Source organism: Zingiber officinale, chromosome 1B (assembly GCF_018446385.1).
Source record: "Zingiber officinale cultivar Zhangliang chromosome 1B, Zo_v1.1, whole genome shotgun sequence".
NCBI classification, from domain to species: Eukaryota; Viridiplantae; Streptophyta; class Magnoliopsida; order Zingiberales; family Zingiberaceae; genus Zingiber; species Zingiber officinale.
Genome location: NC_055986.1, coordinates 92,574,478 through 92,635,425, shown reverse-complemented (window position 1 = coordinate 92,635,425; position 60,948 = coordinate 92,574,478). Strand labels below are relative to the sequence as shown.

Sequence of the window (60,948 nt, the reverse complement as noted above, 5' to 3'; positions counted from 1 at the left end):
AATCAAATCACAAGTAAAAGAAAAACAAAATAACACTATATCGAAAACAAATTAGAAACACTAAAATCGTATGCCTCTTGTATTTGGTATTATTTCCAAAAATAACTAGTATGATGCGGAAAGGAAAAATACTAGTTATACCTTTTAGAAAGACCTCTTGATCTTCTATCGTATTCCTCTTCTAACCTCGGACGTTGTGTGAGCAACGATCTTCCGAGATGAGAACCACCAAGCACCTTCTTCTTCCTTGCAAGTTTCAGCCATCAAAACATCTTCTAGGATGAAGAGGTTCGGCCACCACCACCATGCTCCAAGGGATGCTAGAAACAAAGCTTTCTTTCTCTCCTTCTTCTTCTTCTCCAACCTTGATCCGGCCACCATATGAGTCTCCACAAGAAGGATGAGGTTCGGCCATCAAAGAGAAGAAAGGAGGAGAGGATGGCCGACCACACCAAGGAAGAAAAAGAGAGAGGAAAAATAATAGAGTTGTTCGCTTTGAAGCCTCCTCTACCCGCTCTTTTATAATCCTTGATCTTGGCAAATAAGGAAATTTTAATAAAAACTTCCTTAATTCTTTTTCCATTGAAAAGGAAAATTTATTTAATTAAAAATAATTTTCTTTCTCAATTTTATAATGGCCGGCCACACCAAGAAATCTCCAAGCAAATAAAATTTTAAACACCAATTAAAACTTCCTTATTTGCTTCCGAAAATTTATAAAAATTTCTCAATAATTTTTATCCCTTCATGATTGGTTTATAAAAAGGAAATTTAATAAATTAAAATTTTTCTTTTAAACATGTGGATAAAAAGAAAGTTATCTCTATAAATTAAAATCTCTTTTAATCTACAAATAAGGAAAGATATCAAATCTTTTCTTAATCTTTTGTAGAAACTTATAAAAGAGAATATTTAATTTTAAACACTCTTTTAAATCATGAACATGATTAAAAAGGAAAGTTTTCTTAAAATTTAAAATCCATCTTTTAATCAACAAATAAGGAAAGATTTCAAATTTTAAACTCTCTTTTAAACATGTAGATGATTTACAAATAAGGAAAGTTTTTACCAAAAATTAAAACCATCCTTTTAATCTATAAATAAGGAAAGAGATTAATCTCTTCTCTTAATCTTTTGTAGAAAGCTATAAAAGGAAATTTTTAATTTTTTTAAACTCTCTTTTAAAACCATGATATCCACATAAGAAATAAATTTAATAAAAAATCTTTTTTAATATTCTAGTGGCCGGCCACCTAAGCTTGGGACCCAAGCTTTGGCCGGCCACCTACATGACTCATCCACTTGATCTTGGCCGGCCCTAGCTTGGGTTCCAAGCTAGCTTGGCCGGCCCCATTGGATGGGTAAGAAGGTGGGTATGCGGTGGGTATAAATCTCTATATACTAGAGGCTACGATAGGGACCGAGAGGAGGAATTGGTTTTGGTCTCCCGATGAAATTAAGCATCTCTTCGCCCGGACACACAACTTAATTTCATCAATAATAATTCATTCCACTAAAGAACTATTATTGAACTACCGCACCAATCCCAAATTACATTTTGGGCTCCTTCTTATTATGAGTGTGTTAGTCTCCCTGTGTTTAAGATAACAAATGTCCACTAATTAAGTAAGTTACTGACAACTCACTTAATTAATATCTAGCTCCAAGAGTAGTACCACTCAACTTCATCGTCATGTCGGACTAAGTCCACCTGCAGGGTTTAACATGACAATCCTTATGAGCTCCTCTTGGGGACATTCTCAACCTAGATTACTAGGACACAGTTTCCTTCTATAATCAACAACACACACTATAAGTGATATCATTTCCCAACTTATCGGGCTTATTGATTCATCGAACTAAATCTCACCCATTGATAAATTAAAGAAATAAATATCAAATATATGTGCTTGTTATTATATTAGGATTAAGAGCACACACTTCCATAATAACTGAGGTCTTTGTCCCTTTATAAAGTCGGTATAAAAGAAACGATCTCTAATGGTCCTACTCAATACACTCTTAGTGTACTAATGTAATTATATAGTTAAGATAAACTAACACCTAATTACACTACGACCTTCCAATGGTTTGTTCCTTTCCATCATGGTCGTGAGCTACTGTTTATAATTTATAAGGTACTGATAACATGATCTTCTGTGTGTGACACCACACACCATATTATCTACAATATAAATTAATTGAACAACTATATTTATCACAAATGTAGACATTTGACCAATGTGATTCTTATTTCTAGATAAATGTTTATACTAAAAGCTAGGCTTTTAGTATACACTCTAACAACTTCTCTGTATTTTATTGTTGTAGACCACCATGTCGTCTAGTACGTAGAAGACACTATCTCCGCGATCTGTCCTTGATAAGGACAAACTCAATGGAGCTAATTTCCTAGACTGGTAAAGAAATATGAGAATAGTTCTCAAGCAAGATCGAAAGAAAAATAGTACATCCTAGAGCAACCTATTCCTAAAGTACCTCCTGCTACTGCCACTAGAGTTGATAGGGATGCTTACAAGAAGCATCAAGATGATGCATTAGATGTATCATGACTTATGCTCGCCACCATGAACTCTAAGCTTTAGAAGAAACATGAGAACATGGATGTTTATGATATGGTTGAACACCTTATAAAACTATATCAAGGACAAGCAAGGCATGAGAGATTTGAGATATCTAAAGTACTGTTTCAATGTAGAATGCAAGAAGGAAGTCCTGTAAGGCCATATGTGCTCAAAATGATCGAGAATGTGGAGAATCTACAAAGGTTGGGATTTCCACTAGGCCAAGAATTGACCACTGATCTTATCTTGTAGTCGTTGCCTGATAGTTATAGTCAATTTATCGTAAACTACAACATGAATGAAATTGACAAATCACTGCCTGAGATGTTGAGCATGTTGAGAACTACTGAACTTAACCTTAAGAAGGAAAAGCCTGGTTCCATTTTGATGGTGTCTAAGGGCAAAGGCAAGTGGAAGCCTAAAGGTAAGGGTAAGATCCAAACCAAAGGAAAGGGCAAGACTCATGCACTGAAACCCAAAGGTGGGGTTGCTAAGGAAGGTACCTGCTTCCACTGCGGTGAGACCGGACACTGGAAGAGGAACTGTAAGGTATACCTAGAGGAACTGAAAAGGAAGAGAAGTGAGACTTCTGCCTCAGGTATATATGTTATAGATGTCAATCTATCTATTTCTTCTTCACGGGTATTAGATACCGAGTGTGTATCTCACATTTGTACTAATGTGAAGGGGCTGAGAAATAGTAGATCATTGACAAAGGACAAAGTGGACCTACGAGTAGACAATGACACAAGAGTTGCTGCTATAGTTGTAGGAGCATATTCCTTATCTTTGCCCACTGAGCATGTTTTAGAACTTGAAGAGTGTTGTTCTGTGCTTACCTTGACTAAGAACATTATCTTTGTTTCTTGTTTGGACAATAAAAGTTTTTCATTTGTAATAAAGGACAAATGTTGTTCTGTTTATTTCAATGAAATGTTCTATTGTAGTGCACGTCTTGTGAAAGAACTCTATGTTCTAGACTATGACAACCCAATCTATAACATAAACACCAAATAGTTCAAGTTTAATGATTTGAATCAAACATATCTCTAGCATTATCGCTTAGTTCACAAAAATGAGAGTTGTATATCCCAACTCGATAAGGATGGATTTTGGACTCATTTGATTTTGAATCATATGAGACATGCGAATCTTGTCTTCAAGGTATGATGATAAAGACTCCATTTAGTGGAATCGGTGAAAGGGCTAATGATCTGTTAGAACTCATATATACTGATGTATGTGGTCCTTTTAGAATAGCAGCTAGAGGAGGCTATTATTACTTCATTACCTTTACTGATGATTTTAGTAGATACGGCTATGTGTATCTGATGAGACACAAGTCAGAATCCTTTGAAAAGTTCAAAGAATTCAAGAATGAAATACAAAACCAACTTGGTAAGAGTATTAAGATGTTTCGATCAAATCAAGGTGGGGAATACCTTAGTCAAGAGTTTCATGATCATCTCGTTGAGTGTGGGATCATATCTCAACTCACTCCACTTGGAACACCATAATGGAATGGTGTATCAGAAAGGAGGATCGTACCTTATTAGATGTGATACGATCAATGATGAGTCATACAGATCTTCCCACTTCCTTCTGGGGACATGCTCTAGAGACAACCACTTTTAAACTTAACCGAGTTCCATCTAAGGCTGTCATAAAGACACCATATGTGATATGGACAGGGAAGAGTCCCAAGATGTCTTTTATGAAGATTTGAGATTGTGAGGCTTACATTCGACGACTAGTCTCAGATAAACCAGGACCCAAATCGAACAAGTGCTATTTTATAGGATATCCCAAGGAAACAAAGGAATATTGCTTCTATAATCCCACACAAGGCAAAGTGTTTGTTGCCAAAAATGATGTCTTTACAGAAATAGAGTTTATTTCTAGAAAAACTAGTGGGAGTGAAGTCGATCTTGAAGAAGTTCAAGATACACAAACTAGCACCGAAGCCGTGATGGAAATTAAACAGGTACCACAAGATGTTGTGGATCAGGATTTTGTTACACCACAAGAAGTTGTGGAGTAACAACCTATTTAAGTAGCACATGCTCTACGCAGATCTGATAGGACTTATCGTCAACCTGAGAGATATTCATTTCTCTTGTCTGACCACGGTGATGTAGTGCTTATTGATCTTGATGAGCCTACATCTTATCAGGAAGCTGTACAGGGCCCAGATTTTGAGAAATTGTTAGAGGCCATGAGATCCGAAATGAAATCCATGTACACTAACCAAGTATGGACTTTGGTTGGTCCACCTGAAGGGATCAAATCCATTGGGTGTAAGTAGGTCTTCAAGGTGAAGACTGACATGGACGGTCATATGCATACCTATAAAGGTAGATTGGTGGCTAAAGGATTCAAGCAGATTCATGGTATAGACTATGATGAAACATTTTCACCAACTGCGATGCTCAAGTCCATTCGGATCATGCTTGCTATTGCTGCTTACTATGATTATGAGATCTGGCAAATGGATGTCAGAATCACATTTCTTAACGAAAATCTACTCGAGGATGTGTACATGACACAACCTGAAGGTTTTGTAGATCCAGAGCATGCTGGAAAGGTTTGTAAGTTGTAGAGATCCATTTATGGATTGAAGCAAGCTTCTAGAAGCTGGAATCTTCGATTCGATGATGTGATCAAAACATTTGGTTTCATTAAGAATGATGATGAACCTTGTGTATATAAGAAGGTTAGTGGAAGCACAGTCATCTTTCTCATATTGTATGTAGATGGCATACATCTCATTGGAAATGATATCCCTACTCTTCAGTCAGTGAAGACTTGGCTTGAGAATTATTTTTCAATGAAGGACATAGGTGAAGCAACCTATATTTTGGGCATCAAGATCTATAGAGATAGATCCAGGAGATGTCTTGTTCTAAGCCAAAGTACATATATTGGCAAGGTGCTTACAAGTTTTGCCATGCAGAATTCTAAGAAGGGGTTCTTGCCTATGTCACGTGGTGTGAGTCTTTCGAAGACTCAATGCCCCTCTTCTAAGGTAGAAATGGACCGCATGGATCAGATTCCTTATGCATTTATTATAGGGTCTATCATGTACACCATGTTTTGTACTCGTCTAGATGCCTCATATGCGTTAAGCATGAAGAGAAGATACCAGTCAGATCCAGATGAAGGTCACTGGACAACAATCAAGAATATTCTTAAGTACTTGAGAAGAACTCAAGATTATTTCTTGATCTTTGGAGGTGATGAAGAGCTTGCTGTAAAGGGTTACAGCTATTGCTGTAAAGGGTTACAGTGGTGCAAGCTTCCAAATTGACAAGGATGATTCTAGATCGCAGTTAGGGCATGCACATAATTGGTGGTCTTGAGTATTGGATACTACAACAATTTCATCTCATTCGAGGGATCCTCGATATATGAGATATGAGGATATGCAGATAACTAAACAATGCTAACATTACAGATCCTTTGACCAAGGCTTTGACACCAAGAAAGCATGATGGTCACACTAGGTCAATGGATATTAAATATTTCAGTGATTGACACTAGTGACATAAGGAGATTGTTAGTATAAGCCCTAAGAGGCAATCCAGAATTGATTGACTTATGACATTTTGTATCATATTTTGTTATTTCATTAGAAGGCAAAGGTTATGGTTATTATATTTACTTCAGTTCAGTGCCGAATGAGTAAATATAATAATGTCTTAGAGTAGAAGGTTCTAATCTACAATATATCAATTTGTTGAATTGATAGTGAGATATTGTAGAGAACGCTACTCTAAACTATTCCTAGTCGAGTATTAATATATAAGGATAATATTAATGCGTTAAGACTAGCATGTAGGTTAACGGATGACTTAATCTCATAAGTCATGGATATGAGATATCAGGTTGACACATGGGTATGTATTGGAGAATATGTGCTGAATTGACCCGCCATGAGATGTTTCATGGATCGTTATATGAGTGTCATAAACATTCTCATGTGACTATTGGTATGAATAGTCCTTAGACCTGAAGTCACTACGGTTCCCTACATAAAGAGTTGTGTACTTTGGTATCGTCAAATGCCACCCGTAACAGGGTGGACTATAAAGTCGATTACTGGGTATGCAATAAATTATACGGAGGGATGTGAGTGATGTAGATGGGATCTATCCCTTCCATATGACGGAAGCGATATCTGTGGGCCCCTTGATTAGTAGGGCACAGGAAAGTATGATCATACTCAGATGAGTCAATATGAGATATTGAGCTTATTTGATTAGTGTGTCTACTTAGAGATCAAGAAACACACAGATTGATAAGAGGATGACATGATCTATGCTCATTGATCAATCTAGATATCAAGGACAGAGGGACTAAGTCATACAAGATAATAGCCACAGACAGATTAGGTCGGATTTCAACTTTCTCATCACTTGGGTAGCAATGATGCATTGCTAGATGCCACTCATTGTCTATGTATTGCAAATGTTGATTTGGATACATTGACAACGTTACGAGAGCCTATAGGGTCACACACAAAGAACATATTGGTTTGGAGATGGGTATTTTAGTTTGACTAAAATACTAAGGATATTAAGAATAATGGGCAAATCCAAAGTGTTGGTGTCATCTTAGTGGTGATTGGTACTAGTGCTATTGGGAGATTGTTAGTAATTAGCCTTAAGAGCCAATCATGAGATGATTAAGCCTTTTGGTTACTAATTGAGTTAGACTCAAATGAACCCACTCATTGGATTGAGTCTAATCCGAATTAGACACATTGAATTAATGGGTTAGACTCAATGGGTTAGACTTATTGAGTTATTGGATTAATGGTTAATCCAATATAATAAATCTAACCCATTAAAATGAATACAAAGAGACAAAAACCCTTGGTATTCATTGGATGAATATAAATAGGTTTTTAGATTTATTTTTCATTTAGATGAGAAAAGGTGTCTCTTGAGCTTCTCTCTTCTTCCTCCTCCTTCCTCCTTGGCCGAATCTTCAAGCTTGGCCGAATCATACTTCTTGCTAGCACAAGAAGATGGTTCTTCTCCGAAAGCTTCGTTCGTGCGACGAACGAAGGATATGTTCATGTGGATACCGTAGAGGTGCGGATGCTTGAATGTGCTGAGATCTAGATCCAAAGAAAAGGTTGCTGTCGGGATTGCGAAGGGCATGCAATAAAGGTATAATCTTATCATATAGCTTAGCATAGATTATTTTTAGAACATGTTTCTTCACTTCGTATGGATCTGTTGGATAGAGGATCTAGCATTTTTCCGTTGCGTTTCCGCGTCTTTCGCGTGCTAGATCCCAACAAGAAGAGCACTCGATGATGCAGGATTGTCGAATAAGGCACGGGAAGTAGATGGGCGGGGCTTGTAGGGACCTTGATGCCCGGTTAGAGGGTTGAATAGCGGATCACCCACTTCGATTGATTCCTACAACTTGTTAGTACGTAGCGGAAATACAAATAACACTAACAAGAAGAAAGCTAATTTACAAGACAGTGAACAAGAGGAAAACACACAAACCTAACATGTTTATGTAACATGCTTTGGAGATAACTTACTCCTACTTCACAGCTTATCCGTAAGGTGAACGATTCTGATCCATCGGTGGATGACTCCTCGAAAAATCTTAGCTAGCTCAAACCTTCTTCTCGGTGGAGACACCTCACCAAAAGCTTGATCCAAAAACCCTTAGATCATAAGAAGAGCTTAGAGAACTTAGGAGACTTCTAATAGACTTTAACCAAGTCAATTTTGTCAACCCAAACCAAGCTCCAAAGCCTTGGTTATATAGGCTATGAGTTGGAAAACCCCACGTACTAGTCGAATGATAAGTATAACAGCCAACTGCCCTCTATGGAATTTGACCGTTACATGCCAATGACTTGATATCAATTGACTGATAAAAACATTAGTCGACTACTACAGTAACTATTATAGTAACGATTTGGCTGCTACAGTCCCGTCAGACTGCTGCAGTATCGGTTGACTAATTTACCCAGTCATCGGGCACAAAAATATTCTATGCCCTGGCTCAGTCGACTGGTACAGTTGCCAGTCGACTGGTCCAGTTACCAGTCGACTGATCCAGTTGTTAGTCGATTGGTAAAAACCTAAATTTAGGATTTTACCCTGAGTACAATCTCTCATGCACTCAACCTTGCCCGTACAACCTCGACCTTGACTTCTAGCCTCCTCCATCAGCCTCGCGCCCCTCAAATGCCTCCCCATCTTTCATGTCTTGCCTTCAGGAGCTTCTTTCAACCTTGTTCTTGTTGTTGGATCTTTCATTGCCAAGAGACTCTTCACCTCCGAGACTTTAACCTTTCCAAGTCACACTTAGACTTATGCTGTCAAGACTACATGCTTGGACTTACACCGCCAAGACTTCACTTGGACTTTCACCTTTGCCAAGATCTCACTTGAACTTTGCCTTTGCGAAGATCACACTTGGACTTTGCCTTTGTTGTACCTGCATACTCATAATGCATATCAAATACAATAATAATCCTAACTTAAACCTTTGTTTAAACATCAAAATATAGGGTTACATAGATTGCTCCAACAATCTCTCCCTTTTTGATGTTTGGCAACCCGTTTAAGTTATGGAAATAATATAACAATACATATGAAAATCAACTCATGCATAAATAATAGAACCTAAATCCCTAGGCTCCTCCTTGACCTAAGCTCCCCTTTGAGCTAGGATTTCCCGCAAAGGTAAACTTCTCCCCTTTTTCCAATAAATGAGCAATCACTCCCCCTTCACCTAAGCTTCCCCCTTGAGCTAGGATTTCTGACAAAGGTGTGTAGATTTCCCACTTAAACCCAACACTTCTCCCCCTTTTCCATACATCAAAAAGAGCTCCAATAATATCCCAATTATTAGACTCTTTAACCTCTAATAATCATAAACATTAAGTATTAATCCTCCATAAGATTACATACATGTTCACCACTTTTTTGATCATTTTCTAATGTTGAAAAATATTTTTAGATTGCATTAATCAACTGTCATTGATCCTAGTCGACTATCCTCTTCAAAACGATCTTACAGAAATATTCTGTGCTTGTGAATAGTGTTACCAGTCGATTGGTAAATGTATCAGTCGACTGGTACACTATTTTAGCCCTAAACTACATTCTAAATCAAATTTCATAAATGCACCAGAAATTTCACAGATCTCTAAAAATTTTTAAATTTTATAGAGAGATCTATTTTACCAATATCTACTTAAAAAATATATATAAAAATATATTTATTACAGATCTCAATGTTGACACAAAATCCAAAATTATCTAAATAGTTTAATTGAACCTTGAGTTAAACTCCTAATTTTGGTTTCCTCTTGATGTATCTGCTCATACTAAACCATAATGCATCTCTAGCATTAGTTTCTATGACATCTATACATCAAAAACTACTTGTCATGAAATATGAACCCTTTTTTATATTTTCATGCATGATACTCAACCCAATTATACCAATTCCTTGGATTTGAGATTCAAGTCCATTTCCAAACTACATTGGCACATCTCATGACCCATCTTGAGTCCCAAGAATGGTGCGCTAGAGACCCATTTACCATATGCCCCAAAGATTTTTTGAACTCCTCCCAGAGCTCTTAGCCTTAGCCATCTCCCTAGGTGACTCATCCACTATGGCTAGGCCACTTCGGTACACCTTAGGTGACACTTGACCTACAAACTTGACTTTCTTAACCTTAGACACCTTATTTTTAGTTAATTTTTTCTTGTCTTTAACCTTGGACACCTCATCCTTGCCATAATTATATACAACCCTAGTATATTTCTTCTCATTTCCTTTGGATGTCATTCCCTTGTCCTTGGTCACTCCTCCCTTACTAATGTCATATGTCACCCTAGCACTTGATCTTCTTTTGGTCTTAGAGGGACCCAATTTGAAATTTTTGAGTCTTTGACCACCCAAACACATATCGAGTCCTCTAGGTCCAATAATGAACCTATCTAGGACTTTCTCTATTTCTTTAAGCCTTGCTTTCAAGGCTTGATTTTTCAATTCTAGTATTCTAACCCTAGAATCAACATGTCTACCTTGGACATTCCTATACCTACCCTTTCTAGGCATATGTCTCCCCTTCTTGGGATTAATGCCTAGGTTTTCAACCACCTTCCTCTCCTTAGATAAGGTAGGTTATTTCTTTTTAGATCTAACCTTAGTGTATGATTTCCTAGGGTTATCTACTGTGTTAACCCTATTCCTATCATTATACTTAAATCCATAATTATGGAGGGGTACATAATTTTCATTATTCCTAACAAGCATGAAGGAATTTGAAATTGGATTAAACTTCAAATTAGGGATTACCTTCCCTTTTACCTTTGGAGCTTCACTTTGACTTGAGCTCCTTTTCTTCTCCCATTTCTTCAAGTGCACCAATTTCTTGAGCTCTCCTCTCCTTGGACACTTTGTGTGATAGTGACCCCACTCACCACATGCAAAGCATCGAATGTGCTCTTCTCCTTGGCATCATTTCTACAACCCATGTTAGTCTTCAAAAGAACTTTACCAAGTTTAGGATTTACCTCCTTTATCTTATTGAGTGAAGGATACATACTCTTGTAGTATCCCATCTCCCCACACTCAAAGCACTTGATGTGGGCTTTAGTGCTCTTCTTGGTGGATGTGGTTGAAGGTTGAGCTTCCAAGACCTCCTCTTCCTTCGATTGCTCTTCTTCTTCCTTCGAAGATATAGATGATTTCACATCCTCCTCCCTGGAAGATGTGGATGACACTTTCTCATCTTCCTTCTCCTCCTCGAATGTTGAACATGTGTCGACATTTGATTGGTCCTTCTCCTTTTGGACCAATGAGCCATTCTCCTTGGGTTCCTCCACTCCTTGGAGTTTTGTAGGATCTTCATGGAATGCAATGATCTTTTTCCAAAGATCACTTGTGTTCTCGTAATTACCTACACTCAACAAAATGTTAGGAGGCAATAAATTCAATAGAATTTTTGTTACCTCCTTATTCGTCTCCGATTGCTCCCTTTGCTCCTTGGTCCAATATCGAGGTTGGAGGCGTTTCCCTTACTTGTCCGTTGGATCTTCAAAAGGATCTTCCAATGCACTCCAATTGTCCTAATATATTTGGAACCATGTCTCTAAGTGTGACCTCCAATATTCGAAGTCTTCTTTCTCATATGGAGGTGGGATCTGGATATCCCATCCTAATGGTCCTTCTGACTCCATCTTCCTCTAGCGCTTTTCTCCATCAGCGATTAGTCTAACGAAGAGTGACCAAGCTCTGATACTAATTATTGGGACCTTGATGCCCGGCTAGAGGGGGTGAATAGGTGATCACCTACTTCGATCGCTTCCTACAATTTGTTAGTATGCAACGGAAATACAAACAACATTAACAAGAAGAAAACTAATTTACAAGATAATGAACAAGAGGAAAATACACAAACCTAACACGTTTATGTAACATGGTTTGGAGATAACTTATTCCTACTCTACGACTTGTCTATAAGGTGGACGATCCCGATCTATCAGTGGATGACTCCTTGAAAAACCTTGGCAAGCTCAAACCTCCTTCTCGGTGGAGAAACCTCACCACAACCTTGATCTAAAAACTCTTAGATCACAAGAAGAGCTTGCAGCACTTAGAAGACTTCTAATAGACTTTAACCAAGTTAATTTTGTCAACCCAAACTAAGGTCCAAAGCCTTGGTTATATAGGTCACAGGTTGGAAAACCTCGCCTATCGGTCGACTGGTAAGTAGACCAGTCAACTGTCCTCTGTGGAATTCAACCGTTACATGCCAACGACTCAATACCAGTCGACTGATGAAAATACTAGTCGATTGCATTAGTAGCTACTATAGTAACTTCTATTGTAAAAATTTAATTGTTACAACCCTAGTTGACTGCTACAGTATCGGTTGGCTAGTTTTCACAATTGTCAGACACAGAAATATTCTGTGCCCTGGCCGAGTCGACTAGTCCAGTTGCCAGTCAATTGGTAAAATCCTGAACCTAGGATTTTACCTTGAGTACAATCTCTCATGCACTCGTCTTTGCCTGCACAACCTTGACCTTGCCTTCTAGTCTCCTCCATCAACCTCGCGTCCCTCAGATGCCTCCCCATCCTTCAAGTTTTGCCTTCAAGAGCTTCCTTTGGCCTTGTCCTTATTGTCGGGTCTTCCATTCCCAAGAGTCTCCTCACCTCAGGGGCTTCAACCTTTCCAAGTCACACTTGGACTTATGTTGCCAAGACTATATACTTGGACTTGCATCGCCAAGACTCCACTTGGACTTTCACCTTTGCCAAGATCCCACTTGGACTTTCACTACAAGAATTTTTGCATTCAACAACACCCAATAGACAACGCTTTTTAATAAAAACGTTGTCGTTCTTTGTTTTACAACGCTTTTAGTGAAAAGCGTTGTCTATGGTATTTACTTTTTACTAAAGACAACGGTTTTTAATGAAGTGTTGTCTTTAGTGTTGTTGTTTATGGTCAAAGACAACATTTTTTTAAAAAACGTTTTTTAAAGTGTTGTGTATGTTTCCCCTAAACTCACTTAAAATAAATTCGCAGCCCTCGCTTTGCTAAACTCTAAACCCTCAACGCGCGCGCGCCTTCTCCTCACCACTCCTCTCCACGAGTTCTCCTCTCCACTCCTCTCCACGAGCGCCTTCTCCTCTCCACGAGCGCCTTCTCCTCTCCTTGCCGCGTGATCTCCTCTGAACCCTAATCTCGACCCAAACTCCTCACGCAAAACTCCTCACGCCGGCCCAACTCCTCCAAGTCGAGATCCCTAATCTCGCATTTCCCCATCTCCTCAATCAAAGTCAGCTTACCCTTCCTAATCCGCCACCATCTCTGACGCCGGCCGACGCCATCTCTGACGGCAGATCTAGCCGCTACCTCTGGGCGAAGCCACCGCATCCGCCGCCAGAGCTGCCCCCTTTTCCCTCTGCACGCTGACGCGTTGACGGAGCATCCGCCGCCGGAGCCACAACGGCGCTCCACGGACTTCCTGTTCTCAGCGGCGGCCTGTAGTGTTCTCTTTGATTCTTGGTCCCTCGTTTCTTGCTTTGTTTCGCGTCGCCGTTGCGGCTGGTTGACTTGCGGATCCACGCTGAGGCTTCGATTTTGTCATTTCTGTTTTTGTCTTCGAATCTTTTAGGCAATGAAGTTTCTGGATTGGTACTTGAAGATTGGCGCGGTATCGGCGCTGATCGGAGCGTCCATGGAGGTATTCATGATCCACACTGGTTTCTGTAAGTCGTCATCCTTCTTTTCGCCCTGTACTGTTCTTATTCATTTATTTGATGTCTTATGTGGTCTTCCTGCGCTTTGCTTTACCCTAGTGGCGAAAATCGTGTAACCTCTCTTGTCCTAAGCTCCTTGTTTTTTCCCCCTCCACAAGGGGAAGTTCCTGCACTATAGGTCTGTGAATCCGGAGAAAGTTATTGTTTGATTTAGTTAAAGTTGTCCTTTTTTATGTTGGTTACAAATTGAATTCCTATGATGAAGGCAATCATGGAATTGGTTTGGGATGGATTGGGAGTAGGGGCGTTAAACTTCTGAAAAGAGGTACATAGTGAGGGTAACTGGGTACACCTCTATCGAATGAATTGACCATTGTTCAGGTTTTGGCAATGCATTCAGGAGCTTACTCTTCCAAACATTTTATATAGCAAAAGGATCGTTATAATTAATTCCTGATGTTTTATTGAATTAGGAAGTTCCTTGGTGGCTTACCTTGTCTTATAGTGATATTCATTATTATTATAGCATTATAAACTAAATATAATCAACATGTTTTTTTTTTTAATATTTTAGGGTCAATCAGTTACATTGACATTGGAATCTTGCTCAAATATTGTTGCATATGGTACAATTGTTTGTTTCAATGGCATGGAAAAAATGCTTCATGGTATTCCATTTCCCAAGAATTGCATTCGAGTCTCCATTGATCAAGCAGTGGACAAATCCGCTCCTTTGCCATATCCAATTCCAAGTGAATGTGAAGTAATTGGTGATGCCATAGGAACTGTTGTGGCTTGGCCTGAACAGCAGATTGTGAAGCAAGATGAGGTATATGAGATATTATATTTCTAATTATATTGTCACTTTATTATTATATTTCTAATTATATTGCCACTTTATTATTATTCAACCTAGCTATCTAACTTGTTTATATTTGAAATTATTAGAAGCCTAGAAGGAAGAAGTTTGAACGAAAAAAATCAAAACCTACTTTGTCAACAAGTGTCCCAAGAGCATTACATATGTTATATTGTTACAGTAAGCATGCTCTAGATGGAGGAAAATGTATATCAATGTGCTTAGATAATGAAGTGTTTGATGAAGATTGTGAACTTTTTCTTGACCTTGAGGACATCAATTCTTTGTATCATTTGGAGTCAATTTCAGGAAATTTGATCGTTGCCTACATATGGTAAGTAAGTTTATTTAAGCAATTTCAGCAACTTTTTCATCACATGTTTGCTTCCCAATTTTAGCAACTTATTATGGTTTATTGTTACAATTTCACCAACTTATTATGAGTGATCATTATTTTTTAATCCACATGATTGTTTTGTATCTAAATTTTATTATTTAGTATCTAAATATTATTTTCTCAGTTGCAACTGCATTGCTTTACTTATGCTGGGAAATTACTGCATTGCTTTATGTTTGCTGGGAAATTCTAATATCTAGCAAGACAGAAAATCCCTGATTTGAACTGCAAGAAGTTTACTAATATTGTTGTGTGAACAAGTTTACTCTTGAAAAATTCAACTTCTAGTAATTTTCTCATACCATGTTATTCTCATTAAGTTAATAGTTCATCATTTCTATTGAGAGGTTTACTAATATCAATTGATGTGGTACACTTTACATAAATATAGCTCATTCATTTTCAACCGGCCCTTAATGTTTGCCTTTTGCCATTTGTTCTTCTAGACAGGAAGTACTTTGCTCATATCTTTTTTCTTGTATATTTTTAAGTATCTTAAATGTGCTTGTCCTCAAGAAATAAAAGAATTTGCATGTATACATTTCTGGTATGTTTAATATGCAAGACTGTTCATAGTAAGTTCTCATGTATGGATGTTACTATCATCAGCCATAACTTAGTGTTATGAGTGATCATTATTTTTCCAACTTATTATGAGTGTTTTGTATCTAAATTTTATTATTTAGTATCTAAATATTTTTTTCTTTGCAATGATAGGTGTCTGTATAAAAAGATGGTGAAAGATACCAAGACAAAGAAATTCAGATTTATGAATCCTCACAAACTCCCATATCTGGCAAAAACGGCACAAGACAAATCAGTTAAGCTTGAAACCCTGAATCAAAGGGCAACTCTTTTAGCAGATAAGCTGACAAGTGCATCAACAGATCAACTAGTGTTAGTGCCATGTAATGTCGGGTAAGCAAGAAGTAAAACATCACTTTCAATTGCTTCCTTTCGATAATTTATTCAATTTTATGATCTAATCCTATGTATTTGCCTAGTTTCCATTGGAATCTTAGTGTTATTGAACCTTACAAGGATGCTATTTACCTGCTGGATTCCCTAAGTTGCCGCATTCGCGATGATGATTCAAAATACGTAATGGAAATGTGAGTTCAGATTTCTTTTAGTAAATATTTATTATAATAAAAATCTTATTTAACAAATATTCTTAACGTATGAAGGGCCTTAAAATTGTTTAATTCAACCAAGGGAAGGAAAGGTAGGAAAAATGTTAAGTGGGAAGTAGTTAAGGTATGTGTACTTTTGTTTAACATATATTGTAATGTGTATAATTTTCATTAACAATTTGACTCTAATTACTATATATAGGCTCCTCAACAACCGGATGCGAAACAATGTGGTTTTTTTGTGATGCGATTTATGAGAGAAATTATTGAAGAAGTTGAGACTATTGAGAGAGATTCACAATCAATAGTAACATTATTTAGCTTATCTCAAATTATTTGACATAAACTATTTAAAATTGCAAAGTGATCAGTGTTGATTATTTTTTCCATTAACATAAATTGTGTATGCTCACAGTTCACAAAAATAGGGTACTCTCGTGAACAAATTGATGAGGTTCGGTCTGAGTTGGCGGAGTGCATACAAGATCATATTTATGAATAGGTATGGAATGATAGTTGCCATAATTCTATTTAGATTTAAGTTCATGGAATGGTGGTTTTTTTGGTGGAATCATAGTTAATGCCAATTTTTTTGATGCAGTGCATAGTTACCAAATCGACCTTGAGCAGTTGACCCCAAAGAAAAGTTGTCACTGAAGTTTAAAAACTTGTGAAAATTTTTAGTGAATGATGATGTTTTGTGAATGATGATGTTTTGGAAAAATTGTCACTTAGGTGAAAGGATGTTTTCTGGATTAATATGCAAGTACAAAGCAATGTATTATATGTTATTCTGTAAAGTTCCACAGTGTAAATTATCTAGTTTCTTTATCTAGCTTTTGTTCCACTATTGGGTTTGTTTTTCTAATAATTACTCGTGCAGCAAAATACTGAGCAAGAAGCTGTAGATCTTATAATCAGGTAAAGTAGAAAAAGTTAACTACTTCATTATGCTTTCATCTTAGTATTTGTATATTTGATTTGTCTTCTTTGAACCAGCTTCAAGTCAAAAAGCCAGATCCTCTAGATAGCTGTTAAAAATAAGGTATTATTTGGTTTGTCAGTGATCTTAATATTTGGTAATATTTGGTCTTTGATGCTCACGACAGAGTTCCAACGCTGCATGATTACCTTGTTCAAGTAGATTGCTCGCTGCCTCAGTAGCTCGCATTTTCAGGTTTGTTTCATCATTGATATTCCTTCTTTTTAGTGTTCTATATTAAAAGGAAATACTAACTGTCGATGAGATTGTTATCCTCTTGCTTGAACATGAACCAAAGTATATAAATTTGACCTTTTGATCTGAAAGTATAAAAAAAAGTTAATTGGATACTAGTTTTTTATTTTTTTTTTTGCAGTTGCATTTGTTGTATTTTCATATGTTTCTCAGTGAACTTCTAAACAATTCTTTTTTCATTAATTTATTAAGGCTTATTATAAGTTTCAGTTTGATGGTGCAAATTGTTTTCTTTTGTAATCCATCTGTTTCTTCTTTGGTTTAGGAAAGTTGAAGTGAATCCCTTGATAGTTGTTTCATAGGTTTGTTCCATTATTTTCCAGTACGTACTGGAATCACTATCAATAGCCCTCAAGGACTGTTTACAACCTTGCAATCAAATTAATTGGACTTATAATCTAATGTATGGTCATCTGGAGCATGAATATTGGAGGATTCATGAATGACTCTTCGGATGATGAATGTATGTCATTTAATATTGGTTCATCTCTAGTGTCTTGGCTGCACTTTGGGGCACAGGAGTCGCTTCAACCACTCTCACTGAGAATATTCACACTATTGCTACAACTAAAATGGGTAGTCGGAGAGCTATTGAGCTCGGTGCTGTCATTCTCATTCTGTTATCTTTTGTTGGTAAGCACCAATGCTATTTCTCCTCGCTATACATCAAAAGAAAGAATTCTTGTTACTTTTTTTTTCTTCCTGTTATCTAGCAATTGTTGCCATCCCAATTTTTGATCAGGGAAAATAGGAGGATTTATAGCTTCTATCCCAGATGTCATGGTGGCTGGTCTTCTTTGCTGTATGTGGGCCATGATTGCTGCTCTGGGCTTGTCAAACCTGCGATACAGCGAGACTGGAAGCTCCAGGAATAATATCATAATTGGCCTCTCATTGTTTCTCTCATTATCAGTACCTGCCTACTTCCAGCAATATGGACTTATTCCATCTTCAAATTCATCCGTTCCAAGTTACTTCCAACCATATGCTGTTGCATCTCATGGACCTATTCATACAAGTTCTCGAGGGGTATGTCTTCTTCTTCTCCTACAATGTTTGTGCTGATTATTACCCATGTGACCTTATATTAGTGTTTAGACTTGAAATATCAAGTTAGCACTTAGAAGTTACGTGGGGTATGATGCCCACATAATTATACTCTTGAATATATTCCCTTTGACAAATCAGTGATAGATAATCTAGTTCATAGGATCTTTCTGGAGTTTGAAGTTAGAATAGATCTGATTACTGATATGTGTGACAATTTCAGGTGAACTATGTTCTGAATACTTTGTTTTCATTTCACATGGTGATTGCATTTATTGTTGCATTTATTCTTGACAACACTGTTCCTGGGAGCCGTCAAGAACGTGGAGTATATGTTTGGTCTGAACCAGAGGCAGCAAAAAGGGAACCAGCCATTACCAAAGACTACGGCTTGCCTTTCAGAATCGGACGTATGTTCACATGGGTGAAATGGGTTGGCTTATAGCACATTGCGGACGGAAAAGATCCATTACCAAATTGACAGTTTTAACTTCATTCTTCCTTCTGCCACTACTAGTCTACTATTGGATCTTGTTCTAGGTTTAGCGATTTCACGAGTGAATTTTAAAACAGCGGTTAGTCAATGATGAGGTTTTGTAAAACTTGTGTGTTTGAAAAATTATTGTCATGAAGTTAAGGATAACTTGTATGATACAAATTTAATTTGTGGATCAATATGTATACATTTTGTTTGTATAATATAAAGTTTTATTTATTTGTTAAATAGTCTTATTATAAAAATGATTGTGGTTGTGGATATTCAATTATATGTAAATTTTGAGTATTTTTTATAATTTTTGCTATTTAATTAAGAAAAACACTATTTTTTATAAATTTAAAAAGACAACGTTTTTAAGTAATAAAAGACAACGCTTAAAAAACAATGTCTTCGAGACCAACCACAACGCTTTTAAAGCGTTGTCTTTGATATGTGCATTTTTACAACAGCATCTATAACAACGCTTTTTAAGAACGAAAAGACAACGCTTAAAAAGCGTTGTCTTTTTGACCAACCACAACGCTTTTAAAGCGTTGTCTTTGATATGACTTTCTACAACACCATCTACAACATCACTTTTTAAGTACATACGACAACGCCAAAAAAGCGTTGTTGTTTAGCTTTTTTCTTGTAGTGTTTGCCTTTGCCAAGATCACACTTAGATTTTGTCTTTGTTGTAGCTGCATCCTACATTCTCACAATGCATATCAAATATAGCAATAATGCTAACTTAAACCTTTTCCCAAACATCAAAACCTAGGGTCACACAGATTGCTCCAACAAAGCCTTCCTCCCGAGCTTCTCTTTCCCTTTGGCTGATACTACTATATATATTTAAACACAAGAAAGACATTGCAAATGACAAGAGTGATGTTTAATAAATTCAATTGAGTCTTGTGTGAAAGTGAACTTCTTTATCTATTTTACATCAATTGTGGGTTGGTCGATTCTTCCTTCTGCTTTTTAATACTCTAGATAGATTAGTTTCCTCTAGATATACAACTTAAGTTTATTGTAAGTTTTTGTTTATGTGGTCTCCTAGGTCTAGATTTATACTAACTACCTATTGTGATACAAAATCATATTTCATTTTAATCACCTAAATTTTTTGTGGCTTGCTTATGCATAGAAGGATAGTCTATAAATGTAGAAGAGCCACCTTTTGGGAGGGCCTTACAAACCTTAGACCCAAGGAGTCTTTTGTCTAAGGTTTATCTTGTTTCACAAGTGGAGGTTCACAAGTATTTTTTCTATCACTTAAGATCCTTTTTTATCTTGTTTATCCGTTTAGTATTCGTTTACCTTTTTACTCTTTTTGCTTTCAGACTTCAAATCTTTGAGTCCAATTTATTTTTTTCCTTTGTTGACCTCAACGCTTAGATGATAATTATAGGATTATTTTAATGATTAAATAATAATTTTAGGGTTATTTGATGTTATTAATTAATTTTAGGATTATTTTATTAAATAATATGAAATTTTTTATATGTTTAATCAGGTTATAAATATAGATAAAAGTTAGATAATGATTAAGAATTGAATTGAGCCTGAATATATAAATGAGTTAAATCAGTTTTAAAGGTGGTAGAGTATGATAAGTTTGAATTCATCCAAAATTTATTGTCCATGTAGAAGGTGTGGTAATTTATTTAAATATGTGTTGGATTATGTTCAAGGACATCTTTATAGGTGGAGATTTGATAAATTATACAAAGTTTGGAACTTTCATGGAGAAGCTGCAACATCATTTATTAATATAAATATTGTTAATGAAGAGGAACAATGATTGCGGTTTTGAAGAAGATGATTTTGAATATATGTTTATTAATTTAAGAAATGCAGAAAATATTAATATCAGTGGACCTCGATTAGATGATATTAATGCAGATGATATCAGAGGAAGTTATACCTTAATGTTTGAAGAAGCACAAAAAGAATTGTATCACACTTGTACTAATTTTTTTGCATTTAATTTTTTGGTCAAGTTAATGCATGTAAAGGTCTTAAATGGGGTGGAGCAATAAATCTTTTGATATGTACTTCAGTTATTGCAAGAGGTATTTCCCAAACCTAATGCGATTCCAAACTCTCATTATGAAGCAAAAAAATGTTAAAAGAGTTAGGATTGACATTTAAAAAGATACATGCATGTAAGAATGATTGTACATTATTTTGGAGTGAGCATGAGAATAAAGATATATGTCTAGTGTGAAAGGAGCCCAAATACAAGTATAATGGGATGAATAAGAAAAAGAATGCTAAAAAAAATTCTTCAATATTTTTCTTTGAAACCTAGACTAAGCGGTTGTTTATTACCAAACATACAACAAAAGATATGAAATAATATAAAGAAACGAGGGTTGAAACAGATGGTGTATTAAGACACCCAACAAATAGTGAATCATGGAAAGAATTTGACACTTCATATGAAATATTTGCTAGTGATCCATGAAATATTCGCTTAGGGTTGGCTACTGATGGTTTTAATCTGTTTGGAAATATATCAAATGCTTATAGTATGTGGCCTATTATGCTTGTGAATTATAATTTACCACCATAGAAAATGATGAAACCTTCATACTTGATAATGCCTCTTTTAATTCCTAGGCCTAAATCGCCTGGGAAAAAGATAGATGTGTACTTACGACCTTTGATCAATGAATTGAAGGAGTTATGGGATGATGGGGTGGAAGCATATGATGCATTGACTGAACAAGTATTTCAATTACATGCTAGTGTGATGTGGACCATTCATGACTTTCCAACATATGGAACAGTATTTGGATGGAGAACAAAGGATTATAAAGCATGTTCAGTATGTCTTGATGAAACTAAAGCTCAAAGATTACGGAGTAAAATATTCTACACATGCCACCATCGATTCTTGAATATGCAACACCCATGGCGTAGAAATAAGAATTTCAATGGAAAAGTTGAACAAGAAGGACCACCACGAAGACTTAATGGTTATGAGATTTTAGCACAGTTAGATGCATTATCGCAAGTGACATTCAGTAAGGATCCTACATTAAGTAAAAAGTGGTACGATCTTTGGATGATACAAATTGAGTAAAGAAGTCTATATTTGTTGAGTTAAAGTATTGACCAGATATAAAGTTGAGACACAATTTAGATGTGATGCACATCGGAAAAAAACATATGTGACTCTTTGGTTGACATATTATTTAATATAGATGGAAAGTCAAAGGATACATTTAAAGTAAGATTAGACTTGCAGGATATGGGAATTAGAAGTGAATTGCATTTAAAGAAAGTTGGAGACAAATTTAGTAAACCATATACAAGTTACACATTGACATTAGAAAAAAGACGTGAATTTTGTCAATTTTTAAAATCCGTGAAGTTTCCTAATGGATATGCTGCTGATATATCTAGAAATATGAATGCAAATGATGGAAAGTTACATGGACTAAAATCACATGATTGTCATGTCTTGTTGCAAAGAATACTTCCATTGGCTATACAAAAATTCTTTCCAAAAGACATATGCGACACACTAATTGAGTTATGTGATTTTTTTTTTCAAAAAGATAATTGCAAGAGCTTCACACATAGCGGACTTATGTAAAATGGAGAAGGAAATAGTCTTCATATTGTGTAAGATGGAACGAATATTTCCTCCAGCATTTTTTGACATTATGGTTCATTATTTGGCAGTTCATTTATCCCGTGAAGCCATGTTAGCTGGACCTGTTTCTTCACGATGGATGTATCCCTTTGAATGATATTTGGGATTACTAAAAAAATATGTTCATAATAAAGCAAGACCTAAAGGATCTATTACAGAGGGTTATATTATAAATGAAGCATTGACTTTCAGTTCCATATATATGAGTCAAATTGAGACAAGATTTAGTAGGCCAGAATGAAACCAAGATGTTCAACCAGTAACATGCAATTTAAGTATTTTCTCACAACAAACAAGAGTGTTTGGCAACCCATATAATCTAAAATTGCCTTTAACTTTATATAAGAAAGCACATTGATATATGCTCAACAATTGTAAAGAAGTTGACTAATATAGGAAGTAAGTTTTTACATTATGTAATTTTATTGTTTATATTTCATTATATAATTGAAACATAATTATTTGTTTATGCAGTGAACATCTACAACTTCTATCACATAAAGTTCATTCAAATTAACTTCTCTAATTTCATGAGCGAGATTTTCCACAGTGATTTAGGAATAGAATGATAAAGTTAAAGAATTTAACAAATTCAGAAATCACAAATAAGTTATATTATTTAGCAATCGGACCTGATGTTGAAGTTCAACTGTATGATACCTGCATTATAAATGGTATTTCATACCATACAAGGTCTCATGATTCTCGCAGAACTACTTAGGATAGCGGGGTTAGCGTACCATCATCTGATGATGGTGATAATTTAGATTTTTTTGGAGTGTTGAAGGATGTTGTTCAACTATTTTACTCTTTCAGATATAAAGTACAATTATTCTGGTGTGAATGGTTCCAATGTAATCCAAAAAAAAAAATCAATAGTTGAAGAGTTTGGTCTCTTATATATTGACACTTCTAAAACATGGTACGCTAATCACCCATTCATTTTGGCCAACCAAGCAAACCAAGTTTATTATTTAAATGATATAAAGCGTGGAGGACATTGGAAGGTAGTACAAAAGGTTCAACACTGAGAAATATATGAAGTACTTGTAGGATCGAAGATGTGCTAGAGGGGGGGTGGGGTGAATAGCACTCGTGGCTAATTCGTTCGTTTCAAAAAACTTAAACTAACACAGCAGAATAAAGACAAACAACAAAGGCAATTGCTAACACGATTTCTTTTACTTGGTTCGGAGCTTGTGACGACTCTTACTCCAAGGCCCGCAATCGTTGATCGCTTACGTTGGACAATCACTATAGATCCGAAATTCTTTACAAATATATAAGTACAAATACTGAACTTAAAAACAGATTATACTGACAATAAATGATTAGGAAATGGTTCGTCGATTGTCAGAACAATAGCTGAGCGTCGTTGAGTCATTTCGGCATAGTGAGCAGCTTGGAAGATCGCTTGTGTAGAATAGTTGTGTCGAAGTGCTGGTCGAGACTCCTTTTCATAGCCTCTTTAGACCTGATCCAAATCCACTGATCTCAGGATCAGGTTTGACTCGAGCCGGATCAGGCGACCAATCCCCTGGTTCGGTCGACCGAACCTGCTGAACCTGCTCGACCTTCCGTCTAGATGCAGGCTCTCCGTTCGGTCGACCGATCCCTCGGTTCGGTCGATCTATCCCCTGATCTTCGCTGACTTATCTAGTCTGATCAACTCGGCTTTGATCAGGTCACCACTTATCCTCAGTTCGGTAGACCGATCTCCAGGTTCAATCAACCGATCCCTCGATCGAACTCCGTCTGCTATCTAGAAATCTGATCCTATTGTACTGGGTTTGGTCGACCGATCTAGTCGTTCAGTCGATCGATCTAATCATTCGGTCGACCGATCAAGGCTAAGTCCGACCCTGCAAAACTTGTTAGTTTTCTGTAAAATAGAGTTAGAAAAATAACAATTTATATGTAAATAAATAACTTGACAGCTTTCGGGCTGTCCAGTTCTGACTTCGGATTTCCTCCGGAAACCCTAGGTCGAATGGACGCCTACTGTTCCCTTAACAGGGAACGCGTCTTCACCTACTCCTCTTAGGAGAAGTTACCTATTGCCAGACCGGTCCTCTAGACCGACTTGGACTTTTACTCAGTGTCTGATGCTTCAAGACTTTCTGCTGAACGCCCACTATATGACCCGTTCAGTTTTCCACCTGGTCCGCGACCACCAGGACTTTCACCTAGAGTCCCTGACCGTAGGGTTTTGCCCAAAACACTCGACCCGCCAAGACTTTTCATCTAGGGTTACCACCCCCCAGGACCTAAGGTTACCACCACCTAGGATTTTCCACCTGCCTAACCATAGCTAGAACTTTTGCCTAAGAACACTGAGGACTTTCCTGCAAGCTCATTCAAACTCGTTAGACCACAAGTAACCTTAAGTTTGAACCCTTTTCCATTATCAAAATCCAAGTCCGATCGTCTGATGCTTCCCGCACCAACAGTACTGAAGTTGATGAAGTATTTGAAGAAATTGAATCTGAAAATAATTTCAATATTGAGACTAACTAAGATAATTATTCTAACAAAGCAACTTTAGTAGTTGGTGAAGAATTAGAAATATCCCAACTCTGTAGATTAGATGTTGAGCATCAACATATAAATATGTCAAATGCACAAGTGAAACTAGCTAGGGATGCTCAAAGTTTTCTTAACAATAAGGATGAAGATATTGAAATTAATAGTGATGCAGATGATTAATTATCTCTTTTAGATGATAGTGGTGATTAATTTTTATGATCATGGTAAATATATTTTTCTTCATTTTTAATTCATTACTTATAGATGTCTATATATGTTGATGCATATTTGTTGATATATATATGATGAATATGTGATAGCCATGTTGCCCAAGAGGATTGAGTATTTACCAATTTTGGAGACACCTGCAGATGATAGTTCTTCTAATGGTTTAGTTGTTTTGTATTTAATTTACAAAAATTTTATTTAGATATTTCATCTGTTAATTGTTAATACTATTGCATTTACAGTTCGATCGCTACGTAGGGAGACACGTGGAACACATCCCGATAGACTATCACGCCATATTAGTGGTCGGGGTATATTGCTTGTTACTTTCCGTCAGAGCAATGGACATCCTATTGGCCCAAATACAACTTCATTTATGACCAAGTTAGGCCTCTCGGTGAAGAAGTTTGCTCCCTTACAAACTAAGAGTTGGAAGCACGTCCCCGCTGAAAATAAAAGGATGATATACAATTAACTATCAGTAAGTATAAGTAATTCAACATATTTATAACCACTCTTTTGTTACTAACCATGTGCAAAATAAATTTATTTTTTCAGGCTGCTTTTGATATAAGTTTTCAGAAGGGTACATGGTCGGTCATGAAGGAGACTGACCAATTGATGAGTGCACGATATAGAGACAATAGAACTAAAATGCATAACCATTATAAGAAGCTTTCGCACCTTCCTCCTGCTGAGCACCGACAGCATATTCCGATTAAGTTCTGTGAGACTCAAGATAATTGGGACTACATGTGTGTTCTGTTTGAATCTGAGGTATTTCAGGTAACTCATTCTATAACAAATGTCTTATTTATATAAAAAATTAATTATTTGTTCCATAACTATTGTTTTATTTATACAAAATTTTGTGTTATAGAAATGATCTATAATAAATGCCAAAAATTGAGGAAAACTCCCATATAACCATCGTGGAGGTTCTAAATCATTCATCCAATATAGTTATGATGGTGTAAGTGTTAGTTTTATAGTTATCGTATATTGTTTGTTGATGAAAATATTAACATATTATTTTTTTTTTCAAACCGATCAGTCACAAAGAAAAGATCGGATTGCTGTCTTTAATGAAACTCATTATAGCTCGAAGAAAGGGTGGATTAGGGACACGACAAAAATTGCATATGTATGTTATGACCTTGTTTAGTGAATTTGTTCTTAACAGTACATAATTATTTTTTATAAACTCTTTAACATGTTTATTTTTTCTAGGATGATATGGTGAGACTAAGTGACGAGTGTATTCTATCACAAAATCCAGAAGAGGGCATCAATGTAGTTCAAATTGCAGATATAGTTTGTGATCAGGTCCACAAGAATATTATTTAATAATCGCAAATATAGTTTTTACTTTTTTCTATAGTAATTTGTAGTTTCTTTTGAAGAAACTTATAGGCTTCCATAACTACCTTATCTGCAAGTGAAGAGTGGTTTGTTTCACATAGTGCATAAATAGATACAATCATTTTATATATTTTTTAAGTTGTATTTAGATTGATCATGAGAATTATGTGTCGACTTGTTATTATTATTTGAATTTGGAGAATCTAGTAACTTTATAAGAACTTTATAATATCTTTATACCTTAAATGTTCAAATTGAATTGAATCTTCAACTAAAATAGTGATTAAATTATTGTATTCATTTCCTCAGTTTATTCACTAGCTCGAGCCACTTACTTTGATTTGCAAAAGAGCTTTTGAAGCTCTTTCAAATTCATGCTTTTCTTATATCTACATTTCAGTATCATCTTATTTTTCAGTATATCTATATTTTATAATCATCTTATTTGATTGCTATTTACTATTGAGTTAAACCATTATATAGATGCTCAATATATCATCATATCATCTGTTTTATTATCTTCAAAATTTTGTATCAAGTCCTCAGTACTCGGTTTGGATACATTAGAAGACTTGGAAGTGAGTCGAAGCAAGTTAGGTCCACTTCTTCAGATGCTAGCTCCTCATCTAGATCAACTAACGATGCATTGCATGAAAGACTTGAATTCATCCAAGATTAGTTAGCGAACACCAAAGTTCAGTTAGCAAACATCCAAGATGAGTTAGCATCAATTAAATCAAGACAAGATATATTTGAACAAATTCTTAACCGATCTGGCACCTAAAACATTAGATTCCTTAATCCATGATTTATCTTCAGCTCCACCTCCTCCTCCTTAGTCTTAGACTTTGATGTTGTGGACTTTTGGATATGAACATGATGTTGTTCTAGACTTGTTTGGAACTGGTTTGGATTTTTAGTTGTAAACTTGTTTTGAACTTATTTGGATTGTTAGTTGTGAACATGTTTTGAGCTTTGTTTGTGAATGTTTGATTATATTTGTGTTGAAGTATTAATTATTTGTTAGTATATTTATAAATTTGTTATTAAAATTTTAATGATTGATATGTTTGTAAATCTGTATATAGGATATGAATGAAAATAGAAAAACTTTTTTTTTAAAAAAAAAACAAAGGTTAGCGATGAATTTGGGTGATTTCATTGCTAACCATGACTATTAGCGATGAAATAACATAATTTCGTCGCTAATCACTCTGATATATCGCAACTTATCGTAACTTTTTGCAATGAACTATGATTATTTAGCGGTGAAAATAAATCGTAGCAAAGAGGTCAGTGATGAAATATTTATATTTCATCGCCAACCATGACTATTAGCGACGATATTTGTTTATGTCATCGCTAAACCATATTGTTAGCGATGAATTTATGATATTTTGTCACTAACCTCTCCGATACACAGACTCATAACTGTTTGCGATGAATTCGTACCAATTGTAGCAAACATGTTAGCGACGAATATAGTTAATATCGTTGCTAAACTCCAAATGTTAGCGACCATATTATTTAATTCGTCGCAAATGTGTTTGCGATGAAATAATTTTATTTAGCGACGAATAGTTTCACATCGCTAAAACATAGCGATGAAATCATAAAATCCGTTGCTAATATGAGTTTATGACAAGCTTATAACGGCGATCCTAGCGACGAAAAATTATCGTCGCAAATATTTGTTAGCAATGAAAATACATGTATTAGTGAAAAAAAGTTTCATCGCTAAATATCTATGTTCTTGTAGTCGGTCGGTCGTCTTTAAACTTGGTCAGTCATTGAATGATTGGATATACTATCTTTTCAGTTCAAGAGTAACGAACACACCAAACTCTTATGTTCGACCATCTTAAAGGTCGCGGTCGGGTCTCTCCCACCCGGCTAGTAATTCGGTCGAATTGGACCTTAGCCTTAGCACTGGGCGAGCAATGAAGTCATGTGGGCAATGTTCTCTACCCTCATGAACGGATCCAAGAATTAAGGATGGGCTGGGCTGATTTTGTGTTGATCGAGTCTGTCGTAAATAGGTCTGAATTTACTTTGCACTAGCATGCTACCATCTCATATTATATATATATATATATATATATATATATATATATATATATATATATATTTCATCTAATTTTAAATTTTATTGGATGATTTTTTTTATTATTTATAAAATTATTAAGTTGATTTATCGGTACTCATTTTTAATTTGTAAACATTGAAAATATAGAAATCATGACCAAAGGCCCAGCCGCTGACGCTGTAGATGTGAGGTAAGCGATACACAAACACAACACGACACCATGACAACCTTAATCCAGGACAGCCTTGCCCAAAATCTGTCCCATATTCAAGTCAAAGCATCTCAACTACAGAGCATTTACGAATCTAGCATTCATTTGTTAGATCATGTTTGGTATCTGACTAGATTATTTTTTACTTTAAAAAATCCAATGGCAACTCTTACTCATGTTCGACGGTGTTCCTCTTGCTTGCGAGCATGAGCGGCTGGCGCAAGTGGTCGCGACCATATAGGACTGCAAAAGGCAACGGTTCTTGTGGAGCCTCCGGAGCTCGTCTCCTCCAGCATTGGACACTTTCCGTAGGGATTTGAGGAGCAGACCCATAACACAGGCTTAGTCTGTCAGATTGGGTGTCAAAGAAGGTAGTGCTGGCACACCTAGTGGTGGGTGGTTTCGTGCCGCACTAGAGGTGGAACTCGTGTGTGGAGAGCATGTGCTATGGCGTTCCAGAGGGGCACATGAACGCGTTTGAGTTGGTAAAGCAATTGGGCGTGGCTGCGGGCTTGCAACGATAAGGGTGGAGAGAAAATTTCATGGCAAGTGAGGAGCGGAGAGAGGGTTGTTGTGCTTGACTTGGAGAGGATGAAGAGGGAAAAAGGGTGAGAGTAATGCTGCCACAACTGAGCACGAAAGAAGGAAGGGTGTCATGGGTTAATCTGGCAACTAGCGAGGGTGACAAAGGAGATGGGCAGCACATGGATGCGTAGAATAAAGGGCTGGGCTATAGCCCAGGACAGCTCCTACATGCATCTGTCTCTATCTACCCCTGACTTTAACTGTACATTATCTTGACCTTAATCGTCACATCATCTTCAAGGTCGTTATAACCCGTATCGGGTAACATTTACTCTTTTAAAAAATAATTGGGTAAAAATTAAAATGACATCTTTTTATTAGAATTGTAAAGGATTTTTTTGTATTTATTATTAAAAGGACATTCTGTTTTACAAAAATACATTTATTTCAGATATTATTGTAACCACTACATCACATAATGATATCTTCACAATTGCATGATATTGTCTACTTTATGCCTAAGCCCTCATGGTTTTACTCTTGGGCTCTCCCCAAAAGACCTCATGCCAATGGAAATATCTTTTTCTCTTATAACCAGGTCTTCCTGCCCCTCGGTCCATCTGGCCTACTAGGACTTCCTTGCCTAGCCGCAACTAAGACTTTCTGCCTGGTGTCTGGTCCTCTTGATCGGAACATAGGAGCCCCAATTTCTTTGTTCGAAGTCAATATTGTACCCACATGGCTTAATCAGATCATAGCTCTTGTGCACAGTCGGCGGTTAAACCTTTTGGCAGTCCAGACTCTGATACCAATTGTAGGATTGAAAAGAATTTAGATATCTCCACAATTACATGATATTATTCACTTTGAGCTTAAACCCTCATGGTTTTGCTCTTGGGCTCTTTCCAAAAGGGCTCATTCCAATGGAGATATATTTTCTCTTATAAACCCATAATCTTTTCTATGTGTTTTCAATGTGAGATTATGTTTACAACTTTACAACTCCAACAATAACAACCATTGTTACAATATAATAAAAAAATAACTTAAACATATAGATGCTACAATATTATTTAAGTAATTTTAATTAAGTTGTTAATATTTTGATTAAGTTTAGAAAAGATTTAAAGAAGTTGATAAAGAGTGTTTTGATATAGACTTATTTTATAGATAGTCATTTTGATAAAGTTAGGACATTTTAATTATAGTTAATTTAATCAAAATTGGCTAATACATGTAATATTACGGTTCAAAACTACTACAAGTTCTAGTAACTACGAATATTATTTTCTTTGTATAACAGTTATACCCCTAACTGTTACAATAACATTAGAATAAAAATATTTTTGGTATAAAAATATGAGATGAGGTAGTTTTTATAATTAATTAATAAAAAACACTCTTTTGACAATAAAAAAGATCAACCCTTTGATTTTTATACCTTTTCATAAAATCTTAATGATTTAGTTATTATAGGATAAAAATTAAAGCTAACAATTTAAATTATAAATCTTCACGTAATTTTAAGTGACAGAAAATGAAAAAAGTGTCCTAATTATTTATCCTTGATTATCCTTGACTAGTCTACATAAATTCAAAATACAACTTACACATTCAAAAATAGATCTCCAAAATCCATCTCTATTGAAATTCAAAATTTTATTCTTTTAATTGTTCATCTAAGTATTTTATCATTGCATCATACTTGTTGAGCGTCCAATATCCTTCCGTGAGAGCCATTTTCCCAGTATCTTAGAGTAGCTTTGGTCAAAACTATTTAAAATACTTTGGTTTTGATCATAATTGCTTGCCCCTCAGGTAACAATGTATCTTAAGATGGAACAATTTTAGTCAAATCTCCATGGAGAAACACTCATTTAATAATTTTAAAAAAGAAATACTCTTGTTTTTAAGTTTCATTCTATTTGATATAGAGTATCTTGATGTTTCTCTTAATTTACTTACAAGAAAAATTCAAAGTATAAATTTAAATCTATTTTTAAAATTATTATTCTATTTGAGATAAAAAGATACTCTTTTAGAAATCATAAAATTTAATTTTATGTAATTTCAAATTATGAGAAGATCCCTCAACAATAATTTTATATGGACTTGCTAACGGATTCAATGATGAAGTCAAACACTTAGACTCAATCCATTTCAAATCAAATTTTTTATTCATAAAATAATTAATAACAATTGTCACCTTTTCACTCCCTTTTTTTTCTGTTTTGAGAAGATGAAAAAAAAACAATTTTGATCTAAAACAACAACGAGCATAATGCACCGTTACGCATTAACTGGACCCCGGGCCATCACGACCGTCCATTTTGGAGAGATGCCTTTTCCCGACTATTTATGTCCACGTGAAGGCCAAAGGGCTGGCAACCACGTGCTTCCCGTCGCACCACACGAGGCGACCGAACGCGGTGGAGCCTGACCGCTGCGACGCCGCGGAGAAGCTCACCGTGTAGGTCTTCCTCCCCCCCGTGCTCGCGAAGCTCAACTCCAGCGGATACACCGCCACACTCACCTCTGCCGGGGCCGATACCGTCGCCTTGTATGTCCCCGGAGCCCCCACGTTGGTCAGCGTGCGCTTGTGCTTCACCGTTGTCGTCTTCGATGAGCCGCCGCCTCCCGCGACGCTCGCCGTCTCGAATGCCACCGAGAACGAGGGGTAGTTGAGATCAGACACCGAGTAGATCGTCTTGCTGTCGCAGGTGACGTTTTGCTGCCGGGTGACGGCCTGAATCTGGAGCGTCGTGTAGTTGAGGGCGCATAGGAAGTCGATGTAGTCGTCGGTGGTTATGTTGTAGACGAGGCCAGGGTCGAGAGCTTTGGGTGGATCCACGTGGCCAGCCCCTAAATCGAAGGGCGTGGCCGCGCGGCCGGTGGCGACGTCGAGGATGCCGTCGCCGTTAGGGTAAACGGAGTAGCTGGTGGTCATGAGGGCCGATTTGATGGCGCTAGGACTCCAGTCCGAGTATGCCCCCTTGAGGAGCGCTGCCAGGCCGCTGATGTGGGGGCACGACATGGAGGTGCCGGAGATGATGTTGAACTCCGTTCGCCGCGGATCGGCCGCTTGCTCCGTCGGCCCGACCTTCCCCGTCCAGGCGGCAAGGATGTTCACCCCAGGCGCGAGGATGTCCGGCTTCAGGATGTCGGGAGTGATGGCGCTCGGCCCGCGAGAGGAGAACGCAGCCACCACCGGCGACGGCGTGATGCCAACCTTGGTTCCGCCGAACGCCATAGTGGCCGTCGGGTTCGGATCTGAGAAAAGGTAGGACTTGATGACGTCCCCGGCCCTGTGCCCGACGGCAATGGCCGGGAGGATGTGTGCATCGGCAATGGCCTCCTCCCCATTGGCAGCGGAGTTGGCTAGGATCATACCGGCTCCTCCGGCGTCCCTCACGACGAAGCCCTTCTGAACGCGCGCATTGATACCGCGATCGCATAGGACGATTTTTCCGGAAACCTTGTCCGGGAGAAGCGTTCCCTGCATACAGAGACTGCCGTTGGTGGTATTGGTGGCATTGGTGGCGTTCCCGGCGTAAATGAAGGGATAGGGCGAGGAAGATAGAGGCTTCCCGCTGTAGAGCGAGACGCCGGTTATGTTCTTTCCGTCTCCGAGCATAGCGTAGGCGGGGAAGTCGCGGTCGATCGTGCCGGCTCCAACGGTGGTGATCCACGGCGCCTCGTTGGAGAGGGTGGAGCTAGTGGGGCCGCCATTGCCAGCGGAGCAAGACACCACAACCCCTTTAGCCACGGCATTGAAGGCTCCGATGGCTATGACGTCACGAAAATAGTCCGTCGTGCCTCCGCCAAGGGATAGCGAAAGGACACCACATCCGTCATCCACGGCCTTGTCCATGGCAGCTAGTACGTCGGAGCTGAAGCACCCGCCGAGCCAGCAGACCTTGTAGACGGCGATGCGCGCGCGAGTCGACATGCCGCGGGCGGTGCCGGCGGCGTACCCGAGCAGGTTGGCACCGGTGACGGAGGATCCAGCGGCGGTGGAAGAGGTGTGTGTGCCATGGCCTTGGTCGTCGCGGGGCGACCTCGACTCCTTGGACTCGTCAATCGGGCCCGTAGCGGCCTCATACCCCTTGGAGAAGAACCGGGCACCTACCAGCTTCCGGTTACACGCGGCGGCCGACGTGAAGTCCTTCGCTTCTTCGCACTCACCCCTCCAGCTCGCGGGGACGGGGCCGAGCCCGGCGTCATCGTAGCTCCTGCGCTCGGGCCACACGCCGGTGTCTACCACCCCGACGACGACGTCGCTCTCGGTGTTGAACTGCGGTATCAGCGCCTCGGTGCGGTCGAGGTGGAGGAACTCCGGCGTCCGGGTGGTGTGGAGCTCATATCGAGCCTCGGGGTGGACGGCGAGCACACCGGGGATGTCCTCGAGCGCGCGCGCCTCCGCGGGGGTGAGCCGGGCGCAGAATCCGTGGGCAACGGTGTCATATGTGTAGAGTATCTCAGCGGCGTCAGATACCGAGCGCAGCGAAGCATCATACCAGCGACTGTGCTCTGCGAAGGCCGCTGGCATCTGGGCCTTGGCCATGTGGATTATGTAAGTTTTCTTCCTGAGCTCTGCAAGAGAAATCGAACAGCCGCAGAAGCAGCCGAGCAAGGAGAGGAAGAAGTAGAAGCGGAGGGGAGCCATGGCCGCTCTCTCCTTCATCCGCTTGGTTTGGCTTCTAGTTTTAAGAGCAGTGGAGGAGAGAGCGGTGGCGTTGGTGATGAAAATGGCGGAGAAATGGTTTGCCAATAAGTTTGGGGGGACTGGTTAACAAAAGAATAGAAAAAAGAAGAAGAATAAATGATAAATCATGGATGTCTTACGTGATAATCTGGGTGCCCTTGGGCTGAAAAGGAGAAGAATATGAATGGATTGGGTAAGGCGTGCGTGATGAATGATTGGAGAAGGAAGCGATGGGGTTGGATTTGCTGTTTGTTTGTCAGTGCTGGCAAAAGGCGATTACATTCGTTTTTAATGCTTTCGTCGATTAATTCCAGTCAATAGAAGGAGAGCTGTTTGTTTATCAGTGCCCATCACTAACTGTAAGTGTGTGAGGGAGATGTCCCCTCCAATGAGTTTAATGGTTAGCTTATGAGATATTGTCATAATGATGTTTGAATTTTGAATTTCGGTAAAGTTGAGGTATTTATCTTACGTGTTAATCATTATTCCAAGTGTTAGTAGTCGTTTGTGATTTATTTTTTTCATGTTGATCTTGGGACGAGTTGACGGAGGTGTAGTGGTGAATGTATGTACCTTTTTACCACAATGTCACAGTGAGAGAGAGAGTGAGAGCTGAGTGAGGGAGTGAGTGAGTCTAAGTGCGCGGCTTAGGATGAGAAGAAGTGAGGGAGAGTCCGGAGAGAGATATATAGGCAAAGGCAAAACGGGGTTGGCTGTAACTGACACTGAGGAAGAAAGGTATGTGGATTCCCACGACGTCCTATGCCTACAGCTCCTGGTCAAGAAAAAAAAAACGAAGAGCATTTTTTGTCGGAGGGCATGTGAAGTTCGAAAATTCCAAAAGGTGCATTAAAATTCTACTTTATTCAAAGAGTGTATTTATTCTCTAAAATATTCTTCTTATTCAAATATTTAAAAAATATTTAAAGATGACTGCTGCTCACCGTTCATACGGTAGCAACTCGTGACAGTGACCATCCGTTAAGGATGATAATTTTCTCGTAATTCAATAAAAGATTTTATATCGGAGAATGAAAAAAAAAATAAAGAGGAACTATTCATATCCAATCTAAATATTTGATTAAATAATATAAAAATATTTGATTCTTTAATAAATATGAGTATAAGGATAAATATCCAATAAATATGAATACGAATGATTTAAAATCCAATTCAAATTTTACCATTAACATCACTATCACTCACATCTATCTGAGCGACAAACCTCCTGGTTGTATGGGGAGGCCAGGCGACCACATGGTGGTTTGTCCTCTTGACCGCGCGATCTTGCTACGATAGTCGCTTGGCTCAGTCATCGGTGCTTGGCCAAGCGGCCAGGAGGTCATCCGACCTTTGCGCTTGGTTAGGAGGCCACTCGGCCAGGTGATCGCGTGTGTCCAGGAGGTCGCTTGGATAGGCGTAGATAGTCGGGTGAGTGGTGGTTTTTTTTTTTAACATTTTATTAAGAAGGGTATATTGAAAAAAAGTACGTGGAAAATTTTCAATTTTCAAGTCTTTTGGATCTAAGCAAGCAATACAAGTATTTCTATACTTAATTTTTAAAAATGATTATTCATCTCTTGAATCATCATATCAAGAACCTAATATTGTAACAATAAAAAAATAAATAAAAAAATACTATTATAAAATTAAAATTTAATAAAATATTTAGAAATAATACTTCACAAAAAAATTCAACACGATAATGATAAAAATTAGTAATCATTTGATCATTATGTCTGCTACGACCACGAGTTTTCATATTTTCTTCCATATTCGGTACTAGGATCATATGGTTACTACAAAATTTATTGATGATATTCAAAAAATTCTCCTATCCTTCCTCTCTTAATTTTTGTAATCGAACTTTCATCGTCTTAATCAAACTGACAACCAATATAATGTTTTGGTCCTTTTGTTGTAAGTTAAGTGACAATTCATTTGTGATTTTCAATAAAGATTTTATCAAATGCATCACAAACATAAATTTATAACTCTCCTCTAATCAATTAAACTAGTGGCGATATGACTATTATCATCATACCATTATCATCCACATTTTTAAGTACTTCTAAAATAGAAGTCCACATAGACATTAAACGGACAAAAGTCATGTAATGTGAACTCAATGAGTATCTCTTGGTCACTTTAAACTGATTTCCTAATTTTTTTTTCCTTTACCATTAACAATATCTCCTTTCTCCAAATATTCTACAAGTTTGTCATGTTCAAGTTGTCTAAACTTGTCTTTTCTTTTACATGAAACACTAGTAATATTCACAATCATAGTAACATATTAGAGGAAATTAATCACAATTCGATTGCATTTAGTAATTGCAACAATAACTATTTGAAGTTGGTGAGCAAAACAATGGATATACATTGTAGATGAATTTTCCTTCAATATGAAAGCCTTCAATTCATTATACTCGCCTCACATAGTTGCCAATCTTGATAATGACAACTTATGTTTTACAAACAATTCATCAATAGTCTTGTTCAAAGAAATAACAGAAGTGTTAGATACATGCACAATAACAAGAAATCTTTCAATAACATATGTACGTATCTTAAAACAACTCACATTTACTTTTTGACTGAAATATATCGACACTTATTAACCATAAGAGAAAATATATTGTCTTTTTATATCATTAAAAATGACATTTGTGACTTCAGCAGCACAAACTCATATTAAATCCTTTTTAACTGTTGGAGACTTCATTTGATTGTTTCTAGGGGCATTCTCATTCATTGTCTTGGCAACCTTGTCATTTCTTTGGGTATACCACTCAATCAATTCAAGAAAGTTACCTTTATTTGAGGAACTCAATGACTCATCATGTCCATCGAAAGACAAACCTTATTTAAAAAAAAAGCGTGTAACATCTTAAGTTGCCGTTAATCGAGTGTGATATGCAACCTCCCTTATTCCACACCCCTGTGCTTGTAGCAAATGCAACACACTTTGTCGTTGATTTTGAAAAAACCTCAAGTTGTGTTCTTGCATCATTGTGAACGCTAGCTACACCGCCAACATGTGTATTAAATACTTCCATTGTTTCTCTCCAATTATTCATTCATGAATTAGTAAATGCCTCATCTCCAGCTCGACATCCTCTATGAGAATTTTTAAAGAGATATCACCAAAAATAAAAAGTTGCATCTTTTGATATGTTGTACTCTAACAATGAAATTTTTTTAAACCAAGTAACATGGAAACTTCTATGCTCTTTCTATAGTTAAATAGTTGGCAAGGTCCTCTAATCAAATAATCTCTTCTAATATTATCTCTAATTGAAACATCAAATTCATTAATTGGTTTACGTAGTCTTGGGTCACTAACAACATCATCCAAGTTGAATTCAACATGAGGATATTTTTTTCTTACTATTTTCTTCCTTAGAAGGTTCAACATTTCGTTTTAAAAATTTCTTCATAACCTATGTCAATTCATCAAAATTATTAAATTATTAAATAAGAATAATGTGTAAAATAAATAAACATAATATGTATTATGTGTAAAAAAGTCACAAACTCACAATAAAATAAAATTAGTGATAAATCAATACCTTCCAAACAGGCGGTGGCGGCTCACTGACGTGCTGTGGTAGCAAGCTAGCTGGCGACATGCAGCAACACAAGCTATAGTGCAGTCGACAGTCGTCGGTCAATAGAGCACAAGTTGGCCACTTGCAGTTGCACAACAGCTTGGGGCGAGTGACATGGTGAGGTTGGGAGCTTCACCGCTTTTGCGCTTCAGGTTTAGCTGCTTGGGGCAGGCACCGACCACTGCTAAGCGAGCTGTGGGCAAACGGGCACCGGGCAGGTAGGTAGGCGGAGGCGGGCGGTACTACGACAGGCGACAGTTGAGGCGAGCAAATGTTGAGATCTAAATTATGTTATTGACATTTTTTTTAAAAAAATTTGCTTCTTAACTTAAACACGTGCCATTTTATTAAAAAAAAACAACAGAAGAGTTATCTTCTACAACTCTTCTGTTGCTTTTGCAGCAGGAAAAATGTGCGCGACCGATAGGCAACAGCGACTGTGAGTTTGCGACATCGGATATCGGACGGTGCTACTCAAGCTCATCTTCCTCCTCACGACCTCACCCCTCAGGCTGCAACTTGCAGGTGGAGCGCATTTTCGGGAGCAAGGGGATGCTTTCGCACACCCTCGCACCCCCTTGCCTCCGCCACTAAGTTCCCGATAGGTTCGGTGAGTGATCGTAACTCTTACATTGTAGTAAAAAAATAATTATGTTCACGCTAGACGTTCCTCGCATCCCATTTTCAGTTTATATGAAGGGAAGTAAATCAAAGGACTAACTTATGACTGATTGCCAAATGACTAGAAGATGAAAGGAGTTTCTTTTTTTTTAGGGTGACTGTTGAGATTTAATTCCATCCTATTATAGTAAGGGGGCGTTTGGTTCTTTCCTAGGAATAGGAATCGGAATGAGAATCATTGTATTGTGGAATAGGAATGGGTATGAGCATGAATATCACTCTTAAAAGTAATGTTTGGTTACTTGCATATTTTCTATCGGAATAAATTAAAATTTCCTTTTTTACCCTTAAAGGAAAATAAGAGAAAAAATTAGATGTGAGAGAAAGATGAATGTCAGAGAAAAATATGATGAAAGAGAATGATGAGAGAGAAAGTATGATGAGAAAGAAAGTATGATGAGAGAGAAAGTGTGATGAGAAATAATGAAGAGAGAGAAAGTGTGATGAGAGAAAATGAGAAAAGAGAGTGTGATAGGAGAGAGCATGATGAAAGAAGATGAGAGAGAAAATATGATGTGAGAGAAAGTATGATGGGAGAAGATGAAGAGAGAGAAAATATAATGAAAAAAGAGGAGAGAGAGTGTGATGAGAGAGATTGAGGAGAGAGAAAGTATGGTGAGAGAGAAAGTATGATGAGAGAGAAAGTGTGATGAAAAAAAAGAGAACATTGAGTGTGATGGGAGAGATTGAGGAGAGAGAAAATATGATGAGGCAGAAAGTGTGATGAAAGAGAAAGTGTGTTGAGGAAAAAAAAAGGAGGGAGTGTGACAAGAGAAATTGAGGAGATAGAAAGTGTGATGAGAAAAAAAGAAAAAAGAGAGTGTGATGGGAGAGATTGAGGAGAGAGAAAGTATGATGAGAGAGAAAGTGTAATGAGAAAAAAAGAGGAAAGAGAGTGTGATAGGAGAGATTAAGGAGAGAGAAAGTGTGATAAAATGATGAGAGAGAACAAGGAGAGAGAAGTGATATGAAAGAAAAAATAAATAAATATATTTTAATATTTGATATTAAGGGAGAAAATTTTAGTTTTAGGTCAAGGATATTTTTGGAATAAGGAAATATTTTGATTGATGAAAATAGGGTAATGACTCATTGAAGAGGAGGTACATGGGAATGAGTCATTACCCAATTTCAAGGATTCATTCCCTTATTTGTATTCCTATTCCTATAATTCAAACATTAACAATGACAATCAATGATTCTCATTCCCATTCCCCTTCCCCACTCCTATTCCCCTAAACCAAACGTCCCCTAAATTTATCACCCTTTAATTAATTGGCATAGTGTGAGAACATTCGTAGCCCCTAAATATGGCAAAAGGTGATTCGCTCACCTCCAGTTCCCCCGTCAATCCGTCCCTAAATCAATATGAAGAAGGTAAATCACGGATGATTATTAACTATTAATACAGATGATAAAGCATGAAGAGAGACATACTCAGATACACTGAGTTTTAATTTTAATATTTTATATGACAATACCTTATGTCTTAACTATTTTATCATTTTAAGAACGTTCACAGCTCCGAGATGGTGGGTGTTCACATGTGGAAATGATGATGCAAACGTAGAGATGTAGTCTAATATTAGATAGAGCAAACGTTTGACTGTGCTAGAATTTCTTTTTGCAACATCTGTATTGTTTAATGCAGAGGCATAGTAAATAATATATAATGCAAAAGCGAGAAAGTCCTTTTAAATGATAAACTACATGCATGAGTACTTAATTATACGTATAAGACGCAGATTGTGGCCATGGTATTTAAAAAATTAGAGAATATTTAATCGTTTTAATCATTAATCCCAATTTGATGGTCATTAATTCTACTTGTCTCTATTAATGTCAATTCTTGGACTATTGTTGGCCACGTTTGCTTCAGTAGTAACCCATGTATTGTGGTGAGAGGTATTGAACTCGAGAAGTTGTCAAGTTGACTAGTTGAGCTTGGGGAGTTGGAGCTCCGAGTAGATAAGTCGAAGAATTGAACTCGGGTATAGAGCTCAGGAGATCATGCTCTTAGCTTAATTAGTCGATAGCATTTGTAAACCCCCCAAAGGTGTTGACGTGCTGGCTTAGGTAAAGAGGCCAATCGAGAGATGTGGACGTCCGACCTAGTTTGTGATATGTCGACCTAGGGTGGGGTCACGTAAGCATGGGTTGTTGATGCCATTCAAACTGCGTGTGCAAGATTAAATTTGAGTTGCTCCTCTCCTACCAATGAATATCAACTTATCGAGTGTCCCGGATAATAGTGTAACGGTTAAATTCTGGAGCCCTTAATTATATATATTTAAGGATAGAATATTAACTACGGATAGTAATTATTGTTTTTTTAGTAGGATGATAATTTAAAAAATATTGATCATTTGGATGAATCTTCTTTAGTACTTCCTAATTTATTCTAATGATGAATGAAAAATTTTATAGAATTAAATTAGTCATCGTGAAAATTAATTGGTTTACAAAGTTCGATACTATATTAAAAAAAAAATCAACTTACGGAGTGAGTTGATGATGACAACATTCAGGATAGGAAGGATTGATTTGAGAACTCGAGGAATTTGAGTTCGGAGAGGCCTATATGTCATATCGTCTAACCATAATCTGGTAATGCTTCGATCGTTAGATCGTTTTTCTATACGCGGAGTTTTAACTTTTATATCTCTTACCCTTTTTTCCTATATGATTCCACATACGTTAGATCGTTTTTCTATACGCGGAGTTTTAACTTTTATATCTCTTACTTATCATAGCCAAAAAGTCATACATTGACCCCGAACACCTCCATACAACTAGCCTCATAGTTATCTGTAAAAAAGTAAATCAAGAAACTATATTTGACGGAGTGTGTTATACATGATTTTTATCGATATTCGATCCATGTCCATTACAGCAATATTATCACATGTTAGTTAGCTATAGCTCTAGGGACATATTTGATCTACTTATTATTTGATATGCACCTTGCTTGTGTAAGTACTTACAAGGTACTTGATTGGATGGTATGAGAGTGGGGAATGAGAAAAGAATAGAAAATTGATGTTTGGTTCAGGGAATTGATGATGAGTCTCACAGATTCAATCCCCCAAACATAGGAATGAGTTATTACTTAACAAAATGGGAGGAATAAAAACCCCTCCATTCCTATTCCCTACTTCTATCATTTCCATTCTTATTCCCATTCGCTTCCAGGAATCAAACACCCCCTTAAGCATTTGTTGTCATATGTTCTTGGAAATTTCTAGTGATATTTTGCATAGATACTCTTTAGACAATTTTTAATCATGTTATTAATATGTTTATAGATAATATTATTTTAGTAGATGAGACACGTGAAGTAGTAATGATAAATTTGAATCTTTGTAGGAAATACTTGAAGTAAAAGATTTTGTAACTGAGAGTTTTAAATATTTAAAATCATTTTTATAAAAAGATGGAAGAATTAAAAGAGATAATCTTATATAGAATACAAGTAAGATGATCGAAATGGAGAAGAGCATTAGATTTTTTTTTTTATTGTAAAATACTTCTAAAACTTAAAGGTGTTGGATTGGGTGGACTGGCTAGAGATGGTGAATAGCCTGTAAATAAGAATGACCACTTCTCTTGCTTCTATTAGCAAGGACACAATTAAACACAAAATAATAACATAAATTAAAGTAAGGAAGTCGGAAATTACTTGGTTACAACCTATGTGGTTGCTAATCCATGACAGAACTAAAGAAAAACTCCCTCAACTAAGTCAGAGGCGGAGAATCCCCTTATAACAATTGGGAGATCAAGAAAAGAATATAGAAAATGAGTACAAAGTGTGTGTTTAATCTCCTAGATCTAGGGTACTATTTATAGTCCTTTGGGCAAAAGTTGCAAAAGTTACTATTGCTGACGTGGTATTGGAGGCTCCTCTAAAGCCATCCAGGGACCTCCTATTGGGACCTAGATGCCTACTAGGGGGATGAATAGCTTCTTACAATTGTTAGTCGCAGCGGAAATAAAAATACTAACAAACAAAAGAAAAGCTAACTTTAGAAAACAATAAATAAGAAAGCAAACCAATACGCATTCGTTTAACGTGGTTCGGAGATTAGGTCTCCTACTCCACGACGTGTCCATAAGGTAGACCGAACCTCAATATGTTGATGGATCAATCCCTGGCAAACTTCGGCTAGCTCCTTGTGGGTGGAGAAACCTCACCACAACTCGCACAAGACCACACAAGATCACTTGAGCACTTGGAGACTCTAATTAGGGTTAACCACCACTAATTTTGTCAACCTTAGCTAAGCACCCCGAGCTGTCTTAAATAGAGCTCGAGAGGAAACACCTAGATGTGTTTCCCACCACCAATCGACTGGTAAAATATCAGTACTCGACTGGTCTTCTACCATTATATGCCAACGACTTGATACCAGTCGACTGATAGAAGTACCAGTAAATTGCTATAGTAGCTGCTATAATAACTGCTACAGTAATCGCTATAGTAATTGCTACAGTACCGGTTTACTATTTTCACATTCGTTGCATTTTCCTTATTGTAACGACCCGACCCTTTGGCCTCTTGGGCGGCCCTTGCGGCGACCCACTGGTGGCCCCTTATGTCGTCGGCCCATTTGGCGACCTCTAATATCGTCGACCGACGACCCTTGGCCGTGCCGTTACTCACTAGGACTTTCCACCCCTGGCAGTGGATTTTTGCCTTCCCCAGGATTCGAACTCTAGACCTCCAGGCTAAGTAGTAGAATTTATGAATCCTGGTAGCCAAGTGAGCGCCGCTCACTTAGCTACCAGGATTCATAAACTCTACTAGTGGGTCGTCGCAAGGGCCACCGAAGAGGCCAAAGGGTCAGGTCGTTACAATAAAAAGGAACATAGAAATATTTTGTGCCCTGGCCCAGTCGACTGGTCCAATTACCAATGGACTAGTAAAACCCTAACCCTAGGGTTTTGGCCCTCAGGTACATTCACTTAGCACTCGTTCTTGCTCGACCAACCTAGACCTATCCTTCTAGACTCCTCCATTAGCCTTACTTCCCTCGGATGCCTCACCATCCTTCACGCCTTTCCTTCTGGAGCTTCTTTCAGCATTATCCTAGTTGTCGGGTCTTCCTTTGCCAAGAGGCTCCTTACCTCCGGGACTTCAGCCATTGCGAAATCACACTTGGACTTACATTGTCAAAACTATATACTTGGACTTACACAGCCAAGACTCCTCTTGAACTTTTCTCCTTTGCCAAGATCACACTTGGACTTTTCTTATTGAACATATATCCTGCACACTCACAATGCATATTAAATACAACAATAAACCTAACTTAAACCTTTGTCTAAACATCAAAACCTAGGGCACCTAGATTGCTCTAATAATCTCTCCCTTTTTGATGTTTGACAACCCGTTTAAGTTAGGAAAATATAAATGCAATAACAATGCAAATAAACATGCATATCTACTCATGCATAAGTCATAGAACTTAACCTCAGACTCCCCCTTCACCTAAGCTCCCCCTTGAGCTAGGATTTCTCGTAAAGTTAAGCTTCTTTGCTAATAGCTCTCTCTTTCACCTAAGCCCCTTTGCACCTAAGCCCCCCTTCACCTAAGCTCCCACTTGAGCTAGGTTTTCTTGCAAGAATGTGTAGGTTTCCCACTTAAATCCAACATTTCTCCCCCTTTGCCATATATCAAAAAGAGCTCCAAAAATATCCCGATTATTGGACTCTTTAATCTCTAATGACCATAAACATCATTATTAATCCCCCATAAGAGTACATACATGTTCACCACCCTTTTGGTCATTTCCTATTGCTAAAATACATTTTCAGTCTACATCAGTCAACTACCATTAACCCTAGTCAACTGTTCACTTCAAAATAAGCTCACAGAGATATTTTGTTCTCGTTAACAATGTTACCAGTCGACTGGTAACTGTATTAGTTGACTGGTACACTATTTCGGTCAAAAATAACATATCTGATCCAACTTCATAAATGCACCAAAAATTTCACAAACCTCTAAAAATTTTCAAATTTTGTGAAAAGGTTTGTTTTACCAATGTGTATTTGGAAAAAATATATACAAAAATATATTTATCATGAATCCCAAGATTGATACAAACTCAAAATTATTTAAATGGTTCAATTGAACCTTGACCTAAAGTCATAGTTTTAGCTTTCTCTTGATGTATCTGCCTATACTAAACCATAATGCATCCCTAGCACTAGTTTATATGACATCTATACATAAAAAACCAATTTTCATGCAATATGAACCGAAATCATATTTCTATGCATGAAACTCAACCCAATTATGTCAATTTCTTAGATTTGGGGCTCAAATTTGTCTCCAAATCACTTTAGCATATTTTATAACCCATTTTGAATCCCAAGCATGGTCCTCTTGAGATCCATTTATCATATGTTCTAAAGACTCTTTAAGCTCCCCCTAGAGCTCTTATCCTTAGCCACCTCCCTAGGTGACTCATTCACTATAGCTACGCCATTTTGGTGCACCTTGGGTGAGACTTGGCCTATAAACTTGACTTTCTTAACTTTAGACACCTTGTCTTTGATTAATTTATTTTTGTTCTTAACCTTAGACACCTCATCCTAGCCATAATTATATACAACCTTAGCATATTTCTTCTCATTGGCTTTACATGGCAGTCCCTTGTCCTTCATCACTCCTCTCTTACCAATGTGATGTGCCACCCTAGCACTTAACATCCTTTTGATCTTGGAGGGACCCAATTTGATATTTTTAGGTCTTTGACCACCCAAACACATATCAAGTCCTCTAGGTCCAATAATGAACTTATCTAGGACTTTTTCCATTCCCTCAAGCCTTGCTTTCAAGACTAGATTTTTCAATTCTAGGGTTCTAACTCTAGAATCAACATCTTCACCTTAGACAATCCTAGACCTACTCTTCTTAGGCATATGTCTCCCTTTCTTGGGATTCATACCTGTTGGATCGAAATGCGCTAGAGGGGGGAGGGTGAATAGCGCTCGTGGCTTTTACTTTTCGTATTCGGAGCGATCGAGAGTAAATGCAGCGGAAATTTAAATAAAACATACACAGAGAAGATGCCAAGATTTACTTGGTTCGGAGTCTAGGGCGACTCCTACTCCAAGTCCCATGCTCGTTGAGCGTTTACTTTGGGCAATAACTATAATTTCAAAAAATAGTACAATTATGTATTACAATTTAACTGCACTAAAAAATTATACCGACAATAGGAATTTGAAATTCACAGCTCCGGGTCATCGGGGTCTTGTTATGGCTCAGCCGGAACGTCTTGTTAGTAGAAAACAATTGAATGATCGCTTAGAACTTGATATCTCCTGCTGTTGGTCGAGACCTCTTGATAAAGGTTGTCGAGGGCGCCTTCAAGACCCTTGAGGGCGCTTCCATCACCGGCAAATTCACAGCGAGGATGAGCTTTGACTCCTTCGCAGCCTATCCTCTTGAAGGCGCCTCCATCTCCTTTGAGGGCGCCTCCAATGCCATCCGAGGTGCCTCAACACTCCTTGAGGGTGCCTCCAGCTTCGTTGCACGCACTCTTCAGCCTTTGCACCCAAGGCGCCTCCAAGCTCCATGGAGGGCGCCTCGGGTACTGTTCATTCGAGGCAAAACTTGCTCCTTTGTCCTTGCAAGATATGTTAATCCCAAAAATATCCTGCAACACAAAGTTAACACATAATAATGGATATAAAATGATGTTAGACAATCACCGAACTGTTCAGTTCTGACTTCGGATTTCCGACTGGAAACCCTTGGTCGAACTGACGCCTACTGTTCCCTCAGCGGGGAACACGTCCTCACCTACTCCACTCAGGAGAGTATACCTATTACTAATCCGGTCCTCCAGACTGACTGGACTTTTGATCAACGCTCTAGTCTTTAGGTCTTTCCGCTGGACCCTGCTCCACGACCTGCCCAGACTTTCACCTGGTTCGCGACACCAGGACTTTTCACCTAGAGTATCTGACTCTAGGACTTTTGCCTGAAGACCTGGACTCGCGAAATCTTTCCGCCTAGGGTTACCACCCCTAGGACTTAGGGTTACCACCCCTAGGGTTTTCCTGCCTGCCTAACTTCAGCTAGGACTTTTGCCTAAGATACCTTAGGATTTTTCCTGCAAACTTATTCAGCACATTAGATCAGAAATTGCCTTAACTTTGAATCCTTTACCATTATCAAAACTCAGGTTTGATCGTTGGATGCTTCCCGCACCAACAATCTCCCCCTTTTGATTATGGAACCCGAAATTCAAAGTTAAGTAAAGATAATGCTATAAAGAATTTTCAAGAAATGCAAGCATAACAGAAAATAACAGTACAGGCATAACTGCAAGCATAAATGAATTTAAATACAAGGCTCCCCCTTAATTGAAGCTCTTCTTTTTAAAATTTTCACATTTGAATTTTCATACTCTCCCCCTTTGCCATATATAAAAGAAAAGCAAAAATAGGGTATAATAAAAGTAGACAAGTTGAGAAATTAATAAATATATGCCTTTAATTATAACTTAAAAAGTACACAGCTAATAACTTAGCTTTTAAGAAGGTTTTGATATAACTTAGCTATTTTTTTTTTAAAGATTTAGTCTTATAAAAACTTAGCTAAATAAAATTTGATAGAAAAGATTTTGATAAAAACTTAGGGTTCGTTTGGTTTGTGCGTTTTTCATTTTTATTTTCTAAAAAACATGTGTTTCTGAAAAATGATGTTTGGTTTGCATTTTCCATGTTTGTTTTCTAAAAAACTAGATAGCATTTTCTAAAAAAATAGAGAATGTCTAAAAGTCATTTTCTATTTTCTAGAAAACACGTGTTTTCGAAGAAATAAAAATGAAAAACACGCAAACCAAACACACTCTTAGCTTTTAGACTTTTTAGCTAAAAACTTTATCAAAGGTTAAGTAGGGACTTAGGTCTTAAAAATAATCTGATTTTTGAGAAAATACTTAGATTATTTTTGAGAAAATAATCTGATTTTTTAAAAAAAAACTTTTTCTTAAACATTTCAGAAACTAGGTTTGGAAAGAAGTTTTTAGCTAAGGAATATTTTATTGACTTTGAAAAGTAACTTAGCAAAAAACTTTAGTTTAAAAAGAGCGAAAAGATATTTGATAAAACTTTAAAAAAAAATTCAAAAAGTAATTTTACTTAGTTAAATCACCTTGTAAAACTTTAGCTAAGGCCACTTTCACTTAGGAAAAAGAGTAAGTCAAATTTAAAAATTTAGGTCTCTTTTCCAAAAAATCCTAAAGTCCAAGCATGAGTAATTAACAAAATTAAAACTAAATTTCCTTATCCAAATGTCTAACCATTAGCTACTTGTTGTTTACCTAAGAGGTATTAGCTTTCACTTGGTTAGTTAAGTTAAGTCAGTGATCCAGTTAGATTTGATTAAGTCAGGATAACTTAACTTGATTAATGTAAATTGGTATTTATTGCCCAGACTTATGTCGATGCACAGACATGAGCATTCTTAAGTCCAGGCAGTACCCTATGCATCTCACACCATTTTAAGTGTTTTCATACACAAGCAAGTTAAACCTAGTGTGTTTGTGAGATGCTCTGGCTGAAACTAGGGGTACATGATTTCTAGGGGGTAAGTTCCTAGGCTAAACTATATTTTTGAAAAACTAACAAAAATTGGAATTTTGAAAAATATTTTTCCTAGAATTTTAAAACAAACTGAGGTAAAAACATAGTTTAAAAAACAAAATAATAAAGGTAAATTCTATTCTACCATGCACATTCCTATTTGTCTTCTAAGTGCACTGAACTCAAGTTCAGGTAAGGACTTTGTGAATATGTCAGCCAGGTTTGATTTGGACTCAACATAGTTAAGCACAATGTCACCCTTAGCTACGTAATCCCTTACAAAGTGGTGTTTTACTTCTATATGTTTAGTCCTTGAGTGGTGAATTGGGTTCTTGGTTAGATTGATTGAACTTATGTTATCAATTGAAATTTTCGTATTTTGATATTCTAGTTGATAGTCTTTTAGGGTATGCATCATTCATAATAGTTGAGATGCACATTCTCCTAGGACTATGTACTCAGCTTTAGTAGTGGATAAAACAACACAGTGTTGCTTTCTGCTTGACCAATTTACTAGGCATTGACCTAGAAATTGATAACTACCACTTGTACTTTTTCTATCTAGTTTGCACCCGATATAATCTGAGTCAGAATAGCCAATTAGATCAAAGGTGCAAGTCCTAGGGTGCTAGAGTCCTACATTTAGGGTTCCCTTAAGATATCTAAGTATTCTTTTAACGTTTGTTAAGTGTGACTCTTTTGCACAAGATTGATATCTTGCACACATACCTATTGCAAAAAGGATGTCAGGTCGACTTGCACTTAGGTACAGTAGACTTCTTATCGCACTTCGATAGTACTTCAAGTCTACTGATTTTCCTTCTAAGTTAGAATCAATTTTAATGTTGGTAGCCATTGGGGTATTTATATTTTTTGAATTTTTCATTCTAAATTTCCTAATTAATTCCTTAGCATATTTTGTTTGAAAAATGTAAATACCATCTTTGGTTTGTTTAATTTGTAGGCCTAAGAAAAAATTGAGTTCTCCTACTAGGTTCATTTCAAACTCATTTTCCATTAACTTGGTAAATTCTTTTAAGAATTTAGAGTTGGTGGAACCAAAAATTATATCGTCTATGTAAATTTGGGCTACAAATATGTCTTTTTCTAGGGGTTTTACAAGCAGGGTTGGATCCATTTGACCTTGATTAAACCCTTTAGATATCAGATGATTTGATAAATGTTCATACCAAGCCCTAGGTGCTTGTTTTAATCCATATAGGGCTTTCTTTAACCTAAAGACATGGTTTGGTTGGTTCAAATCCTCAAATCCTAGAGGTTGATTTACATAGACCTCTTCCTTAATGAACCCATTTAGGAATGAAGATTTGACATCCATTTAGTATAACTTGAATCTTTTATGTGCTGCATAGGCCAACAGCATCCTGATAGATTCAAGTCTGGCAACAGGTACAGAGGTTTCATTATAGTTTAAACCTTCTACCTGATTGAACCCTTTTGCTACTAGTCTAGCTTTGTTTCTTATTATTTCGCCTTGATCATCTAATTTGTTCCTAAATACCCACTTAGTGTCAACTATGGTTTTCTTAATGGGTTTAGGTACTAGTTCCCAGACCTAGTTTCTATCAAATTGGGCTAACTCCTCTGGCATTGCTAATATCCAATCTGGGTATGGTAGGACTTCATCTATAGTTTTGGGTTCAATTTTGGAAATAAGGGTTATTTGACTTAGGTTTCTATAAGATGATCTAATTATGACTCCTAGAGTTGGGTCATCCAAAATTTGGTCGGATGGGTGATAGGTACTTACTCTTGTTGGTCTTATATTTGGGTTAGTAACTGGTTCTTGTAATTCACTAGGTTTAAGTTGAATTTCTTCATCATCATCTATGTTTCTTGAGTTAATATTTTTTGTATTAATATTTTCATTTATTACATCGGGTAAGTTATTTTTTTCATCAAAAATTACATTGGTTGATTCTTCAACTTTTAGGGTGTTTTTGTTATAGACTCTATATGCCCTACTGGTTGTTGAGTACCCTAAAAATATTCTTGGGGTTGTTTTTGACGTAAATTTTCCTAAGTAGCCTTTTGTGTTTAGAATGAAAACTTTACACCCAAACACCTTTAAATAGTTTAAGTTGGGGATTTATTATAATATATTTCATAAGGTGTTTTATTTTGAAATTTATTAATTAAAATTCTATTTTGAATATAGCAGACGGTATTAATTGCTTCAACGTAACCTAGAATTGATTAGATAGATTGTATTCATTCAACATGGTCCTAGCGGCTTCTTGTAGGGTTCTATTTTTGCATTCTACTAGACCATTTTGTTGGGGAGTCTTAGGGCATGAATATTAGTATTTATATCCATTAATTTCACAAAATTCAATAAACTTGTGGTTTTCAAATTGCCCCCCATGGTCACTTCTAATTCTTTTTTTTTGAGTTTCTTTTTCATTTTCTATTAATTTACAAAAGATTTTAAAAACTTCGAAGGTTTCATCTTTAGTTTTTAAGAATTTTACCCAAGTGAATCTTGAGTAGTCATCGATTATTACTAAGCAAGATTGGTTTTTGCTTAGTGACTTTGTCACGCCCCCAAGTAGTCCCTGTCCGAAGAAATTTCGGCAGCATCCCCCCTGTACGGCGGACAATATGAAGCTCAGTATACATATATCTCTATACCTCGGCCACACACGGCCGGAATAATATAATACAATTAAGAAACAACCCACGCAGTTTATATCAACATTCCACACAGATATAATATATGATCAATCCACGCAGTTTAATTAGGAAAGACGATAAAGAACCTCGAAGATATATGTAAACAGCCTACTCCACTACAACGAAGAAAACAAATCCACGAAGTAATGAAAATACAACCGCAGCAGAAAACGAAAGTAGCAAACCCGAATGTTCAATATAAAGTCCACAATACAAACCCACAATACAAGTATATAAGATGCAAAAGCAAAATATAATCCGACACAGAAAATCCTCGCGATAATGGGGCTAGCGACTGGAATCTCTCCTGACGGCCTCAACCTGAAAAACAATAACAACGGAGTGAGTTCAAAGAACTCAGCAGGTAATCCAATAGATATGCGTGACGTATAACTACGGTAATATCCTAGGTCTCTAAACCATGGGACCTACAATCTGATCTCTAACAATATAACGGTGTCATGTTGAATAAAGCATAACGAGTAACGAAGCATGTCTTTCTGAAGAATAATAAGAAATGCATAATCGAAATAAATCAACTCACCGTGAGGCTTAGGCGAATGTGGACATACGAGATAAAGATAGTCGAGCAATACGCATGTATCACATGTATCGATCGTATACGATCACCCAGTGCATCATCCGATATGCAACAATCACAATAAATGCAATGCATATGATGCGATATGACATGGTCACCCCTGACGTGATCTCACACACAATGGTGAGACCGCGTGGGTAGGGTTGTGACACTGCACTCTGCCATCACTACCGAAGATGACCGAGTGGGCGGGATGTTGTCGGAGTACACTATCCTCCTACCTCAAACATAGTGAGGGAGCTTAATGCTCTCAACTCCCTGCGGGGATCCCGGCTGAACCCCGCTGTGTCGTGCTACCCACGAGCACCGGCGGTGCACCGAGCAACACCGCCATACACACGAGTCTTGTGCCACTACCCGTGCGAGGCACGTTGTGTGCGAGCCCTCGTGTAGCCGGACGAGCTCAACAATAATGGAGTCGCCCATCGCCCAGCATGCAATCATGCGGTATGGCGGCTACAGAATGTCATACCTGAACGTATCCTCCTCCATATACGTAGGTGCCAAAAAGGTAAACACAGATATATAACAGAGATATAAACAACATGAATCCAACAATATATGACAAGTATCTCCAGCATCTAATCATGGGTAGATAAGCACTATAAGTAACCATAACCACGAACACATATACACATGGCAAGAGATAAAAGTAAACCAGACTAATGTAAAGCATCTAACAGTAGAAGCATGTGATAGGTATCAACTAAGCTAAGACCAGGGAAGAAATAAATCTACCATCTATCACTAGTAACTATATATAAACTATACATATCATAAGACAGTATCAAAAGATAAGTCAAAGGGTACCCGCCTCAAATAGAAGGTACAATCTCAAATCCGAAGTCAACGTCAAGACGTCTGTCTCGAATCAAAATCCTGTGTCAAACAACATATATATTTTATTTAGCTAAATCTAAATGAAATAGCTAAATAAAATTCCTAAAACTAAATTAGGGCGAAAACCCTAATTAATATCATCTCAACCTACCTAATTTAAATCTAACAGTTAATTAGGGTTTAGTTACCTAATCCCTAATCACCAATTAGATTAGAAATCCAATCTTAAATTAAATCCAATAGTTGACTAGGGTTAATTGTCTTAACCCTAATCATTCCATTAATTTAATCTAAGCAATTAAATCTAATCATCTAACACATGACCATGAAATCCAATTATCCCTAATTCAATATGATCTACATCTAAGATCAATTATCTAAAACAAAGAACAAAACCTACATTCAACTAATCAATCACACGAAACCTAATTCCTCTAAAACATGTATCAATCAATACACAATACCTCAAGCTCAGTCAACAAGAGGGCTGCCGGAAAGAGGTCCTGCCGGATGAGCTGCTAGAATCTACCTTTCTGCCCGGATGCAATTACTGACCACCAACCAAAACCCCACAGTACCTAACCTGCTGGATCACCCGGATCAAGAAGGAATCAAGCAAAGATCACATATCAACATGAAATGGTGATCTCTGATCAAGCAACACATAATTCCAACTAGAACTCACCTTCAATTTGAGACCTCAATCAACAGCAAGGAGGTGGAGGTCCACTGATCCGATCAAGGGAAAACCTAGCACGAGTCTGATCCGATTCCTTCCCCTAATCCAACAACACCTCCCTGATTCCAACCTCTCCAAATCCGTGACCTAATTCCACCGCCAAGAAGATGAGGATCGGTAAACAGAGAAGAAAACCGAAGCTCTAAAATCCACAGCTAGGTTTAATAGCTTACCTTCGAAACCCTAGGGCATCTTCAAGCCGGCGATCGAATCGGGGAAGAAAGGATCGGCAAAACAGAGAGGAAGGATCGGGGAAGGAAAGGCTCGGGGAAGACCTGAGAAGAAAGAAAGAAATCGGAACATGAAGGAGACCGGAGATGAAAGGCGTCGGCCGGACCTGAGCTCAATCCAACAGCGCCGAACAAGAACTAGGGCTCGGCAGGCAGGCGTGAGAAGACACGATGCTATGCTGCGGCCCGGAAAGGAAAACGCCAGCCGGCCTAAGCTCAATCGGAGATGATGCCGGCAAGGAAAGTTCGCCGGAGCTGGAGCCTTGCTCCCGTCGCCGTCGCCCGTCCGCGAGAGAGAACCGAGAAGGCAGAGAGGAGAGATCGGGGAAGAGAGGAGGAAGGCTCGGGTTCGGGCATTTGGGAAATAAAAAAAAAACGAAATGAAATTTATAATATAAACCATTCCTCACTTAAACGGGTATCCCAAACAGGCTTTATCCAAACCCGAAATTGATCCCTTCAAAACCCGTCTTACGAGCTCGGAAAAATTCCCAGAAAATTTCTAAAAATTCCGGAAAAATTCTATAAGGCTATTTTCCAAATAACCCTATTAATTAAATTTTCCGAGATCTCACATCCTCCCCTACTAATAAAAATTTGGTCCCCAAATTTCGCTATAACCAATAGCAAACACCATAATATAACCAAACAGTATAAATGCTGAAAGAAACTCCAACCCACATACCTCAAGTAAAAAGATGAGGGTATCGAGCTCGGATCGTATCCTCCAGCTCCCAAGTAGCCTCTCGTCAGAATGAGGCTGCTATCCGACTTTAACCAGTCGGACAGTCTTGTTCCGCAGCTGACGCCCTCTATGGTCCAGAATCCGCACCGGAACCTCCTCGTAAGTAACATCAGGCTGAATAGGAACAGATATATCTGACAGAACATGTGCCGGATCGGATACGTATCTCCTCAGCATAGATACATGGAATACATCGTGAATGCCAGCTAGAGATGGTGGTAGCGCCAGACGGTAAGCTACTGCTCCAATCCTTTCCAAGATCTGGAATGGTCCAATATATCGGAGAGCTAGCTTACCTCGGAGACCAAATCTCTTCACCCCTTTCGTGGGTGAAACTCTAAGAAATACGTGATCACCAATGGAGAACTCCAGGGGTCTCCGTCTCTGATCAGCATAACTCTTCTGACGGTCCTGGGCCTCTGACATCCTCCGTCTGATAGTGCGAACCAGCTCTGCATCCTGCTGAGCTCTCTGAGGTCCTACCAACTGGGCCTCCCCAACCTCTTCCCAGAGGATGGGTGTCCGACGCGGCCTACCATACAACGCCTCAAACGGTGCCATCTGGATAGCCGAATGATAGCTGTTGTTGTAGGCGAACTCCACTAATGGCAGGTGGTCCTCCCAACTGCCTCTGAAGTCCATGACACAAGACCTCAGCAAGTCCTCCAATGTCTGAATAGTCCGCTCTGACTGCCCATCTGTCTGCGGATGGAATGCCGTACTGAAACGAAGCTCTGCCAAAACCGAGACGTAAACCGCGTGTCTCTATCAGATATAATGCTCAACGGAACTCCATGCAATCTGATAATCTCTCGACAATATAACTCAGCTAATCGATCCAGAGAATCAGTCTTCCGGATCGCTAAAAAGTGTGCGGATTTGGTTAATCGGTCAACGATTACCCAAATCGCATCATGGCCTCGACGAGTCCTAGGCAAACCAACCACGAAACCCATAGTAATGTGCTCCCACTTCCACTCGGGAATAGGGATCCTCTGAAGTAATCCAGCAGGTCTCTGGTGCTCAGCCTTCACCTGCTGACAGACAAGACATCTGGCTACAAACTCCGCGATGTCTTTCTTCATACCGTTCCACCAATAGGAACGCCTCAAATCACGATACATACGGGTCCCACCTGGGTGGATAGCAAATCTAGAACGATGAGCCTCCTGAAGTAACTCCTCCATGACCGGGTGAGACTGAGGCACACACAGTCTGCCTCAGAAATAAACAATACCCTCGTCATCTCGTGTAAACTCGATCTGCTGTCCGGAAGATATTTGGCTACAAATAAACTGATCTCGGCTGGGCCTCTCGAATCCTCATCCTAATCGACGATGAGCAACCATGGTAACAAGAATACCTGCTCTGTCCATACTCCTCAAGGCCCAACTCGGCGAATCCCTAAGTCCGTGGCTGTAACTCGATGACAAGCTAAAGTCCTCTGGACTTCCCTTAATCATCGGCAACCACATTAGCTTTACCCGGATGGTAGCTAATAGTACAATCATAATCCTTCAGGAACTCCATCCATCTCCTCTGTCGGAGATTGAGTTCCTTCTGGGTGAAAAAAATATTTGAGACTCTTATGATCAGTAAGAATCTCAAAAGTAATACCATAAAGATGATGTCGCCAAATCTTTAAAGCAAAGATAATAGCGGCTAGCTCTAAATCATGTACGGGGTAGTTCTTCTCATGCTCCTTTAACTGACGAGAAGCATAGGAGACTACCCTCCCAAGCCCTGAAGAGATGCGTCTGTGTAAAGTACGAACCCGTCATCACCAGAAGGTAAAACCAAAACTGGTGCTGATACTAATCTCCGCTCCAGCTCCTGGAAGCTGGTCTCGCAAGCCTCTGACCACGTGCACTTCACGCCTTTCCTAGTCAGACGTGTCAATGACATATCAATGCTGGAGAAACCCTCAACGAATCGTCTGTAATATCCAGCCAGTCCCAAGAAACTACGGATCTCTTGGACTGACTTCGGCTGCTCCCAGCTAGTGATAGCCTCGATCTTATGAGGATCAACTGAAATACCTCGGCTTGACACCACGTGTCCCAGAAAACCAACTGAGGATAGCCCAAAGGCACACTTGTTGAACTTCGCATACAGATGATGTCGTCGAAGAGTCTCCAAGACTATGCGAAGGTGATGCGCATGTTCCTCCTCGGAACGTGAATAGATCAATATGTCATCGATAAATACAATCACAAACTGATCCAGATACTCCAAAAAGATACGGTTCACCAGATCCATAAATACTGCAGGAGCATTGGTAAGCCCAAACGGCATTACCAAAAACTCATAATGTCCGTACCTGGTGCGAAATCCTGTCTTCTGAATATCAGAATCTCTAACTCTCAGCTGATGATATCCAGACCGCAGATCAATCTTAGAATACACTGATGTATCTCTGAGCTGATCAAATAAATCCTCCATCCATGACAAAGGGTACTTATTTCTGATAGTCACTGCATTCAGCTGCCTATAATCAATGTACAACCTCAGAGTACCATCCTTCTTCTTGATGAATAGTACAGGAGAACACTAAGGCGGAATACCGTGGGGTTCTCCACAAGGACACCGGGATGCACCTGCCCGTGCATGCCATATGCAGCTGCAGGAGGAGCTGTCCTCTGCTGGCGATGCGAAGATTGGCCTTTCGGCCCACCTCGCTGAGTAGCGGACTGATCAACCTGTCCTCCCGAAACAGAAATCCCGGATGCTACCTGTTGAGACTTCAGCGTACAGTCTCGTCTTACGTGTCCGGGCAGTTTGCAATGATAGCAAACTGACTGTCCCAAGGAGCACGCAGAGGTGATGTGATCTCGGGATCCGCATCTGGTGCAAAAAGAGTCACTAGTGGACTGTTTCCGGTTCTGCTGAGCAGACCGGGAACGTCCTGATCGTCCTGACTTCTAGTGTCGGCCAGATGACCCAGAAGTACCCTGACCCGTCTGAGTGCGACTGCTCTGCGGCTGTCCCGTAGTTTGTGGCTGCTGGCTCTGTCCGGAAGTCCGATCAGTCTGCTTCCTCTTCTTATCTGCATTCACTCTCCGATGAGTAGACTCAATCATGAGAGCTCTACCCAGTGTCTCTGTGTATGATGAACTACAAAAACCGGCAATCTTCACCTGAAGATGCTCGTCTAGTCCCTGGACAAACTAGAGCATACGAGATCTGCCCTCGGCAACCAACTCAGGACAGAATCTAGCCAACCGATTAAATTCGACATTATACTCCATCATTGAGCGGTTATTCTGCCGAAGACTCAGAAAATCCTACCGACGTGTCATCTGATACGTCCGGAGAAAATACTGACTCTCGAATGCCTCCCTAAATCTCGTCCAAGTAATATGCTGCTCGCTTATAATCGAGCGTTGCATGTCCCACCATATCTCTGCCTCATCTCGTACCTCAAGTACGCAGTAGTAGGCACGACTGGAGGGGGTGTCAGGTATACTAAATGTAATACCACTAGTGGTATAGTCGAAGTATGTACCTCTAAAGTCGGAACTATCGGGGTCTGATAATCTGACGTGCCTATAATATCCTGACGAGTCTGCCCCTAACGGGCAGGCTCGACCCGAGCAGATCTCTCTGGAGACTATCTCTGGAGAATCTATCGCCCTCTTACGGGGGCGATCACGTCTCGGTACCGAAATACATGTATGTGTCATATCTGTAAAGAAAATGTTACCCGGATATCACTACAGGTATAAGAACTGAAAAATTACCTAAATTACCTATTTGCCGTCTGGAGATATCCTGTCGCTGCTTAGCCCCAAATAGAACCAATAAAACCTCGTCAAAATGCCTCGGAACTCCGAAACGAGAAAATCGACGGAAATCCGTACAATCCGAAAATACCAAGAAAGGCTCACGAAAGTAAGCATCGTAAATCCGAAACCCGACAAGTAGGTATCGCAAAACTTGTAAGAACTAGTATCAGAACTGCTCTGATACCAAAAATTGTCACGCCCCCAAGTAGTCCCTGTCCGAAGAAATTTCGGCAGCATCTCCCCTGTACGGCGGACAATATGAAGCTCAGTATACATATATCTCTATACCTCGAGCACACACGGCCGGAATAATATAATACAATTAAGAAACAACCCACGCAGTTTATATCAACATTCCACACAGATATAATATATGATCAATCCACGCAGTTTAATTAGGAAAGACGATATAGAACCTCGAAGATATATGTAAACAGCCTACTCCACTACAACAAAGTAATGAAAATACAACCGCAGCGGAAAACAAAAGTAGCAAACCCGAATGTTCAATGTAAAGTCCATAATACAAACCCACAATACAAGTATATAAGATGCAAAAGCAAAATATAATCCGACACAGAAAATCCTCGCGATAATGGGGCTAGTGGAATCTGCCTCAACCTGAAAACAATAATAACGGGGTGAGTTCAAAGAACTCGGCAGTAATCAATAGATATGCGAACATATAACTACGGTAATATCCTGCAGTCTCTAAACCATAGGACCTACGATGCGATCCTAACAATATAACTGGTATCATAGTGAATAAAGCGTAACGAGTAACGAAGCATGTCTGATTTACAAGAATAATAAGAAATGCATAGCGAAATAAAGTACTCACCGTGAGGCTTGGGCGAATGGTGTGGACATACAGAGATAAAGATAGTCGAACAAATACGCATGTATCCTGTATGCATGTCAATCATATGCACCCAAGTGCATCATCCAATATGCAACAATCACAATAAATGCAATCCATGCATATGATGCAATATGACATGGTCACCCCGGACGCCAGTCATCTCACACAATGGTGAGACCGCGTGGGTAGGGTTGTGACACCGTGCACTCTGCCATCACTACCCCTGAAGAGTGACCGAGTGGACGGGATGTTGTCGGAGTACACCTATCCTCCTACCTCAAACATAGTGAGGGAGCGCAATGCTCTCAACTCCCGGTACGCGATGACGGGGAGAGATCCCGGCTGCAACCCCGCTGTGTCGTGCTACCCATGAGCACCCCGGCGGTGCACCACCGAGCAACCTGCCATACACACCCTGAGTGCTGTGCCACTACCCATGCAGTAGGCACGTTGTGTGCAGGCCCTCATGTAGCCGGCCGACGAGCTCAACAATAATGGAGTCGTCCATCGCCCAGCATGCAATCATGCGGTATGGTGCATGCGGCTACAGAATGTCATACCTGAACGTATCCTCCTCCATATACGTAGGTGCCAAAAAGGTAAACACAGATATATAACAGAGATATAAACAACATGAATCCAACAATATATGACAAGTATCTCCAGCATCTAATCATGGGTAGATAAGCACTATAAGTAACCATAACCACGAACACATATACACATGGCAAGAGATAAAAGTAAACCAGACTAATGTAAAGCATCTAACAGTAGAAGCATGTGATAGGTATCAACTAAGCTAAGACCAGGGAAGAAATAAATCTACCATCTATCACTAGTAACTATATATAAACTATACATATCATAAGACAGTATCAAAAGATAAGTCAAAGGGTACCCGCCTCAAATAGAAGGTACAATCTCAACAATCCAACGTCAAGACGTCTGTCTCGAATCAAAATCCTGTGTCAAACAACATATATATTTTATTTAGCTAAATCTAAATGAAATAGCTAAATAAAATTCCTAAAACTAAATTAGGGCAAAACCCTAATTAATATCATCTCAACCTACCTAATTTAAATCTAACAGTTAATTAGGGTTTAGTTACCTAATCCCTAATCACCAATTAGATTAGAAATCCAATCTTAAATTAAATCCAATAGTTGACTAGGGTTAATTGTCTTAACCCTAATCATTCCATTAATTTAATCTAAGCAATTAAATCTAATCATCTAACACATGACCATGAAATCCAATTATCCCTAATTCAATATGATCTACATCTAAGATCAATTATCTAAAACAAAGAACAAAACCTACATTCAACTAATCAATCACACGAAACCTAATTCCTCTAAAACATGTATCAATCAATACACAATACCTCAAGCTCAGTCAACAAGAGGGCTGCCGGAAAGAGGTCCTGCCGGATGAGCTGCTAGAATCTACCTTTCTGCCCGGATGCAATTACTGACCACCAACCAAAACCCCACAGTACCTAACCTGTTGGATCACCCGGATCAAGAAGGAATCAAGCAAAGATCACATATCAACATGAAATGGTGATCTCTGATCAAGCAACACATAATTCCAACTAGAACTCACCTTCAATTTGAGACCTCAATCAACAGCAAGGAGGTGGAGGTCCTCTCCAGGAAAACCTAGCCAAATCGTGCGATTCCTTCCCCTAATCCTTCAACACTCTCCAACTCCTACATCCACCGCCAATGATTCCTAGGTAGATGTAACACCTCCCTAAAATCCACAGCTAGGTTTAATAGCTTACCTTCGAAACCCTAGGGCATCTTCAAGCCGGCGATCGAATCGGGGAAGAAAGGATCGGCAAAACAGAGAGGAAGGATCGGGGAAGGAAAGGCTCGGGGAAGACCTGAGAAGAAAGAAAGAAATCGGAACATGAAGGAGACCGGAGATGAAAGGCGTCGGTCGGACCTGAGCTCAATCCAATAGCGCCGAACAAGAACTAGGGCTCGGCAGGCAGGCGTGAGAAGACACGATGCTATGCTGCGGCCCGGAAAGGAAAACGCCAGCCGGCCTAAGCTCAATCGGAGATGATGCCGGCAAGGAAAGATCGCCGGAGCTGGAGCCTTGCTCCCGTCGCCGTCGCCCGTCCGCGAGAGAGAACCGAGAAGGAAGAGAGGAGAGATCGGGGAAGAGAGGAGGAAGGCTCGGGTTCGGGCATTTGGGAAATAAAAAAAAAACGAAATGAAATTTATAAT

At 38.5% G+C, this 60,948-nt stretch overlaps 2 protein-coding genes and 2 long non-coding RNA genes across 5 annotated transcripts; 1 reads left to right on the top strand and 3 right to left on the bottom strand.

Annotated features, from left to right (window-relative positions):
- The first annotated feature begins 17,945 nt into the window (after positions 1 to 17,945).
- LOC121979252 (nucleobase-ascorbate transporter 12-like) lies at positions 17,946 to 19,109 on the top strand. The gene is made up of 3 exons (XM_042531245.1): positions 17,946 to 18,109; positions 18,219 to 18,505; positions 18,747 to 19,109. The coding sequence occupies exons 1-3, from the start codon at positions 18,049 to 18,051 to the stop codon at positions 18,966 to 18,968; spliced, it is 570 nt and encodes a 189-aa protein (XP_042387179.1). The 5' UTR covers positions 17,946 to 18,048; the 3' UTR covers positions 18,969 to 19,109.
- A 12,650-nt stretch (positions 19,110 to 31,759) lies between these two features.
- Positions 31,760 to 34,506, bottom strand: LOC121969806 (subtilisin-like protease SBT1.7). The gene has a single exon (XM_042520065.1). The coding sequence runs from the start codon at positions 34,291 to 34,293 to the stop codon at positions 31,966 to 31,968; it is 2,328 nt and encodes a 775-aa protein (XP_042375999.1). The 5' UTR covers positions 34,294 to 34,506; the 3' UTR covers positions 31,760 to 31,965.
- Positions 34,507 to 51,165: 16,659 nt separating this feature from the next.
- On the bottom strand, positions 51,166 to 53,680 carry LOC121979168. 2 transcript variants are annotated; one of them, XR_006111337.1, is made up of 5 exons: positions 53,424 to 53,680; positions 53,260 to 53,361; positions 53,033 to 53,173; positions 52,812 to 52,930; positions 51,166 to 51,227 (listed from the first exon to the last, which is right to left on the bottom strand). It is a non-coding gene; the product is annotated as an uncharacterized LOC121979168 (long non-coding RNA). The 2 variants fall into 2 exon arrangements; XR_006111332.1 differs by lacking the exon at positions 51,166 to 51,227 and adding an exon at positions 52,321 to 52,386.
- A 5,839-nt stretch (positions 53,681 to 59,519) lies between these two features.
- Positions 59,520 to 60,359, bottom strand: LOC121979065. Its single transcript, XR_006111324.1, has 3 exons — positions 60,317 to 60,359; positions 60,096 to 60,214; positions 59,520 to 59,671 (listed from the first exon to the last, which is right to left on the bottom strand). It is a non-coding gene; the product is annotated as an uncharacterized LOC121979065 (long non-coding RNA).
- Positions 60,360 to 60,948: the final 589 nt, after the last annotated feature.

Bases quoted from the DNA above. Each gene is read 5' to 3' on its own strand.
- LOC121979252 (XM_042531245.1), top strand. From the start codon at position 18,049: ATGGGTAGTCGGAGAGCTATTGAGCTCGGTGCTGTCATTCTCATTCTG. The intron at 18,110-18,218 runs GTAAGCACCAAT...ATTTTTGATCAG, and splicing joins CATTCTGTTATCTTTTGTTG to GGAAAATAGGAGGATTTATA. The intron at 18,506-18,746 runs GTATGTCTTCTT...TGACAATTTCAG, and splicing joins TTCATACAAGTTCTCGAGGG to GTGAACTATGTTCTGAATAC.
- LOC121969806 (XM_042520065.1), bottom strand. From the start codon at position 34,293: ATGAAGGAGAGAGCGGCCATGGCTCCCCTCCGCTTCTACTTCTTCCTC.